General features: G+C 37.2%; 2 protein-coding genes and 1 pseudogene across 2 annotated transcripts; 2 read left to right on the top strand and 1 right to left on the bottom strand.

Moving 5' to 3' along the window:
* The first annotated feature begins 26,901 nt into the window (after positions 1-26,901).
* Positions 26,902-32,246, top strand: LOC104089027 (nudix hydrolase 8-like). Its single transcript, XM_070191667.1, has 9 exons — positions 26,902-27,531; positions 28,729-28,988; positions 29,555-29,620; positions 29,715-29,852; positions 30,085-30,162; positions 30,281-30,331; positions 30,420-30,454; positions 31,110-31,218; positions 31,879-32,246. The coding sequence occupies exons 1-9, from the start codon at positions 27,390-27,392 to the stop codon at positions 32,083-32,085; spliced, it is 1,086 nt and encodes a 361-aa protein (XP_070047768.1). The 5' UTR covers positions 26,902-27,389; the 3' UTR covers positions 32,086-32,246.
* Positions 32,247-33,175: 929 nt separating this feature from the next.
* On the top strand, positions 33,176-35,343 carry LOC138891389 (nudix hydrolase 8-like). Its single transcript, XM_070191668.1, has 5 exons — positions 33,176-33,295; positions 33,414-33,464; positions 33,568-33,602; positions 34,271-34,379; positions 34,976-35,343. Exons 1-5 carry the CDS (start codon positions 33,191-33,193, stop codon positions 35,180-35,182), a joined length of 507 nt encoding a protein of 168 aa, XP_070047769.1. The 5' UTR covers positions 33,176-33,190; the 3' UTR covers positions 35,183-35,343.
* A 37-nt stretch (positions 35,344-35,380) lies between these two features.
* LOC104089026 (disease resistance protein At4g27190-like) lies at positions 35,381-39,498 on the bottom strand (annotated as a pseudogene).
* Positions 39,499-72,089: the final 32,591 nt, after the last annotated feature.

Here is a 72,089-nt window from a genome sequence, read left to right as displayed (position 1 = left end):
CTTCGCGTTCGCGAGAGTACCTTCGCGAACGCGAAGAAGAACACACCAGAAGCCTGAAGTCTACAGAAAACCAGATTTCCTAAGTCTGAAATCATCCCGTAGCCCCTCTGAAACTCACCCGAGCCCTCGGGGTTCCAAACAAACTTGCACACAAGTCCTAAAGTATCATACGAACTTGCTCGCGCGATCAAATCGCCAAACTAACACCTAGAACTACGAATCGGACACCAAATCAAAGGAAATTTTCAAGAAAAGTTTAAAACTAATAGTTTTACAACCGGACGTTCGAATCACGTCAAATCAACTCCGATTCTCACCAAATTCGGTAAACAAGTCATAAATATTATAGCGGACCTATACCGGGCTCAGGAACTAAAATACGGACCCAAGGTCAATAAATCCAACATCAATAATTTCTTAAGAATCATTAAGCTTTCAAGCTTTAAATTTTTCATCAAAATTTCATATCTCGAGTTAGGGACCTCGGAATTCGATTTCGGGCATACGCCCAAGTCCCAAATCACGATACGGACCTACCGGGATTGTCAAAAATACTGATTTGGGTCTGTTTGCTCAAAATGTTGACTAAAGTCAACTCAATTGAGTTTTTAAAGCTCTATTTCATATTTTAATCCATTTTTCACATAAAAACTTTTCGAAAAATTGTACAGACTGCGCACGCAAGTCGAGGAATGATAAATGGTACTTTTTCGAGATCTTAGAACACAGAATTACTTATTAAATTTAAAGATGACATTTTGGATCATCACAAAAGTTAAGGCTCGCCGACACCTATTCCAAGAAAGGCCATTCAATAGAGTCGTAAGCCTTTTGCATGTCTACATACACCTAGGGGAAATACCTTTCCTATCATAACCCTGGACCAACACATGGCTCAATAAGATATTATCAGTTATCAGTCTCCCTGGAACAAAAACTGCTTGTTCACTATCTACCATACTATCAATCACTCTTTGCTATCTTTTGGTTAACACTTTAGATATTAACTTATAAAATATTGTACAACAGGAAATAGGTCTATACTCTTTCACGGATGAAGCATGTTGTACCTTAGGAATGAGGGTGATTGTGGTGCAATTAATTGAACTGATAACCCTGTTTCTAAAGAAGAAGTCTGAGCAGTACTTGAGCCTAAAAGCTTTTTGTATAATCCTATGATCTCATCCACAATCATATCAAGATGATGAAAACAATTAGACAAGTATTATTATTTGTTTTTCTAATCATCAATTTTTTTTTTTCAATAATCATGATCCTTGACTTTTCCACTTTTTATCATTTATTCTATTTGTGAGAAACATCAAGGAAAGTCATGAAACAATAGTACAAATTCCACTCCCCTATTACTACGCTACATGATGTCTTCGCCTTATCAATAAATTCTTGACCATTTTTTAGGGCCCGTTTGGTCATAATCTTTTTTTTTTTTAAATCTTTTACTTTTTTTTTAAATTAGTATTTCACCATAAAAAGAAATTCGAAAAATTTGAAAAACTCCAAAAACATATTTTTCAATATTTTTACTTCAGTTTACTCACAAAAATAAAATAAAAAAAAGCCCAAAATTATATTTATGTCCAAACACAACTTTAATTTTTAAATACCATTTTCACTTTATTTTTATTTTTATTTTTACTTTTTTTTCAGAATTTTACAATTCTTATGTCAAAACACCCACTTAATTTCCTTTCGACGAAGTCCTTCCCTCCCTCTATATATATATAGTTTTCCACTCCACTTTCCACACTCAAATAGTAACTATTAAAACTCCTCAAATCTTCATCCCATATATCTTCTTCAACTTCTACGTCTTCTCCAATTTCAAAAAATATCTCAAAAACAAAAATCTAAAAAACTTGCTGAATTTAAGCATTTTAATGGAGAATCTAGACGAGTATTTCGCACTGGACAATTCCTTCTCTCAATCTGAGTACCTTTTTTCCTCAACTTCTTCTTGTTGTGAGAATCTTCCTCCTTATTTTCCTTCTGATTCATTCAATTTCCTTCAATTTGGATCTAATTCATCAAATTCGAGCTCCGAATCAGCAAATTTAGTGCAAAACCAAAGCAATATCTTCAAGCTTGAATCGGAGCCGTCGATTTCAAGCTTCGAATCTATGAGTTTCGAGCAAAAGGAGATCAAATGCCTCGAATTTGAATCGGAACCTCAACTAATCATAGACAACTCGGAATCAGCAGATTTGATGAATAACCAAAGCGATTTCTTCAGGCTTGAATCGCAACCGTCGATTTCAAGCTCTGAATCTATTGATTTTGTTGAAAAGGTGAGTAACTGCTTTGAATTTGAATACAAACCTAAAATAATCATCGATCTCACATCACCTAAATCGAGTAAACGCAAGCCTTCATTGAAGAGTGATTTGTTTAGATTTGAATCTCAACCGTCAATTTCCAGTTCTGAATCTATAAATTTCGGGCAAAAGAAGCGCAAATGCTTCGACTTTGGATCGGAACCGTCGATTTCAAGCTCTGAATCTATAGATTTTGTGAAAAAGGAGAGTAAATGCTTTGAATTTGAATCGAAACCTAAAATAATTATCGATCTCACATCTCCTAAATCGAGTAAATTTAGTGAGCCCAAATCTTCATTGAAGAAGGATCATTTTTTTGGACTTGAATCGCAATCATCAATTTCAAGTTTCGACTCTATAGATTTGGAGCAATGCTTTGAATTTGAATCGAAACTTCAAGCAATTGTAGACATTACGTCGCCTCAAAATTCTCAACTCAAAAGCTCTAAATCGAGAAATTTAAACGAGCGGAAGCCGTCATTGAAGATCGATTTACCTGCAGTGAAGAAATTAGAGTGGATCGGGTTTGGTAATTCGACAGAGATGGAGTCGAAAGCAGTGTTGTCCACGCAGCAGAACGCGAGTGATGTGGGTTTCGCCGTGAACGGCGGCGTGAAGCGGCAGAGAGAGACGGAGGAAGGAGGAGAAGATGCGGCAGTTAAGAAATTAGAGAAGTGTGTGGAGGAAGATGACTCAGTGGTGAAAATGGAGTGGCCGTTAACGCCGTCAAGGTGGAACTCCTTTTGGGATCAGAATTCGAACGGAATGTTTAACGTTCCGCTATTGTCACCGTTATCTCCTCATCCATCGTTGGGCTGTCCGCAGCTCATGGTCGTCTAAAAGTGACTTATCATTATTGTTTCGTTTTTGTTTTCTAATACAAGAATTTTAAAAAATTTATTCTTTTTTTATTCTTGCGTCCTATCAAACACTCTGGTATAAGTTAGAACGGAAGAAAAACATGAAAGTATTCTCTATCAAGATTTCTCATATATAAAATTCAAACTCGAAATCTCTAATTAATTTTACCTATTCCATCATAATCCTTTTATGGGAACAGGACAACTGATTTACTTGCAAAATAAAGGGAAATCGTGTTTATATATATATATATATATATATATATATATATATATATATATATATATATATATGAAGATGTCTGCAATATTACCCTCTGATCACTGTGTTTATATGTTAGTCTTTCTTGGCCTTTTTTGGCATGTGAACATGTTATGATGTCTACAATACTTGTGGGCTTATGTCCACCTACCTATATAAGCTTTGTTTCTGTTTTGTAAAGCAGTTTTAGAAAAATTTCTTGAAATAATTATTATAAGAGATAATTTTTGTTCGTATTGCATGACTTCAAAATATCAAAACATGAACCCGAAAGTCATGGCGAACCGATGAATATTGGTCACTAGACAATTTTATGTGGACCTATGAAATTTCAGGCCGATCGGAGTCCGCCAAACAAAATCTACAAAATCACCATGTACTGCACACGAAAAAGTAGATATAATTATAATTTCGTATTGCATGATCCCGAAACACCATAAAATGAATCCGAAAATGATGGCAAAGCAATGTATAATGGTCGCTAGGGACCTACAAAAGTTTAGGACAATCGGAGTCCGTAATTATTTTTCACAAAATCTGCATTACTAATACACACGAAAAAAGTGAATAAAATTATAAATTCGTATTGTATGACTATGAAACGCCATAAAATGAACCCGAAAGTCATGACAAAGTAATGAGTTTTGATCACTCGGCCGTTTTCTATGGACCTACGAAATTTCAAGGCAGTTGGAGTCCATGAAAAAAATTCTACGAAATCAGCATGTAGTATTACACACGAAAAATTAGATAGAATCATAATTTCGTATTGCATGGCCCGAAACACCATAAAATGAACTCAAAAGTCATAGCGAAGCAATCAACATTGGTCACTAGGCCGTTAGAACCTAGAAAATTTCAGGAAAATCGGAGTCCGTCAAAAAGTTCTACAAATGCAATATTTACTAATATACAAAAAAGTGGATATAATCATAAATTTGTGTTGCATGACCCAAAATACAAAAATGAATCCAAAGTCATGGTGAAGCGATGAGTATTGGTCACTAGGCCATTTCTTACAGACATACAAAACTTCAAGCCAATCGAAATCTGTCAAAGAAATTCTATAAAATAGCATGTACTCATACACACAAAAAAGTGAATACAATCACAAATTTATATTGCATGACCACGAAATACCATACAATGAACCCGAAAGTCATGCGATGCAATATGTATTGGTCATTAGGTTGTTTCTTATGGGCCTACGAAATCCAGGCCAATCGCAGTCCGTCAAAAAACTTCTACAAAATCAACATGTATAGATTATTACATATAACAATATTGAAAAACAAGATTGTATTTGTTTCTCCAATAAATCTACTATAGACACAACTTTCAAGTGATAAAAACAGAAGCCGGTTGGCCTTGTAAATTTTCATAATATTGTTGGGCCTTTAGAAACGCACAATTCTATTCCAAAGTTTGGACTATTGTGAATTCATGCTACTAACTAGATTTCTCTCGAGATTCATTCTGATTATTGTGAACAATTAGATTCTTAACAAAAAGAAGTTTTTCATATTTCATTTTTTTGGCTGCATCGATATAGTTGTCTTCGTGTGAGTTACGGGTTCAAGTAGTGGAAGCAGTCACTAACGCTTGTTGGAATGCGGCTCTTCTCTAAATCCTGTGTGAAGCGAAATATGTTGTGTATCAGGCTACTTTTTTTTTTGATGCACTGTAATACCAGCTTGTTTTAAGTTTGTAATTCTTATGGTATAGAATTATTAGTTTAATATAAGCTCTATTTTGGTTAGCCAAAAAAAAAAGTTGAGACTTATACGAGATTTTGTTTTGGGTGTAAAAGATGACTATTTATATTATATTAAGATAGATAAGTACAAGTACTTCACGCTGCCGTTCGTTTCTATCGAGGTTAGGGTTTTTTTCATGCGTCCTAGAGGGGCGACCTCGTGTTGGATCATGACAAGAGGGGAAAACGGGAGAAAAAATTAGTGTTAGTAGCTCCCATATCCTGGGAAATGCAAAAAGAAAGCCCAAGAGGACTAGGCAAACAGTTGGAGGGTGGAAGAATGGACGGTGCCACTCTTCTAACAAAACGTTTCCCTGATTGGTTGTCCTCCAAAGCTTTGCGAACAAAAGATGGTAGTGTCCCAAAATAGTGATGCATGTCGAACTATCCATACGACTTTCAGTTTTTGCTAGTAAATGTTGAGGTTTTTTTTTTTAAGATTGAAATAGTCTTAAAATGAGGGTGAATGGGAAATGGAGGAAAAATGAAATTTTGAGTAAAATTTTAAGTTTTCCCCTCTTGACAATGAGACATTGTCCCATATTGGAAGAGGAAAATTTTTTTGGTGGGTATATATATAATTGCTCTTCTTATAGCTATTAAAGAGTTAAGAAGAAAGCAAGCCTCGCGCCGTCGTCGTCGCTCGCTCGGCTACGGCTACGGCTACGGCTTCAATTTATTTGTTAATAGTAAATATTAACGTAAGATTATCCGCATTTGTAACGGATATTTTCCAATCCGTGTATTGACCATTTGGCAGTCGCCTAATGCTCTTCCCACCATGAATGTGCTTGCTCCACAAACAAGCTAATGCTTGCTTCACCATGGAGGGTGGACGATTGGTCTTCTTCAACACTGGCTGCTATATATATGTGCAGCAGCTGTTGAAGAAAGACACACACAACACACAAGAACAACAAACTGAAAATCGCTCAACAGATTTGGCTATACATTGCACTCCTTCCTCTCAACACACAAGAACAACAAACTGAAAATCGCTCAACAGATTTGGCTATACATTGCACTCCTTCCTCTCAGCATTTCCATACGATTTTCTGAGTTTCTACTCCTTTGTTCTGCATTGTTTTAACTTCAAACAAAGCAACTGTAAGTGTGATTTGCTACCGAACTTTGTGTTCGCTAAAACACTGGGGTTTGAAGTACCGCTACACCAGTGTATGATTTGTTCTATCCTGGGAGGAAATAATCCATTACCTTGGGTACTAGGAGGGGATTAAATTCCTTAAGGAAACACTGTGAATTCAGTGGGTTCGAATTAATTACTGTTTCATTACGTTAACTTATATTTTGCAGAATTATAATTTACAAATACAGCAATATTGGCGGGACTAACAATCTTAAGGAATTTAATACTTATTTCTGTATTTGTGTTATTCTTATTATTCTGCAAACTAAAACCTTTGTGGTTTTGTGTACTCCCGTTTTGGAGAGTAAAGCCTTCGTGGCGTTTTGTTGGAAGATTAAAATCTACGTGATTTTTACTCTAGTTTAAAAACGTTTATTAAACGTTTGTTTGTGTCATTCTTTTACAGAAAAATGACGACTGAAAGCGAAAATCAAGCTGTTTCGATGGTGACTGTCAACGCATCGACAAGCCGAACACCGGCGTTGGCACCGGCAGAAAAACTCGAAAAGTTTTCCGGGATTGATTTCAAGCGCTAGCAGCAGAAGATGTTCTTCTACTTAACTACGTTATGTCTACAGAAGTTCATCAAGGAAGATGTTCCTGATCTGCCAGATAAAACTCCAGAGAATGAACGCTTTCTCGTGATTGAAGCGTGGAAGCATTCTAATTTTTTATGCAAGAATTATATTCTTAGCGGACTGGATGATAATCTGTATAATGTATACAGTAGCGTGGAGACGTCAAAAGAATTGTGGAATGCGCTTGAAAAGAAATATAAAACTGAAGATGTCGGGATGAAGAAATTCATTGCCGCAAAATTTTTGGACTATAAAATGGTAGATAGCAAGTCTGTTATTACCCAAGTCCAGGAATTACAAGTAATTATTCATGATCTACTTGCTGAGGGTCTTGTCATCAACGAAGCATTCCAAGTAGCAGCAATGATTGAGAAGTTGCCTCCGTTGTGGAAGGACTTCAAAAATTATTTGAAACACAAACGAAAGAAAATGTCCCTTGAAGATCTCATTGTTCGGTTGAGAATCGAAGAGGACAATAAAGCTGCTGAAAGGAGAGGCCATGGAAATTCAACAATAATGGGAGCAAATATTGTTGAAGCTAACAAAAAGAGGAAGAAGGCTTCTGGTCCAAAATACAACCCAAGCAAAAAGCAGTTCAGTGGAAACTGCTACAACTGTGGGAAAACCGGACACAAATCTACGGAGTGTCGTGCTCCGAAGAAAGACAAGAAAAGGGGTCAAGCAAATATGGTAGAAAACCATGATGATGTTGATAACTTGTGTGACATGCTTTCTGAATGTAATTTGGTGGGAAATCATAAACTGTGGTGGTTTGATTCAGGAGCCACTCGCCATGTTTGTGCAGTTAGAGAAGCTTTTGCTACTTATGCTCCTGCTGGACTCGGAGAGACAGTTTATATGGGAAATGCTTCAACAGCAAAAGTTGAAGGATATGGGAAGATATTTCTGAAAATGACTTCTAGCAAGGTCATGACTTTGAACAATGTCCTTCATGTTCCCGAAATGAGAAAGAATTTAGTCTCTACTGGACTTCTTGTTAAGCACGGTTTTAAGTGCGTTTTTGTGTCCAACAAGATTGTCATTAGTAAGAATAAAATATTTGTAGGAAAAGGTTACCTCACCAAGGGCCTTTTCAATCTGATTGTAATGGTTGTGGAAAACAATAATAATATTTCAGCTTCTTCTTACTTACTTGAGTCAAATAATTTATGGCATGTACGTTTGGGTCATGTCAATTATAAAACCTTGCGAAAAATGATTAACTTGGAAGTACTGCCCAAGTTTGAATGCGAAAAATCAAAATGTCAAACATGTGTGGAATCTAAGTATGTTAAACATCCTTATAAGTCAGTTGAAAGGAATTCAAATCCTTTAGACTTAATTCACACAGATATTTGTGACATGAAGTCAATACCATCTCGCGGTGGAAAGAAGTATTTCATAACTTTTATTGACGATGGTACTCGATATTGCTATGTTTACTTACTGAATAGTAAAGATGAAGCAATAGACGCATTCAGGCAATACAAAAATGAAGTTGAAACGCAACTTAACAAGAAAGTAAAAATGATAAGAAGTGATAGGGGTGGTGAATATGAATCTCCTTTTGAAGAAATATGTTTAGAATATGGAATTATTCATCAAACAACAGCCCCTTACACGCCCCAATCTAATGGGATTGCGGAAAGAAAGAATCGCACATTAAAGGAGATGATGAATGCGTTGTTGATAAGTTCTGGTTTGCCACAGAACTTGTGGGGGGAAGCCATTCTTACGGCTAATCGAATATTAAATCGAGTGCCCCATAGCAAAACACAATCCATTCCATATGAAAAATGAAAAGGAAGAAAGCCCAACTTGAATTATTTTAAAGTGTGGGGGTGTTTGGCAAAAGTGCAAGTTCCTAAAACCAAAAGGGTAAAGATAGGACCAAAAACCGTTGATTGTGTTTTCATAGGATATGCGACAAATAGTAAAGCATATCGATTTCTGGTTCATAAATCAGAAAATCCCGACATTCATAATAATACGGTTATAGAATCAGATAATGCTGAGTTTTTTGAAAATATATATCCGTATAAAAAGGAATGTGAGTCGTTTGGTGAAGGATCTAAACGACCTCGGGAAGAAACAAAAGAAAGTACATGTAATCAGGAGAATCCAAGACGTAGTAAACGTCAAAGAACGTCTACTTCATTTGGACCAGATTTTGTGACTTTCTTATTGGAGAATGAGCCTCAAACATTTAAAGAAGCTATGACTTCTTCGGAATCATTGTTTTGGAAAGAGGCAGTCAATAGTGAAATAGAATCCATATTGAACAACCATACATGGGAATTGGTTGATCTTCCTCCTGGAAATAAACCTTTGGGTTCTAAATGGATTTTTAAGAGAAAAATCAAAGATGATGGCACTATTGATAAATTCAAGGCAAGACTCGTAGTCAAAGGGTATAGACAACGAGAAGGTCTAGACTACTTTGATACATACTCTCCAGTTACAAGAATTACGTCCATACGGATGTTAGTAGCATTAGCTGCAGTGTATGGTCTTGAAATTCATCAAATGGATGTTAAGACGGCCTTCTTAAATGGAGAGTTGGAGGAAGAAATTTACATGAAACAACCTGAAGGGTTTGTGGTTCCAGGTAAAGAAAAGAAGGTATGTAGACTTGTTAAGTCTCTTTACGGACTAAAACAAGCACCCAAACAATGGCATGCGAAATTTGACCAAACAATGTTGTCAAATGGTTTTAAGATAAATGAATGTGATAAATGTGTGTACATTAAAAATGTTCCAAATCACATAGTCATTGTTTGCCTATATGTGGATGATATGCTGATAATGAGTAATGACATTGCCAACATAAATGCTACTAAGCGTATGCTCAATAGCAAGTTTGATATGAAAGACTTGGGAGTTGCTGATTTAATTCTGGGAATTAAGATCCATAAGACTCCTCAAGGTCTGGCATTGTCACAATCTCATTATATTAAGACAGTACTTGAAAAATTCAAGCACTTGGGCTTTAAAGTTGCAAAGACTCCAATTGACGTGAATCTTGCATTAGCAAAGAACAAAGGCCAAATCATATCACAATTGGATTATGCTCGTGTGTTGGGATGCTTAATGTATATCATGAATTGTACACGACCAGATATAGCTTGTGCTATAAGTAAACTGAGTCGATATATGAGCAATCCAGGCCAATCTCATTGGATGGCAATGAAACGAGTTTTGGGATATTTAGAACATACCCAGAACTTTGAATTGCACTACAGTAATTTCCCTGCGGTGATTGAGGGATACTGTGATGCAAATTGGATCACCGGTTCAACTGATTCTAAGTCCACGAGTGGATATGTATTCACTATTGGTGGAGGAGCGGTATCTTGGAAGTCGTCCAAACAAACATGTATTGCCCGCTCTACAATGGAGGCTGAATTCATAGCCTTAGATAAAGCCGGTGAAGAAGCTGAATGGCTCCGGAATTTCTTGGAAGACATTCCATTTTGGCCCAAACCGTTGGCACCAATATGCATACATTGTGATAGTCAAGCGGCAATTGGAAGGGCTGGGAGCGTTATGTATAACGGTAAATCTCGTCATATACGACGAAGACATAAAACCGTTAGGCAATTACTCTCTAGAGGAATTATCACGATTGACTATGTAAAGTCAAGTGATAATGTGTCGGATCCACTTACAAAAGGCCTAACTAGAGAGGTAGTTGAGAAATCATCAAGGGGAATGGGGCTATGGCCGAGAACAAGTCATTGTGGCGGTAACTCTACCTAGAAGACTGGAGATCCCAAGATCTAGGTTCAAGGAGATCAAACAAAGTCATTAATGACGGTTCAACATTGTCAAATAAAATTTTAGTCCGTTCTCGTGATGAGACAATGTTCAGTACCAAGGATAAAGCATTAAGGCTTTTTAATGATTTCTAAATTTGATACGGGGTATATCAAATAGTGTATCTACAGGATGACACGTTTAGGAATCACCTATGTAAGTGTGAAGTGTTAGCCGCTTCAAGGAGAACTTTGTAAGGCCAGTTCTCTACGCACTTATGAAACCAGGCGGTGTTCATGGCTGAAACGAACACAACAATGAGAACCAAAGACGGTTAAGGGTTGATTGTGTGACTTATGGTTGTCTAGGTATACACCAAAGATCGACGGTTCAAAGATATCAAATCTACCGATTGACCGAGTATATCCGACATAAGTTTACTACGGAAAGTTCAAAGGGAAACCTACTTATCCAGATGCGATTAATCCTTGCTTGTAAATCACACAGTTTTTCCATGCATACTTCTATGATATAGCCATTCCCCATTCATGTGGGGGGGATTGTTGAGGTTTTTTGTTTTAAGATGAAATAGTCTTAAAATGAGGGTGAATGGGAAATGGAGGAAAAATAAAATTTTGAGTAAAATTTTAAGTTTCTCCCTCTTGACAATGAGACATTGTCCCATATTGGAAGAGGAAAAGATTTTTGGTGGGTATATATATAATTGCTCTTCTTGTAGCTCTTAAAGAGTTAAGAAGAAAGCAAGCCTCGCGCCGTCGTCGTCGTCGCTCGCTCAGCTCGGCTTCGGCTATGGCTACGGCTACGGCTTCGGCTTCGGATTCGGATTTGGATTCGGTCAAATGATCGATTGATTGATTAATTTTTTTGACCAAATTTATTTGTTAATAGTAAATATTAACGTAAGATTATCCGCATTTGTAACAGATATTTTTCAATCCGTGTATTGACCATGACCATTTGGCAGCCGCCTAATGCTCTTCCCACCATGAATGTGCTTGCTCCACAAACAAGCTAATGCTTGCTCCACCATGGAGGGTGGACGATTGGTCTTCTTCAACACTGGCTGCTATATATATGTGCAGCAGCTGTTGAAGAAAGACACACACAACACACAAGAACAACAAACTAAAAATCGCTCAACAGATTTGGCTATACATTGCACTCCTTCCTCTCAGCATTTCCATACGATTTTCTGAGTTTCTACTCCTTTGTTCTGCATTATTTTAACTTCAAACAAAGCAACTGTAAGTATGATTTGCTACCGAACTTTGTGTTCGCTGAAACACTGGGGTTTGAAGTACCGCTACACCAGTGTGTGATTCGTTCTATCCTGGAAGAAAATAATCCATTACCTTGGGTACTAGGAGGGGATTAAATTCCTTAAGGAAACACTGTGAATTCAGTGGGCTCGAATTAATTACTGTTTCATTACGTTAACTTATATTTTGCAGAATTATTATTTATAAATACAATAATATTGGCGGGACTAATAGTAAATCAGCTAGATGACCGGATCATCTAGTTGTGTGAGAAGGTACCTGTAATCATGGATAAGATTGGCATATAAAGGATGTGATGTTTGTAGTACATTGATAATTGCTTGTGCATCTAGGTTCACTTCGAGTGAAATGTATCCATGAGTAAAAGACAATTTCAAACCATTGTATAAAGCAAGTAACTCAGATTCAACACTCCCCTGTGTAAGATGGTGTCCCGCAAATTTCGTGAGCCAGTTACCTAATGAGTCACGTATTAATCCTCTAATTCCGCCATGTCTTGTACTCAGATTAGCTGAACCATCGGTGTTTAGTTTGAAGGTTGCAAAACTAGGGTGTGCCATTTGAGAGGCGGGAGTATACGACTATGTAAGGACGACGGTAGAATAGTAATGTAATATTATTCTGTTGCCATGTTAATTAAGTATGTGAGTTGGGGAGAGAGATGTTGTACTTACGCAAAAAACTTTTGCATTTGTAGTTAGCCAGATATGCCAGAAACAGAAAGATATGAGTACGGAATTAGGTATATTAAAGGAGTTGGGAACATCAATGTGTAAAATAACTTGTTTCAGCCACTGAATTAGGGGTTCCGCAAGAGTATCCAATTGAGCGATGGCTGGGAGCATGTAAAGTTTAGACCATAGTTTTGTGGCTATTGGGCATTCGAGGAGGAGATGGGTAATAGTTTCGAGGTTACTTAGGCAAAGGGTACAAGTATCAGTAGTAAGTATGCCTAGGTGGTGATAGTGCACCGCCGTGGCTAGACGATGGTGACCACAGAGCCATAGAAAATGTTTTATTTTTGCAGGTATTTGGAGTTTTCAAATCCACTTGAATGAATGGCTAGGGATTGTAGGCAGGAGATGGTGGTAGAATGATTTAGTGGAGAAAGTCCCATGTGTCGTGAGGGCCTAAGAAAAGGAGTCGGGAAGGGGTGTATAGTAGGGGATGTGGACCTTAAGCTAGCGTTTGGTCATAAATTTTTAAATTTGTTCTGAAAAATCTGATTTGGTAAAATTTAGTTTGAAGATGAAAATGTGTTTGGACATCAGTTTTCAAAACATATTTCCCAAATTTATTTTGGAAAAACATGAAACATGACTTATATCCACAAGTTCTAAAAACTATCACAAATACCCAACAGTACCATTATCAATAATATTCATTATATTATCGCAAACCGTAATCTTGAACATATATAAATTTGATACAAAATTATCATTTTTATAATGAACTACATGATACATTATCAAGTGATTGAGAAGACGAAGTAACATTGTTACAAAATAATAAATGGTGGGCTCTTTTATAAAATACAAAAGTTTGGGACAATTTTTAAAAAATATAATAATGATATTTTGGCCCAAAACCAGCTCAAAATATAAGCAAAATCTATGGTCAAACATGTTTTTGTTAAATAAAACCCAAATTTATTTTGGTAAAATCTATGGCCAAACAGGTACTAAGTATGTTTTGTAGGAATGATGGGGGTAATTCAAAAGGAAGGGATGTGAAGTCCTAGCGGCCATGAGAAAGGTAGGTAGAGACAGTAGTTGTATAGGCTTGACGTGGTAGTGGACCAATGGCAGAGTTACGAAGAAGTTTATTATAATTCAACGAGTTGTCTATCCAAAATTTTATAACAGAACCATTACTATAACCATTTTATTGCTTGTTGGCATAGTTGCCAGCCCGTAACAAGGTTATTCCAAATGAAGGAGCCATTGGTGATTCGATACCCTCGGTGGTAGAAGAATTTATGGAGTAGAGTGGCAGCTCGTAAAGAAGATGGGTGTTTGAGTAGGCGCCAAGCTTGACTTGCTAATAAGGTCTCATTCTTAAGGTGAAGTTGTTGGATGTCCAAGCAACCATGTTATTTCGGGGTGGTAACTTTGCGCCATTTAAGTAGATGGATTTTTTTCTTATTTGGAGTTGTCCCCCAGAGAAAATTGCGCCGGTAGCATTTTAGTTGGTGGATTATATAATTAGGAAGTTTAATATATTGCATCACATGATCTAGTAAACTGTTGAGGGTGGAGTTAATCAGAGTAGTGCGTCCTGTCAGGCTGAGGAAGTTTGTTTTCCAACCAGCGAGTTTAGTTTTAAAATTATCAAGAAGGAATTGAAAATCACGTTTGGACGGTCTGGTAGTGAAGATGGAAAATTCAAGGTATTTTTCAAAGGATGTGCCTTCATGTATAGGTAAAGAAGTGAATAAAAATTTTAGCATACAGAGTGCAATTTTTGGAGAAAAAGACTTTTGATTTTTGATAATTAATCTTTTGACCAGAATTTTGGTTGAATCCACTAATTATATCAATGATGGCATGGCAACCGGTGACTGAAGTTATGGATATAAGAATGATATCATCTGCCAAGAATAAATGAGAGATTTGTGGTCCGTGATATACTCCCAAGCTGTAAATCTTATGTAATGGGGAAATTTTTTGCATCTTGTGTCGATGTAATGGAGATTCTTGGAATAGTTGTAGAACTTTTCTAGATTTTGGAAGGTGTGAAATATGAGTACTTTTTCTATTTACAAGTAGAAACACATGCCTAAAGAGACGGTCCACAATTTCAGCTTTATGAGTTCAACTTTTAAGATTTTAGTATTAAATTTATTATGGGTGTGAATTTATTATTTATTATGATTTTAATGAGTTTTTACACATAAATCTATATTTAGCATCAAAATTCGAAAGTATTAGATTCAAATCAACTTGATGCCTCAACGCTAAATCAACATCTGCGTGCATTTTAGGTGTCTATACATATTTGTACGTGAGTTTACTGGAACAATTCTTTTTTTTATTTTATTTATTAAAAACCTCCTTGGAAGTTGGAATGGAGGGGTGTGACTATCTAATTTTTGACTATATTTAAATTTTTATCACCTTCTACTATGTAAATAATTTTAAAAATTTAATATATATTTTTTTCGCTTTGTTATATTTTTTTAATATAGGGTAAGAATTAAAAATAATTTAAAAGGTCAAATTATTATTAGTAGTAGTATTTTTATTTTTTATCTTTATTTTAAAGTAAGATAAATTTAAAAACAAAACCGAAAAAAATAAATATTTTTTTTAATTTTCGGATGGGAATAAAATAATAGGCAAATTAAAAGTATGGAATACAAAATTAAAAGTAAAAGTAGGTGTAAATTATTTTTTAAAAAAAGTAAAACAGAGTGGAAAATTTAATAAATAAAAGTAAATGAATGTGAAAATTTAAAAAATAAAAAGTAAAAGAAATTTGGAATTAAAAAATAAAAGTAAAGGTAGCTGGAAATTAAAAACAAAAAAGTAAAAGAAAGTAAAAATTTTAAAAAGAAAAGTAAAAAGTTGAAAATTAAAAAAATAAAAGTAAAGGAAAGTGGGGAATTATTTTTTTTAAAAAAAGAAGAAAAATGGAAAGTGAGAATTCTTTTTAATAAAAAAATAAAAAAATAAAAAATATAAAAAAATCTGAAAAAATTCTGATTTCTTTTTTATAAATAAAAGAGAAATGTGAGGGGGAGAAGGAGAAAAAAAGGAGGAAGGAATTGAGAGAAATTATTTTTTCTTCTTCTACACTAAGGGAATTTTTACTCGTGTCATTCTTTCTTCATCTTTCTTTCAAACAATCCAGAGTGGATTGTATCTTGTAAAATGACCCCCTAAGGCCTTATATCAAAATTGGGTCGGGTTAGAAAATCTCCAAAAATAATTCCCGAAGTCAATTACGTGGTAGCAGAACGGATATGTGGCCAGCAGAATGGTTATGTGGCCAACAGAATGGTTATGCGGCCAGCATAATGGCCACAAAATGATTTTCAAATTCTGGGTTGGGTCTGGTTCATTCCGCGATGACATTTCGCGGTAGCATAATCATTATGCGGTCAGCTCAATCATTATGTGGCTAGAAAAAATAGTTTTCAAAATTTGCCCCTTTTTCTATTCCACTATGCGGCAGATCTGCGGTCCGCAGAGTAATTCTGCGGTCGCATAATGGACCGCAGAAACGTCATGTTGTACAACAATTTTCCTCCAATTCCCCAATGCATTGTACAATCCATAAATTCCGTACCGTGGCTCATTTTTTACAATCTTCAAACACATTAGCCTACCTCGACACCACAAAACCCTGGGTTCTAGGCAAAATTTTACGGGGCTTTACACTTAGGAAGACCCTAAAACTCTATGGATTTGCTAGGAAAGTTCTTGGAAGATTCTAGCTATGTAGAGAAATCTAGAGAGGGGACTTACTTGTAAATAATAAGGGACTTGTGTAATAGTTTTTATTTACTCACTAGCCCCTCAGAGACTAGTATATAAAGGGGGACGTTCATTTGTAACTCATCAAACAAAATAATCAAGTTCTCTATAATAAAAAACTTAATTTGGCAAAATTCTCTTGTCTTTCTTATCTAACATTCTCTTAGCAATCTTTAGTGTAGTAAGGCTAGCTTGGCATAACAAAATCGTGAGTGAGTTGCGCAAGATCGTGAGCAAGTTGTCAAGTACCACACGTGCGCTTAGTTTAAGTCTAAGGACGTGACAGTAAGCCCTACACCATGTGTGATATGGTATCTGAGAACATCAATAGCACTTATCCTTATTCCTTCACTTCGGGGATGGATCTAGTGCAAAGGTTACAAATTCATGTAAATGCAGTAACTTTTGCCTAAATTCTGTATTTGTACTAACAATTTATTAAATGTATACGATATTTAGCTTGATTAATCGTTGTAAGAACCTCCAAATTTTAAATTCAGAATCCACTTCTGCTTGACAAATGATGATTTAGACGAGATTCGACATTTTTGAATTCCAGGAAATGCTCAATTTCCATTTCGGTTGTATGCATAACCATCCTACTATTAAGGATATGGCAGAAAGAAATAATAGAAAAAGAGCGCCAGTATGAAGATCTTCATTAGTGCGTAAACCAATTGTATACCACCACTGATAAACACCAGAATAAGCGATACTCACTGGGCCAAGAGTACCCCCTCGAGTAAAAGCTTCCACGATAGGTTGACCAAAATTAGAACCCCAGATTGCATGAGCAATAGGTCATACATGTAAAGGGTCTTGTACCCCAAATTTCCTTGTTAAACTATATAAAATAGATTTTGGGAAGTTTACGGAAAAATTATTGCTAATTAACCGAAGTGAGAAAAAAAATATTCTCTTAAATACTTTCTTCAATAATATCATCATGACTCTCGAAGTACTCTGTTATAAATCTGTATTGCTGTAATAAACAATTAAACCATTAAACTTTCTGAAATATATAAACAAAAGCAGAAAGTTAGTAACACTTGTTTAACGAAATAAATTCTGAAAAAAAACAGTATAAGAATAAATCAAGCCCACTGAATACACAGTGTATCCTTAAGGAAATTATTCCCCTCAAGTACCCATTGTTTGAAATAATGCGGGAAAACAGATTTGAAATAATTCGGGAAAGAAAACGAGTATGACCGAACCGGGTCGCGGGTCATGGGTTATTCAGGATTGAATTTTTCGTTAATTATTTAATTAATTAATTAGATAATTGAAAGGAATTTTGTCCAAAAAGATTAATCAATCAATCGATCTTTGACCAAATCCAAATCCAAATATGAAGCCCAAGCCAAAGCCGAGCGAGCGACGACGACGACGGCGCAAGACTTGCCTTCTTCTTAACTCTTTAAGAGCTAGAAGAAGAGCAATTATATATATACCCATCAAAATCCTTTTCTTCCTCCAATATGGGACAATGTCCCTTTACCAAGGAGAAAAACTCAAATATTTTATTTTTCCTCCATTTCTCATTCAACCTCTTTAAGCTACACAAGCTTAAAATCCCAACAATCCCCCACATGAATGGGGAATGGCTATAAAATAAAGGAACGCACGGACGCGTGTGTGTTTTACATGCAAGAATTAATTGCATATGGATAAGTAGGTTTCACTTTGAAATTTTCGTAGTGAACTTATATCGGATATACTCGGTCAATAGGTAGATTTGATATCTTTGAACCGTCGAGCTTTGTTGTATACCTAGACAACATAAGTCACACAATCAATCCTTAACCATATATGGTTCTCACGATTGTGTTCGTTTCAGCCATGAACACCGCCTGGTTGCACGAGTGCTTAGAGAATGGGCCTTTACTTTCATTCCCCTTGAAGTGACTTACACTTCACACTCACATAGGTGATTTCTAAATGTGTAATCCTATAGACACACTATCTGGTCATATCCTGCCAGACTTAGCAAATCATTAAAAAGATATAAGCTTTGTTGACTCATCAAAAAGCCTTAATGTTTTACCGCGATTTATGAACATTGTCTTCATCATGAGAATGAGTTGAGTTATTTGACAATGTTGAACCGTCATTCATAAATTTGTTTGATTTCTTTGAACCTAGCTCGTGGGATTTCCAGTATGCTAGGTAGAGTTACCGCCATGATGACTTGTCCTAGACCTTAACCCCATTCCTTTGATGATCTTTCAACTGCCTCTCTAGATAGGCCTTTTGTAAGTGGATCTGACACGTTATCTCTTGACTTTACGTAGTCAATTGTGATAACACCACTAGAGAGTAGTTGTCTAACGGTATTGTGTCTCCGTCGTATATGACGAGATTTTCCGTTATACATAACATTCCCTACCCTGCCTATTGCCGCTTGACTATCACAGTGTATACAAATAGGTGCCAAAGGTTTGGGACAAAATGGAATATCTTCCAAGAAATTCCGGAGCCATTCAGCTTCTTCACCGGCCTTATCTAAAGCTATGAATTCAGATTCCATTATAGAACGGGCGATGCACGTTTGTTTGGATGATTTCCAAGACACTGATCCACCCCTAATTGTGAAAATATATCCACTCATGGATTTAACTTCAGATGATCCAGTGATCCAATTTGTATCATTATATCCCTCGATCAACGAAGGGATATTTGTTATAATGCACAGCGTAATTTTGGGTATGTTTGAGATACCCCAAAACTCATTTCATTGCCATCCAATGTATGTGATTGGGATTACTTGTAAACCGACTCAGTTTACTAATAGCACATGCTATATCTGGTCGCGTGCAATTCATGATATACATCAAACTTCCCAATACTCTTGCATAGTCCAGTTGTGAGTCACTTTCACCTTCATTCTTTTGAAGTGCATAACTCACATCAATTGGAGTCTTGGTAATTTTGAAATCCAAATACTTGAACTCATCAAGTACTTTTTCAATGTAGTGAGATTGTGATAATGCTAGACCTTGTGGAGTCTTGTGAATTCTGATTCCTAAGATCACATCAGCAACTCCTAAGTCTTTCATATAGAATTTGCTAGCCAACATGCGCTTAGTAGCATTTATATCTGCCATGTTTTTTCTCATTTTCAATATGTCATCAACATATAAACAAACAATGACTTCATGACCTGGAGTATTTTTAATGTAAATACATTTGTCGCACTCGTTGATTTTAAACCCACTTCCCAACATTGTTTGGTCAAATTTGGCATGCCATTGTTTGGGTGCTTGTTTAAGTCCATAAAGTGACTTAACAAGTTTTCACACTTTCTTTTCTTTACCAGGAACCACAAAACCCTCAGGTTGTTCCATGTAAATCTCTTCCTCCAATTCTCCATTTAAGAAAGCTGTTTTAACATCCATTTGATGGATTTCAAGACCATACACGGCATAGATGTTATCCTCGTTACTGGCGAGTAAGTGTCAAAGTAATAAAGGCCTTCCTTTTGTCTATAACTTTTGACAATAAGTCTTGCCTTATATTTGTTAATAGTGCCATCAGCTTTTACTTTCCGTTTAAAGATCTATTTCGAACCTAAAGGCTTATTTCCCGGAGGAAGATCAACCAATTCCCATGTATGGTTATCCAAAATTGATTGAATCTCACTATTGACTTCCAGAAGATGACATAGTTGCTGTAAAAGTTTGAGGCTCATTTTCAAGCAAGAATGTCACAAAATCTGGTCCAAAGGAAGTAGATGTTCTTTGACGTTTGCTGCGCCTTGGATCTTCTATACTTGGAGTATTTTCCTTTGGTTCTTCCCGAGGTCGTTTAGGTATTTCACTTAACGACTCGCATTCAGTTTTATACGGATAGATGCTTTCAAAGAATTCATCATTATCTGATTCCATTACCATATTAACGTGAATTTCGGGATTATCGGATTTATGAACCAAAAACCAACATACTTTACTGTTTGTAGCATATCCAATGAAAATGCAATCTACAATTTTTGGTCCGATTTTAACCCTATTAGGTAAAGGAACTTGTACCTTTGCTAGACACTCCCACACTTTGAAATATTTCAAGTTGGATTTTCTTCCTTTTCATTTTTCATATGGAATAGATTGCGTTTTGTTGTGGGGTACTCTGTTGAGTATTCAGTTAGCTGTAAGGATAGCTTCCCCCAACAAACTTTGCGGTAATCCGGAACTTATTAATAAAGAATTCACCATTTCCTTTAATGTCTGATTTTTTATTTCTGCAATTCCATTAGATTGAGGTGTTTAAGGTGCAGTAGTTTGATGGATAATTCTATATTCCGAACATATTTCTGCAAATAGAGATTCATATTCTTCACCCCTATCACTTCTAATTATTTTGATCTTTTTATTTAATTAATTCTCCACTTCATTCTTCTATTGCTTAAATGCTTCAATTGCTTCATCCTTACTATTAAGCAAATAAATATAACAATATCGAGTGCAATCGTCAATAAAAGTAATAAAATACTTTTTTCGACCTCGAGATGGTGTTGACTTTATATCACAAATGTAAGTATGAATTAAGTCTAAAGGATTTGAATTCCTTTCAATAGACTTATAAGGATGTTTTACAAACTTAGACTCAACACATATTTGATATTTTGATTTATTATACTCGAATTTAGGCAATACTTCTAAATTAATTAACTTCCACAAGGTTTTGTAATTGACATGTCCTAAACGAATATGCCATAAATCATTTGACTCCAATAAATAAGAAGAAGCTGAAGTTTTATTCATACTATCAACAACCATTACATTTAGTTTGAAGAGGCCCCCTGTGAGTTAGCCCTTTCCAATATACATTTCATTCTTGCTTACAACAACTTTATCAGAAACAAATACACATTTAAATCCATTCTTAACAAGTAAATACGTTGAAACTAAATTCTTCCTAATAGTAGGAACATGAAGAACGTTGTTGAGCGTTAACACCTTGCCGGAAGTCATCTTCAGGAATATCTTCCTATAACCTTCAATCTTGGCTGTTGCAGTATTTTCCATGGAAAGATCTTCTTCGGGACCAGCAGTAGAGTAAGTCGCAAATGCTTCTTTGACAGCATAAATATGTCGAGTGGCTCCAGAGTTAATCCACCACTCCTTCGAATTTTCAACTAGGTTGCATTCCGAAAGCATTGCACACAGATCATCAATGTCATCATTCTTCTCCACTATGTTGGCTTGTCCTTTCTTCTTATCCTTTTTCGGGAGACGACAATCAGGGGCTTTGTGACCGGTTTTTCACAATTGTAGTAGCTGCCCTTGAATTTCTTTTTGTTCTGCTTCTTAGTCTGTCCAGTAGACCTCTTTCTCTTCTTACTTTTTGGAGCAGTCTCCTCAACGATATTAGCTCCCATGATCGTTGAATTTCCACGAGATTTCTTCTCGGCTGTTTGGTTGTCTTCCTCAATCTTGAGACGAATCACAAGATCTTCCAACTTCGTTTCTTTGCACTTGTGCTTAAGATAGTTCTTGAAGTCTCTCCACGAAGGGGGCAATTTTTCAATCATTGCAGCCACTTGAAATGCTTCATTCACGACCATACCTTCAGCAATAAGGTCATGAAAAATAAGTTGAAGCTCCTGAACTTGGGTTCCAACAGTTTTGCTGTCTATCATTTTATAGTCTATAAACTCGGCAACCACAAACTTCTTTAAGTATGCATCTTCAGTCTTGTACTTCTTCTCAAGTGCGTCCCATAATTCTTTCGAAGTATTCATCGCACTATACACATTGTACAAGTCATCCTCTAAAGCGCTTAAGATATAGCCATTGCAAAGAAAATCTACATGCGTCCACGCCTCAACAATCATGAATTTCTCGTTGTCCGGCATGTCCGCAGCAGGCACTGGAGGTTCTTCACTAGTGAATTTCTGCATACCAAGTGTGGTAAGCTACAAGAACACCCTTTGCTGCCATCCTTTGAAGTTGGCTCCAGAAAATTTCTCCGGTTTCTCTGCTGGTGGAACATCAGTTCGGCTTGACGAGGCTATCGTCATTGCCACAACAGTTGCAGAAGAATTTCCGTTATCAATTGTCATTTCTCACTGTAAACAATAGAAGAGTTCAATTAATGGCAAATCTAGAACAGTAAACAATACTGTTATTAACAACAAACAGTATGTATAATAAATAAAACCGAAGTTTTTATATACTGTTTCACAGAAAATAATAAAAATTTTATGTTCTTCAATTCGTTTTCTGAATTTTAATAATCTGATGAAGTTTTTATATCTTCAAATCAGAATAGTAAAATTCAGAAGGAGTAGAAAATCACACAGGTTTTAATCTCCACAAACAGAATACAGAATATAATAAATAATTTTTTTAACATTGTTATAAATCTGTATTGCTATAATAAACAATTAAACCATTAAACTTTCTAAAAGATATAAACAAAAACAGAAAGTTAGTAACACTTGTTTAACGAAATAAATTCTAAAAAAAAAACAGTATAAGAATAAAACGAGCCCACTGAATACACAGTATATCCTTAAGAAAATTATTTCCCTCAAGTACCCGAGGTGCTGGAATATATCCTCCCAGGATAGAATGATTTAACTCACCGGAGTGTTGATATAAAAAATGCCGGTAAACAGCTACCTACTCGAAGGCTGTAAAACACACTGGAATTTTTGTGCAGAAAAAGAAGAAGAAGACGAGAAAATTTCGTAAGGAAAGATTCTGGGATTCAAAGTATATTTATAGAGTTGCTGGCACTGTTTCTGAAAAGGTTTGCAACCTTTCAGAAACAACCATGGCTGTTGGAATAGGTTGTTTGAACTATTGCGGGAAAACAGATTTAAAATAATGGAAAGAAAACGGGCCTGACCGGACCGGGTCGCCGGTCATGGGTTATTCCGGATTGAATTTTTTGTTAATTATTTAATTAATTAAATAAATAATTGAAAGGAATTTTGTCCAAAAAGATTAATCAATCAATCTTTGACCGAAGCCGAAGCCGAGCGAGCGACGACGACGGCGTGAGACTTGCCTTCTTCTTAACTCTTTAAGGTCTAGAAAAAGAGCAATTATATATATACTCATCAAAAATCTTTTCTTTCTCCAATATGGGACAATGTCCCTACGAGGAAAACTCAAATATTTTATTTTTCCTCCCTCAACTCAATTTACCACTAAAACAAATCTCCCTCCATATAATCTCGATTACTTTATGTTAATCTAAACACTTTTCCCTAAATAACAAATTATTACTTGATACACATGGTAAACTTCTTTGGGGGTGGGGGTAGTGCCCTACATGGAGCTGAGCAATTGTCCGCTATCGTGGGAATAGAGTCACGTGCACTAGACATAAGAAAATAATTTGTCCTAATCACAATCCAACTTGACGTGTTCCCACGTGGACTTCACCATAACCTAACTTATATGATGTGAGAGCCGAGCAATCCGTTATCATATATAGTTCTTATTTTCTCTATGCATTAAATTGGTATAGTTTTAAGTATTCTCGGTTTTCAATCAAGATATTGTGAGTTCGAGTCACCCCAAAAGCAATGTGATAAATTTTTGGAGGGAGAGAATCAAGAGTTTATCGGAAACAACCTCCCTATCTCAAGGCAGGGGTAATATGTGTGTACACACTATCCTTCCCAAATCTCACTAGTGAGATTATATTGAGTTATTGTTGTTATATTTTGTAGGCGCATCTCATTACACGTTAAAAAAAATGATGTACCAAAAATATCTTCAATAATTGAAGAGATACCAATAATACAATCTTATCCATTTTTAGCTAATCAGATTTTTCTTCTTTTGATTCTTTGTTTCATAGATTTATTGGCGTTCACTAACCTTTTTTGAATTTTTTTTTGTTTTAATACTATTCAAAATTACTAAATATCTTCCTTAGAAGTACTTTTTGTTCATTCATATTCTTACCTTAAGCAAATTATTTTGATATTTTTCTTTGCCCTTAGTGGATCTTAAATGTGTAATGAGTGGATTTCATTTGTTCAAATATTTTTGAGAAAAAAAGTCCAATTTACCTCTCAAAGTTTTGACTATAATTCTTAATTACCTTTATGTTGGAGCTCTTTTAGGAGTCAAATAAAAATCTTTCTCCTAACTAGTAGTGTAATATTAGAGCAAAAGTTTAACGAAATACAAAATAGCTTAATTTCGAAGAGTACAACAAATTTGACCCATGTTCTTATTTTATTTACTATATATTTATAAGATATTTCCTTGCAACTTGGATTTTGTTGACATAATTGATCAATTGATATTTATGATAGCATTTGAGTTCTTTGGATTTTAGTCGCATAATATTTGTTGACAGTCCAATATATACTCCTATTATATCAGCTTTATAGGCATTTGATTAAAGAGTATGATTTATAACGTTAACGATTGCAAAAAATTAATTTACCTAAGAGGCTATGAATCCAAATTAAATACACTATTAATTATAGGCAGTTTAATATCTTATGTATAGTTAATAATATTATCCTCCATCTGTACATTAGGAAAATGACACAGTCGCTGTTTAAAAAGTCAATTTTTCTTACCCAATGTGTTTTCAAAAATTGTTTAAATAATTTTAACTATAAAAAATAATAATTTATAGTATGTTTTATGTAAATACGACTTTATCTTCTTCTTTTTTTGTTGAAAAGTGAGAACCAACTTCACATTAAAATCCTCTAATTATTAGAAATGTCGAAAAATTTACATTTGGCTCTAAATTTTTAAAAACTCATACTATTTCGAATCGCGTCATTCTTGTTGATAGGAAAATGCATTATTCACGAAAAGGAAAGAGGACGTCCACCTAAAATTAATTGTCTGTCCCATTAGTTAAAGGATAAGATAACAGTGCTAACAACTAAATAATTCATGATTAAGATAAGCAAAAAATCAGGAAGCATGATCTACCTACCTGTTTTTTTGAAAGTGATGAAAGATGACACTGCGCACCGAATTTATTCAATGTTTGATGTGTTACTATATCGGCTTTATTTGAACCAAATACTTTCGACGTTGAATATGAATTATTCTAAAATTTTTGTAAAAATTACAACAAATAATATATATGATCTCATAACTTTAAAAAAATATTAGGTTCTTGTTTATAATCTCCAATGTTGAACTCATAAATTTTAAATCCTAAATCTGCATATGCTGGTACTGCACCAAACAAAGGGGCCTCGGCTTGATAAACAATCTTGTTTTATTTTGCTTTTAATGTGGTTTATTTTCTTTATAAATCTGGATCTGGTTTCGTGAAATTAGATTCTAGGACAATTGTGAGAGAATTTGTTTGGTTTGTGATCGAATCTCACATATGGTTTTTTTTAAATTCTTTATATGGCTTGGGCAAATCCTCACCCTTTAAGCTACCTTTTGGAATTGAGTTAGGCCAAAGGTTCAAGGTGAGTCTTATTATAGTATCAAAGCTAGGTCCCTGATGTTCGGCCCCCGGGATTGATTGTTCACGCTTAAGTTGGCAAGTTTGGGCATGCGAGAGTGATGGAATCCCATATTGAAGAGAATAGCCGTTCATATTCATTGTTTACTTTTTTTAGCCATATACATAAATTATACATTAATTAAACACAATTATACGTGTATAATACATAAATTATGTATATATTATGCCTCAATCGACTATTTTTTCATTTAAGTGATTGGATGAGCGACTATGTGGGTTAATTCTTCTATTGAAGATGGATGGGCTCCTTGGACTCTTTATTAGGCTTGTGCAACCCTTATCCTTTGAACTAACTTTTTGGAATGAGTTAGACTCAATGCTCATTCTTATAAGTTTTCACAAACTATATAGTTTAGAGTCTAGTAACTATAATTTGCTTAATTATTATTCATAGCTACTATTCAATTGCTACTAATTTGTATCACTTGTATTCAAACGTGCAACGAATACAACATGTGTCAAATGTATTCGTTCACACAACGAATACAACATGTATCAACTGTATTCGTTCGCGCAACGAATACAACTAAGGTGAAACAGAAATGCAGGAAAATAAAATGTTGTTGTTGAGAGTCTAACTCAATACCTCCGCTGACTAAGTAGGCGCTCTAATCAATTGAGCTACAAGAGCTTGTTGTTCCCTTGTTTTAGTTTAAAATAATTAATCTCTTATTTCATGGATTTGTTATAAAATTCAAATATAATTACGAATAGTAAATTTACTGAAAGTATAGCTACGAATGATAAATACAATATAAATATTTGATGTGTCGGGCTTTCTCTTTGATAGGCTTTACAGAATACGAATTCGAATTAATAGACTGAATGCACATACTAGACACTAGGTTAGTGGGAAGCCCCCACCCACCCCCCACCCCCACCCCCCAAAAAAAGTATAGTAGAGCCAGAACTTCCGCGGTTTAAAACCATTGAGTTTCCTCTGTTTTCTTCACACTAACTTTACCTCACACTACTCTTTCCTTTCCATTTTCTCTCAGTTTTCCTTGCACTTCCCTTCATTTTCGACACTTTAATTTATGCAAATAACTTATAAAATATCTTTCTTTTAGTAGTTGTTTTTCAACCTTATGTTTGTCATTTTACACAAGGTTCATTTTCAACCACATGCTATATTGCCATCAATCTTAGATATCTGCTTTAACTTTATGTCAATTTCCATGTCTTAATTCATCTCCTTTATATATGTTATCTTCTTTGTTCTTTTACTTACAGTTCTTCACTGGTTTTGTTCACATTTTAGTTTTCTCCGAGGGGGGCGAAAATACCCAAGAAAATATCTTGTTATTAGCATTACAAAAACGAATCTTGAACTTCTTTTTTTAATATGTAAATTACGTGGTTTCTTTATCTGGGTTATTTATAAAGCTGTCAAGATTTTGGTTTTTCATTTGGACTGTGGAACTGAGCTGTTGAATTAGTTTAAATGGAGCTGAAATATGTTGATTCTAAGGCAATATCAATGTGTAAATCAGTTGGTATGGAGATGATGAAGTTTTCTAGCTCATTTTTAGACTCAAAGCTCAAGTTTGGTGTCAATGTAGCTCCCAAGTTTTGTTCTTGCAAAGGTAATTTTCTGTTATATAATTAGGCTTGTCTACCCTTTTGATTTTTGAATTTAATTAGAAGGTTATTTTTCCAGTGCATTCATCTTTTATGGGTATAAGAAGACTGTTACTCTATAGTCTTAAACATGCTACGGCGTTTCTGTGGCTATAATGTCATAAAATGAAAGTTTAAAAGGTTTAACTTGTTTTGTTTCTAAGTACTAAAATATGTCCTTTTTTTAGCAACGGTCTAAAACTGAAAGAGAGAGTACAAGTTGTACTCTCTCTGTTCTAAGCACGAAACTTGTACTCTCTCTGTTCCAAATTATCATAAAATGGAACAGAGAGAGTACAAGTTTCGTGCTTAGAGTATTTAATTAGTGTATCCCGATTTTGGAGAAAGCCAGCCATAAGCTACTTCTTAGAATAGTTGTTTTCTGCTTTGTTGATTGGACCCTCCAAAATTGTTGTGGCACCAGTGTCGAATCCTCCAAAAATGCATATTGAAAGGATCCGGCAAACACCCGGTGGTATTTTTGAAGAGTCCGAGCGGGTTTGATATTTTGATAGTAAGTGCATGTTTTGAAGGTCAAAGCATTAGCTATGCAGATAAAAGCATTTCATGTTTGTCCTTCATTTGTTGTAACGTTTGTTGGGTGTTTCATACTTAACTCGAGTTCAAGTGTTCAATAGGTATAAGTCTTAGTAGAGGTGTCTAAGTGAAGAAATCAGGCAAGTTTAAGGGGCCGTATGTATTCAGTCTCATTCGTTCCGCTTCTCTCATTTATTAAGAGAATTGTGTTTCTTGTTGAATAGTGTGACCATATTTTAGATGTTGTGGTCACACAATTCAACATGGTATGAGAGTTCATGTCCTACCGCCATCCATTAACATAATATCATGCTCGCAGTTGAATCATACTGTCAACATAAAAATGGTTTCTCTCTAACATTTCCAGTCATTTTACTCCGTTTTAGACGAGCTTAAGTTTGTGTATTAAAGTAAGTCCGCTCTTGTCAAAATGGCTCTACAATGAGGCAATACAAAGCGCATCATTAGCTTTTAGAGATGCATTTCCTGTTTCTACTGCGGTCATTAAGAAGAATATCATCGACGCATTATTAGATAACACCACTACTGCTGCTGCTAAATGAGTAGTGTTGCCTTTTGTACTGACAATGAAGTTGAAATACTGTACTTTTCTGGTTTACCTTCAGGGCTTTCAATGAAGGCTTCTTATTCAAGAACTTCTTATGATGCTACAAGCTCAGTCACCAAAAAGAATTTCTTAGTGGACACTTTCTCTTATCAGATAAATGGTACAAACCGTACAGGTTTGTATTTTAGAGATAAATGGGTACTTGATGCCTCTGATGATGAATACGGAGGAGTACTCGTCAATGCAGAAAGACTACCATCCAATCCGGGCAAATTTACGTCTGTACTACGTGCATCTCTTGCTCATTGGAAAGTGAAGGTATTTCAGCAACTACTATGTTAGACTAGTCTCAAACTTCATGACTAGATTTGTTGTCTGGTGTTGATTACTACTACACAGTGTTATCATAGGGGAACCACCCTTTGGAGCTCTAGCTCAGACAGCAAATAAAGCGCAGGCTTTAGTGAACAAAGGCGAAAATGGGAGAAAATACGATTATATATGTATAGTCCAACAATAATAATTATAAGCATGAATTGAAAATATATGGATAAAGAAATTGAAAGCGATCTACGACAAAGTGAAATTTCATTTGTTTAGCGTAGCTTATGCTCATTGGCAAGGAAAAGTATGCATTAGAACCTTGATGTCGACACTGAAGCACCCACTAAGCAAGGTGAAACGCTTAAGCGTGCCTTTGACAACATTGTAACTGCATAGTGGAAGCCGTTGCATTTTAACTTTTTCCTGTTTATCTTCGACAACTCTTGCGATTGTAAAACACACTTGGAATCTTTTCCAAAAAGACTCGCCATTTTTGTCAATTATTATTAGATAACATTTTATAAAACAACTTTTGCTAATTAATGGCTCCCAATGCACAGGGGAAGAAGGGAGTTTGGCTAAAGCTACCAGTGGAAAAATGTGATCTAGTTCCTATTGCAGTAAAGGTATTATATCACTTTACCTGAAATCTTTTTGGTGTTAGTTCTTTTGATGTTGAATTTTGGCTAAAATAAATGGTCAAACTCTAAATTTTTGTAGGAAGGATTTCAGTACCATCATGCAGAAAAAGGATATGTCATGTTGACTTATTGGATACCGGATGAACCCTGCTTGCTTCCTTCTAATGCATCTCATCAAGTCGGAGTTGGAGGTTTTGTGATCAATGACAAAAATGAGGTGCATATTTTTCTATTTGGATGAACTTCCTATTAACATGTATAAGCTTATGAAGATCATTATGCTTGAAATATATCGAGGGTCTATCGAAAACAACCTCTCTACCTTTTTAAGGTAGGGGCAAGGTCTGCGTACATACTATCCTCCCCAGACCCCGCTCATGGGATTATACTGGGTTTTCTGTTGTTGTTGTTGTTGTAGTCCCATAGCCTCTAATGAAATACTGATTTAGGTGCTCGTCGTGCAAGAGAAGCATTTTGCGCCGGCTCTTTCAGGCCTATGGAAAATACCAACTGGTTTCATTCTTGAGGTATGTTCCTGTATTGCAATTTGACCTTAACATTTTGGTCACTTTTGACAGAGTAAATACTGAAACGTGTAGTCTGTATACTTAACTCCTTAAACGTTGTTCTTGTGTCCAAATACAGTCAGAGGAGATCTTTACAGGAGTTGTGAGAGAAGTGAAGGAGGAAACTGGGGTAAGAAATCCACATTTTAACATATTTTTTACTTAAACTAGCAATTGTAATCAAAATGATGATTTTTCTTTTTCATTACTCTTTCCAGATTGACACAAAATTTGTGGAGGTTATGGCTTTCAGGTAACGAAATTTTTCCTCTTCAAAGGACCATAAGTTTATCGTGACTACTTTATGTCTTTTTAGCGTTAGGAAGATCTATATTAGCTATTTTATAAGAACATGAGATGCTGATACGATAAGTATCCGAGCAAACTTTGTCTCAGACACACATAGAACGTAGAAGTTTAGGATACTTCTTGCTTTCTAAAAAGGGGCAGCCCGGTGCACTAAGTTCCCGCTATATGCGGGGTTCGTGTAATGGCCAGACCACATTGTGTCGTATGTATGTAGCCTTACCTTGCAATTTCTACAAAATGTTGTTTTTGCGGCTTGAACCTGTGACCTCCTAGTCACACTGCGACAACTTTTATCATTGCACTAAGGCTCCCCTAGACTTCATTGTTTAGGACACTTCTTGCTTTCTGGTGTAACAAATTGATCGAAAAGGATGTGCATCCGATGTAGAAATATAAAATTTATTTTCTTCCAACTACAATAAAAACTGCCCATCTTCAAGCTTAATTGAGCTTCTTCCTCTCACTCATGCTATTTGAGACAATCACACTCTAAACCTTAGTTTAAAGTGTCAAGTGAAATGCTGGTTAAATTTTGGACTCTAATTGTTTATTTTACAGTCTCCATTTTTTAATTAACACTTATCGATGTCCTCTTTCAGGCACGCACAAAATGTGGCCTTTGAAAAGTCCGATTTGTTCTTCGTCTGCCTTTTAAGGCCCCTGTCAAAACATATCAAGGTTGATGATCTAGAAATTAAGGCTGCTAAGGTAAACATATTGTATAAGTTAATAGGCAATAAAAATAGATTTGATATCTGTATTTCCTTCACTAAGTGATATATTCAGTTTAATTCATCCCATAATATCATCCCCATTATACTTTTTATTTCATCCATTACGTTTATTTTCTGGAGGTAAACATTGATTAACCTCAAGAAAATTGAGAAACTACTTATTCCGTCATTTCAGAATATGGGCCATTAACATCTAACATTAATATTTAGAATATACTCATCTATTTGCATTTTCATTCTTGTTTAATGTTCCACATTGGTTTGGGAAATTTATTGTTTCCTCGCCGGATGAGCTAGCTTTTTATGTTAAATTAGGTCAATGTCCTTTTTTCTTAACATGGTATCATGTTCTTGGCTTTGTGTCACACCTATCCATGTTCTTGGCTTTGCACCACACTATATTGTTCATGCACAAGATGTTCAATCCTAGGCGTGCGAGGGATGTTAAGTGTCTTATATTGGTTGGGAAAATGTGTTAGTTCTTTTCTTATATGATTTTGGACAATCCTCACCTTATGATCTAGCTTTAGGAGTTGAGTTAGACCCAAAGTTCATTTTTTTAACAATTCTGACGAGAGTGGTTTATGCCACCTTGCATTTAGTTAACCTGTCTTTTTTTTTTTTCGCGATGCAGTGGATGCCTCTAGTTGAGTTTGTGGAGCAGCCCTTAATACAAGGAGATGACATGTTCAAGAAAATAATTGACATTTTCATCGCTCGACTAGGGAAGCGTTACTGCGGATTGTCTGTCCATCAACTGGTTTCCAAATTTGATGACAAACTTTCCACATTGTACTTCAACACAGTTGATGATCCAGATTTGAACTGTGAAGCTAGTTAGCATCACAATCAGCATAGATATTACACTTCACCACTCAAAATGACTAACATCAGTTAGTCGTATATGTAATCTGCTGTAATCTGCAGGGTATTGACTCTGTAAATATGTAAAATATATGTTTCAAGTGATTTAGTTTTCCAAAAAAGTTTTTCTTCCCTCAATGGCACTTTAGCTCATAATTGTGCAAAAGCAAGGACATATGCTGAATTTTTGAATGTACAATTTTAAGATGCAAGACCAGTGTACTACACAACACAACTGAAACAAAAAATTATTCTGTATACAGTCGAGCAATCAAAATATCAACGAGTCAAGCTCAACATACTTGATAGCATTTGAATTATGAACTTCATATCATTATTTTAACCAACACTTAGACATTATTATCAGTGTTTAGTACTTGAAACATTGTCCGGTTTGCAACAACGAAAAACATTTACCGAGATAATAGTTTTAAAAATAAAATAAAGGGGAGCTTTGACGTAATTGGTAAAGTTGCTGTCATATGACCAGGAGGTCACGGGTTTAGACCGTAAAAATAACTTCTTACAGAAATGCAAGGTAAGACTGCGTACAATAGACCCTTCCTCGGATCCCGCACATAGAGGGAGATGTAACGACCCGGCCGGTCGTTTTGTGAGTTGTAGCCCCGTTCCCCCATTTACTGCTCATTTTATGCTTAATAGTTTCTATGTGACATGCTGGGGTAGTCGGTTCGGTTCTACTCTTCACATGGTCGAACAATCTAATTTTATACAACCTTATATGTTCGTACATTCATCTCAACATCCTTATTTCAGCCACCTTCATCTTCTAGACATGAGAGTTCTTGACTAACCAACACTCTGCCCCATATATCATAGTCGGTCTGACCACCGCTCTATAGAACTAACCTTTAAGTTTTGGTGGCACATTCTTATCACAAAGAACACCAGAAGCGAGCCTCTATTTCATTCATTCCGCTCCAATACGATGTGTGACATCCTGGTCGATATCCCCATTCCCTTGTATAACAGACCCAAGATACTTGAAACTTTCTCTCCTACGGATGACTTGTGAATCAAGCCTCACGTCTTCGTCCACTTCCCGAGTCGCGCTACTGAACATGCACTCCAAATATTCTGTTTTGGTCTTGCTCGTCGTGCAAGAGAAACATTCTGCCCCGGCTCTTTCAGGCTTATGGAAAATACCAACTGGTTTTATTCTTGAGGTATGTTCCTGTATTGCAATTTGACCTTAACATTTTGGTCTTTTTTGACAGAAGTAAATACTGAAACATGTAGTCCGTATACTTAACTCCTTAAACATTGTTCTTGTGTCAAATACAGTCAGAGGAGATCTTTACAGGAATTGTGAGGGAAGTGAAGGAGGAAACTGGGGTAAGAAATCCACACTTTAACATATTTTTTTACTTAAACGAGCAATCCATAATGAGCAATTTTAATCAAAATGATGAATTTACTTTCTCATTATTCTTTCCAGATTGATACTGAATTTGTGGAGGTTATGGCTTTCAGGTAACAAAACTCTTCCTCTTCAAAGGACCACGAATGTTTCATGATTATATGCCTTTTTAGCGCTAGGAAGATCTATATTAGCGTATTTTATAAGAACATGAAATGCTGGTACGATAAGTATCCGAGCGAACTTTGCTCAGACACACAGAGAATATAGAAGTACTACTTGCTAGACTTCACTGTTTAGGACACTTCTTGCTTACAAGAAAAGGACAGCCTAGCGCACTACGCGCCTACTACGTGCGGGGTTCGGATAAGGCCGGACCACATTGGTTCTTATGTACGTAGCTTTACTTGCGATTTCTACAATAAGTTGTTTCTGCCGCTTGAACCTGTGACCTCTTAGTCACACTGCGACAACTTTTATCATTGCGCTAAAGCTCCCCTAGACTTCATTGTTTAGGACACTTCTTGCTTTCTGGTGTAACAAATTGATCGAAAAGGATGTGCATCTGATGTAGAAATATAAGATTTATTTTCTTCCAACTCGATAAAACTGCCCATCTTCAAGCTTAATTGAGCTTCTTGCTCACTCATGCTATTTGAGACAATCACACTCTAAACCTTAGTTTAAAGTGTCAAGTGAAATGCTGGTTAAATTTTGGACTCTAATTGTTTATTTTACAGTCTCCATTTTTTAATTAACACTTATCGATGTCCTCTATCAGGCACGCACAAAATGTGGCCTTTGAAAAGTCCGATTTGTTCTTCGTCTGCCTATTAAGGCCCCTGTCAAAACATATCAAGGTTGATGATCTAGAAATTAAGGCTGCTAAGGTAAGCATATTGTATAAGTTAATAGGCAATAAAAATAGATTTGATATCTGTATTTCCTTCACTAAGTGATAATTTCAGTTTAACAATATCTTGTCCAACGGTGTGTGACCTTATAATGTAATGTCTTCGGATTTTAAAACTTTCGTGAAGAACTACTCTCACCCCATCCCATCCCTCTGGAGTTACAGTAACTAACATTTAACGTTAATATTTAGAATATTACTCATCTTTTGGAATTTCATTCTTGTTTAACGTTCCACATTGGTTTAGGGAATTTATTGTTTCCTCGCCTGATGAGCGAGCTTTCTTAACATGATATCAGAGTCAGACCAACCATGATCTTGGGTTTCGTCACACCCATCCCTGTTCTTGGCTTTGGGCAATGCTATATTGTCCATGCACAAGATGTTCAATCCTGGCATGCGAGGGATGTTAAGTGTCTCATATTGAGTGGGAAAATGTGTTAGTTCTTTTCTTTGGACAATCTTCACCTCATGATCTAACTTTAGGAGTTGAGTCGGACCCACTTCTTACTAGTGTGTGTGGTTTTATGCTACCTCGCATTTACTTAACCTGCCTTTCTGTTCGCGATGCAGTGGATGCCTCTAGCTGAGTTTGTGGAGCAGCCCCTAATACAAGGTGATGACATGTTCAAGAAAATAATTGACATTTTTATCGCTCGACTAGGGAAGCGTTACTGCGGATTGTCTGTCCATCAACTGGTTTCCAAATTTGATGACAAACTTTCCACATTGTACTTCAACACAGTTGATGATCCAGATTTGAACTGTGAAGCTAGTTAGCATCACAATCAGCATAGATATTACACTTCACCACTCACAATGACTAACATCAGTTAGTCGTATATGTAATCTGCTGTAATCTGCAGAGTATTGACTCTGTAAATATGTAAAATATATGTTTTAAGTGATTTAGTTTTCCAAAAAAGTTTTTCTTCCCTCAATGGCACTTTAGCTCATAATTGTACAAAAGCAAGGACATAGGCCAAATTTTTGAATGTACAATTTAAGAATGGTCTGAAGTGTTTAAACACAGATGCAACACCAGTTTACTACACAACACAACTTAAACAAAAAATTACTCAGTATACAGTCAAGCAATCAAAATATCAGAACCAGAAAGAAGAAAAATAGTACAAACAAGGAATAATTATTGGCAGAAAAAGTATAAGATATGAAATGCATCACAACAAACTCCACCAATTAACTTTGGCTCGAAACTCTGTTTTTCTGGTGCAGGAAGTTCCTTCTTCTAGTCCACTCCTGCATGAGGCAACAATGAGTCAATCGGGACATATCTCAAAGCTACACCAGTAGCCTATCTGTTCATCTTTCTTGTAAATGAGTTTTGACGTCTAACAGGAAATAAATGAAGAAGTCTAGGAACAAAATCAATGTCCAAATTATTAGTTCTAAATAAAAGGATGCTAGTGGGCGAATAATCAAGTACAGTACCACTGACATTTTCATAATTGATAAATCACCTGAAATGCAGTGGAAGTAGCCTCAACTTTGATCCTTCTGTCAGTATTAATAAAGTGGTTGGAAACAATGCTCTAAATTTGACTTGAAATTGTCGGCATCCCACTCCAATCGGTTCCACCATTCTGATAGTCCTCTTATTACTTTGATGTTCTTGGAGGTTTGAATAGACAGAGGCAATTTCTTTATTTGATTGAATTCTATCAAACTAAGTTCCTCCAGGTGTTCCCACGTATTCGGTGTCTCGCCTAGAGTTCCTAATTTTGCACAGTATTCCAACAGTAACTTCCGAACTCTTGGAATTTCTGAGTTGGCAAGTGTCGTTTGACTTGAGCCGCATTGCACAAACAACTCTACCAGCTGATCACAATGGGCAATTTCAATATGTTCCAGGTGCTTCGGTACAGAAAAAGCTCCACCAACGTTAAAGAGACATCTCAATCTTTGACAACCCAAAATATCTAGTCTGCGTAATTTAGAAAATCTTAGACCCAGAAGATGACTGATATCAGATACACTCTCTAAATTCTGTATCCTGAAGAAGCAGAGATGTTCCAGATTTGGTAGAGGGTTAAACCGTCCACTTCCTTTTTCTGCTGGTTTGAAATCACAAGAACAGTCATTTACTGTAAGTTCTTTTATTCCATTAAAACTGTTGTATGCAATAAACTTCCTGAGACCCTTGCAGTTTTGCAAGGACAAATTTGAAGCAAACTGCAACATGCCTGAGAGCTCTCCCTTACTGAAAATTTCACACTTGTAGATAGTTATTTTCGCTGGTGAGTTGCTGAAATCTATATGCCTTAGAACTTCCCCAACTACAATGTGAAATCTTTTCAATCTAGACATCCAAGTGTGGTCTCCATTACAAACTGATGAGCTATCCAAATTGATGGAAAGAGAGGTCAGCTTCTGTAGAGAGGAGAGCTCATCAAAACAAGTTGATTCAAGACGGGTACCCAGCACATCTATCATTTCCATGCTAGCCAATTTGAGAAGAATTCCTTGGTCGATGCTCTCCAAAGAATTTGCAGTTAAACGCCTCAGATCTGTCAACTTGTCCATTCCTGGCGGCAGACGATGTAACCTTGTATAATCACAATCAAGCAATTGCAAATTGCAAAGATTACCAATAGGTGGTAACTCTGTCAACCCAATGCAATATTGTAGTATTAGAGAACGCAGTTGATATAAACTATTGATGGAAGAAGGCAGTGCTCTAATACCAGTTCCACTCAGATTCAAAACTCTTAGGGCTGGAAATGCAAGAAAAAGTTCATGGGGAATATTTTGAAGGGGATAATTATGTTGCAAAAGTAAAGTTGTGGTCACTGGGCATTCCATCAAGCCATCAGGTAGACATTCAATGTCGTTGCTTATGAAAGATATTCTCTTGACAGAAGTAGACATTTTAATATGTGATATATCACTCAACCCAATTCCAGCTTGAATAAGAGAATTGTGCTCACCCCCAAAGGAATTAGCTATCCATATAGCAACATCACGAACCACGTCATGCATCTTTACAGAGTTCGACTTATGGGTTTCTAGCAAGCAGACATCTTTTAGACTCTCAATCATTGTGATTCCCCCGTTGTAGGCTTCTTCATATGTGTTACGTTCTCCAAGGAACCCCTCCGCCCCCCAACAATGTATGAGATCATCTGTTGAAATAGCCACAGGATATAAGGAGCAATACAAGAAACAACTTTGAATGTCACCTCCCCTTTTGTTCACATGTTTGCTTCTTCGCTCTGAGGATAATTCAATATCCTGAGATTCTAAAGAATCAAAACTCCACTTGATGACCTTGTAAACATTATCTTTTACATCTGTGTTGTGAGGTTCTGACATTCTAAGTGATCCCAAAGCATCTTTCCAAAGCTCGACCCTCTTCTTGCCTCTCATAGATGCTCCTATGACAGTGATTGCTAAAGGTAATCCATTGCACTCCTTTGCAATTTCCTTTGCAACTGGTTGAATATGCTCCAGATTGGCAATATCTCCCGCATTTTTGACAAACATTTGCCAAGATTCATCTTCATCAAATGTCAACACCTTCATTTCGGTGTCTGTTTTCATTTGCCTACAAACATCAACAAAACGAGAAGTTAAAATTACCTTGCTTCTTGCGGGATCTTCAGGTTGGGGCACACCTACATGATCCAAATTTATAGCTTGCCAAACATCATCGAGTATAAGAAGGAAACTCTTTTCTTCCTTGAGCCTCTGATGAATTCTGCTGGCAATGCGTTCTACGCTTTCCTCACTGTCTACCTTTAGGTTTAATCTGTTGGATTTGTGCTTGAACCTTTCTTATGTCTGTTGGCGGTTTGGGCACTGTAACCCATACCACAACACTAAAAGACAGTTTAGAGCTTGACACAGCAGTCTTTACGAGCTCATTGTTCAGATTCTTCACCAAAGTCGTTTTGCCGATTCCTCCCATACCCCATACACCAATGATGCCTACCTGAAAGGATTCAAATTACCAAAAAGAAATTTACCCACAAGTCATGGATGGAAAATTGGTTATAAAGAAGAATTTTAGCAAACTAGAGCAGAAGGGCTTTGATCATAATTTCTTGATCTCAACTTTTTCAACTTAACCTCCTTTAGAAAAGAGTAGTACTAGTACAAAATCTACTTTAACTATCAACAAGGAATTGTTTTTACTGCGGCCAAGACCGCTGCGTATCTTTGTATTTTGACTTTGGTTTTCTGACTGGTGTACTTGCTGCTGCCTTTCTTTTATTTTTCTCGAGGGTCGTCCGAAGACAGTCACTTCTTGAAGGTAGGGATAAGGTCTACGTATATTTACCCTCTCCAGACCCACTCGTGGGATCACACTGGGTATGTTGTTGTTGTAAATTAGCAACTACCAATCCTAAACAATTTAAGATTACTAGTCTTGGAATGGTTTAAGTTCAACAATTAATTTACCTTATCATCTTCTAACAGTCGTAGGATTTTGTTGAGATTTCTTGTTGCTGTTGACTGGCCTTCTATTGATGGTCCTGGGATGAACTCCACTTTTTTCACCTGATAATTTTCTACCAACAAACCGGATCCAAAATTTTCTCCCATTTTTTTAAGCTCGCAAAGTTGTTCTCGCATCATTCGTGCTTGAGTGGAGACATCCGAGCGAAGACTGCAATTTGGACAACATTTATATGCAACCATCTTAATGTCTTCTTGCATAGATTCCCAGTCAGTCTCCAGCTTTTGAACATGTTCGACCCACTTGAGAACCTCTGGTTTTGGTTTATAGCCTTCTTCCTTAGCTATTTCCAGCTCCTCTTTGATATCATCTCTAAACTTTGTTAGCTTCTCCATTTCCTCTCTTACGCTTTCAACATTTGATGTGAAACGGACGGTATTTTCAATCTTAGGATAGATGCATTTACACACCAACTTCCCCACCTCAACAACAAAACCACCTACAGCATTAAAAATTATTTCCATTGAACAATTCGTGAGACTAAACTAACTGTTTCTTCTTTGCTTAAGGCAGAAATCCGAGAACAAGAACAAAAAGGATACAAGGCAAAATCAATTATTGGAGGGCCATGCATTAATCTCAAGAATAAGATGACTTTTGACTGAGGTTTCTTCTCTCCTTGACTCAATTATTGGTCCAAAAGACAATATTTTTCTAGAAAATTCTTACTTATTTTCGTTACTAGTATTTAGAGAATATTTTTTTAGTATCTTGACATTTGGCATAATCTTATGAATAACAATATTTTTGTCATAAAATTTCTAAGAAGCTTTTTGTTATGATGTCACTTGGTTTAATATGATGTCTTTGCCTATTCTTTTTATTATATATATATATATATATATATAGATAGATACGTCCTTTAATATGACATGATAATACAATGCCGGCCATAAGGTAAAGCCAATGAAGCAATGGCTTTAGGCCCCCAAATATTTAGGCCCATTTTTAATTAATAATAGGTTAATTCTATGATAATTGTTTTTCAAAATATATTGAATATTTATGGTAAAAGAGTATATAATAATTTTCTAAAAAAGAGTATTATTTAGCCAATGTGATTTGTGGCGACTAATAGTAAATTTACATTCTAATATTAATATTATTTTTCTCTTTCTCATAATAAAACTTGTATTTTACATTCTTTCTTTTCCTCTTATTAAGTTGTCTATTCTCTAAAAACAATAAGGGACGAAAGACGATAAAAACTTATTTTCATCATATGTTTATACCAAACCAATGAATATAAGAAATTTGTCGTGCATTTATAATTTTTAACACTTAACCATGGTTGGGTGATATATATTTTCACTTTAGTTTGTTCATTATTTTCTTAAGGTTAAATACATAGTTAAGTGTCACGATCCGAAATTTTCCACCGACGGAACCGTGATGGCGCCTAACATTTCACTTGTTAAGCAAGCCAACGTTAGAGAATTATTTACCAATTTCTAATTTTCATTCAGTAATTAACATTAATTAACTACAACTAAATATAACAAGTGCAGAATATCATAAATATGTATTAACTACTACCACCCAGATCTGGAGTCGCAATTCATGAGCATTCTAGAATTTACAACAAATAATGGTCTGAAAGAAATACAACTGTCTGGATGAAAGAAAACAGTAAGACATAAAGGATAGACGGGGACTTCAAGGTATGTGAACGCCGACAGATCTACCTTGAGTCTCCGGACAGCGGACCAGTAGCAAATCTCGATCAACCTGAGCCAGTATCAAAATCTGCACAAAAAGTGCAGAGTGCAGCATCAATACAACCGACCCCATGTACTGGTAAGTATCGAGCCTAACATCGGCGAAGTAGTGACGAGGCTAGGACAAGACACCTGAACAGTTTAATCATGCTAGTGGCAATAACAGTAAATAAGAAATAACGCAGAAATAATGGGAGGTGAACATACAATGGGAAAATACAACATAAGGAGTGAGAATAATGAAAAGACATAATTAAACCGGAAATCCTTAAACGAATTGAGCAATTAAGATAGCAAGAAAAACTGCACGGCATCACCTTTCGTGCTTTTACTCTCAACCTCACCAAATAACAAATAAGACTGTACGACATCACCCTTCGTGCTTTTACTCTCTTCCTCACAATATAAATAAATTATGCACGGCATCACCCTTCGTGCTTTACACTCTTTCTTACAATATAATTAAATTATGCACGACATCATCCTTCGTGCTTTACACTCTTCCTCACAATATAATTAAATTATGCACGGCATCACCCTTCATGCTTTACACTCTTCCTCTCTTCCTCACAATATAATTAAATTATGCACGGCATCACCCTTCGTGCTTTACACTCTTCCTCACAATATAATTAAATCAATAACAACGGCTAGAGAGGAGTTTCACAAGAAAATCAATATTTCATAAATGATTACTTTCACAATTTAACATCTCAACCTCGAATCAATATTCGCAATTTTAGCGACCTTGGTGGAACCGGATACAAGTTTTCCAACATTTCAACAACAACAATAAGCATGGATAACAAGATTTAAGACTACAAATTTGCAATAATGGAATTTCACTCGCGTACTATGATTCGACCACAACGTATAGATGCTCGTCACCTCAACTATACGCCATATTCAACAACAAAACACGTAGCAAATACTCACACAATATCTATTCCCTCAAGCCAAAGTTAGACACAACACTTACCTCGCTCCGAAGGCCACTTAATTCTCAATCACAACTTTTTCTTTGTAATTCACCTCCAAACCACTCGTATCTATTCAAAAATGACTCAATAATATCAAATATTGCTAAAGGAATCAATTATATTTCATAAATTAAACTTTCCAATTTTTTCCTCCAAAAAGTTAAAAAATCGATCCCGGGCCCGCTTGGTCAAAACTCGAGGTTCGGACCAAAATCCTTTTACGCATTCACTCCCGAGCCCGAATATGTAATTAGTTTTGGAATCCGACCTCAAATCGAGGTCTAAATTCCCAAATTTTCGAAATCCCTAATTTCTACCCTAACCCCTAATTCTACCATGAAAACTCTAGATTTTTGGTTAAAAATTCAAGAAATAGTTTAGAATCACTTACCAACACTTTGGGGGAAGAAAATGACTCTTGAAAATCGTCTCTACCCGTTTGGTTCTTGAAAATGTTGAAGAAATGGCTCAAACCCGTGTTTGGAGTCTGTTTTAAGCCACTGGACAGGCCTTCATCGCGTTCGCGAGAGGCCTATCGTGATCGCGATGCACAACGGCCTAAGGCCTTCGCGTTCGCATAAGGCAACTCCCCCTATCCTTCGCGTTCGCGACCCAGTGGACACGTTCGCGTAGAAGAACATGACCCCCTCCCCCCAGGTCCCTTCCCCAGGTCCCTAAGTGCTTCGCGTTCGCGATGGTCAGGTTGCGTTCGCGAAGGGTAAATCCCCCATCACTTCACGTTCGCGACCAGTCCTTCGCGTTCGCGAAGAAGAAGTCTCAGCATCACCAGTTTACTCTTCGCGTTCGCGAGAGGACCTTCGCGAACGCGAAGAAGGATATGCCAGACACCAGAATCTGCAGAAAACTAGATTTTTTCCAAGTCCAAAACATCCCGTGGCCTATCCGAAACTCACCCGAGCCCTTGGGTTGGAGCCGTTTGGAAGTTGACACGCGCAGAATGGAATTTCTAGAGCATTACTTAGCTTGCTCGACATTGGATTTTTCTTGTTCGAGGTAAGTAACTCTTCTAATCTTGGAGTTGAGAGTATGAACCCTGAATATATGTATTTCGTGAAATTGTTGGGAGGTGACGCACATGCTAGGTGGCGGGCGTGTGGGCGTGCACTATAGAAATTATGACATAATTATTTCAGTGAAATTCTGTAGTTAAATGATCTTGGCATTTTCCATGTGGTTTTATGAGTTAAAGAAATTGAGCTGAAAAACATATTAAAAATCATGTTGAAGTTATGTGCCAACATTATTGGGACCCGCAGAGGTCATATTATTGTGAATTATTTATTTTAAATTGAAAATTCATACTTAGTCATATTCATTTCATTGCATATCATATCTCAGTCTCTATGGTTATTTATTGATACATCATATCATCATTTTGGGCTATTCTCATGACAATGTTATCCCATGAGAGAGAAACTGGAGAGATTGATGACTGAGGGAGACCAAGGGCCTGATTGTGAGGATATTTTTGGGATCGGGCTGCACGCCGCAGCAGGCCATGTTGGCTTTATATATATATTATACTATTGCACGTGAGTTGGCCGTGCGGATCTATATATTATACTATTGCACGTGAGTTGGTCGTGCAGCATGTGAGTTGGCCATGCAGATCCAGTTATTATTATAGCACGTGAGTTTTTCGTGCAGCACGTGAGTTGTCCGTGCGGATCCAGATATGATATTATAGCACGTGAGTTGTCCGTGAAGCACGTGAGTTGTCCGTTCTTATAGCGCTTGGGCTGTAGGAGCCCCTCATGAGTCTGTACACACCCCCAGTGAGCGTAGACGACTATAAACAGGGATCGGTCTGCACGCCACAGCAGGTATTATATACCGCTGAGTGATTGAGTGTGCTGAGCATAGTGAGAGAGAATGCGAGACAGTGAGATTGAGTACTCTGAGAGTGTGAGTACATGAGTACAATCTCTGGGATACATTGCATTGACATGCACACATGACACACATGCATAGAGATGTATTTTTCTTATGATGTACGGTATCACATTATTCATGATTTCTCACATATGTTGACAGATGGACATAGTGATGCATTGTTTTACATTGGTTATCTGGAAAGAAAATCAGACATTTTATTTATTATTGAAAGGATTTTGGAAAAATTACTATTTTCAAACTTACTCATATTTTTGGTAACTTCGGTAAAAGATTTGGGTTTTCACTGATGTACTTGAAAGGAAGAACTACTTTTAGAAATCATAATTTAGCTGAGCATTTTAGTTCTGAGTTACTTCTTATGTTATTGGCATTACGTTGTTATGGACTGTGATGAACTATTGATTTTTGACCCGATCTTGGTAAAAGCTCGTCACTGCTTTCAACAAAAGGTTAGGTTTGTTACTTACTCAGTACATGGGGTCGGTTGTACTGATACTACACTTCTGCACATTGCGTGCAGATGTTGGCTGTTGTTGTTGCTATGCTCGATGGTTGCGGGATTCGAAGATGTACCTGCGTTCCTGTTGTAGCTGCCTTGTGTTCAGGGTAGCCTTAGATTTATAAAAGCTCTATTTATGTATTATTCAAACAGACTATGTATTTATTTTATTTACACTTTGTAAAGTCTATTCTTAAAAGCTCATGATTTGTACTACCAGTTCTTCGGGATTATATAAGATTAAGACCTTTATTCACTTAAATTGCTTTAATAATTATTATTGGAATTGGATAGTTGGTAATTGGCTTACCTAATGGGTTGGGTTAGGTGCCATCACGGCTAGTTGGATTTTAGGTCATGACAAGGTAGTATCAAAGCTCTAGGTTCATAGGTTCTACAAGTCATGAGCAAGTGTCTAGTAGAGTCTTGCGGATCGGTATGATGACATCCATACTTATCTTCGAGAGGCTACAGGGCATTTAGGATATATACTTCCCATTTTTCCTTCCTTATCATACGGGATTGATTCAGCTTGGGACATAACTCTTTGAATTCATTTCACGTATTCGTATGCACACATGAGCGCTCGGTATCAGTTGTGCATTGCCGATATGTGATTCTATGAACGAGGTTCGAGGTGAGTATTCTGTGTTTTGGTGATGGGACAGTCTGGAGGACTTGAGGCCATGGTTAGACCGTAGCTTGAGCTCGGTAGCTTCAGTTGTAACCTGTAAAATTGGACTCATATGTCTGGTAATGTGTGATGATCCAAAATGTCATCTTTAAATTTAATAAGTAATTCTATGTTATAAGACCTCGAAAAGCACCATTTATTATTCCTCGACTTGCGTGTGCAGTCCGTACATTTTTCCGGAAAGTGTTTATGTGAAAAATGGATTAAAATGGGAAATAGAGCTTTAAAACTCAACTAAGTTGACTTTGGTCAACATTTTGAGCAAACAGACCCGGATCAGTGTTTTAAAAATTTTGGTAGGTCCGTATCGTGATTTAGGACTTGGGCATATGCCGGGAATTGAATTCCGAGGTCCCTAGCCCGAGTTATGGAATTTTGATGAAACAATAAAAGCTTGAAAGCTTAATGATTTCTAAGAAATTACTGATGTTGGATTTATTGACCTCGGGTCCATATTTTGGTTCCGGAGCCCGGTATAGGTCCACTATAATGTTTATGACTTGTCTGCTGAATTTGGCGAGAATCGGAGTTGATTTGACGTGATTCGGACGTTCGGGTGTAAAAATATATGTTTTAAAGTTTTCTTAAAAAACTTCCTTTGATTTGGTGTCTGATTCGTAGTTCTAGGTGTTATTTTGGCGATTCGTATGATGTTTTAGAACTTGTGTGCATGTTTGGTTTGGAGCCCTGAGGGCTCGGGTGAGTTTTGGATAGGCTACGGGATGTTTTGGACTTTGAAAATCTGGTATTTTGCTGCAGCAGGTGTTCTGGCATGTTCTTCTTCGTGTTCGCGAAGGTACTCTCGCGAACGCGAAGAGTAAACTGGACAGCTGGATCTTTCTTCTTTGCGAACGCGAAGGCTTGGTCGCAAGTGGGCATTACCCTTCGCGAACGCGACCATCTCCTCGCGAATGCGTAGTGTTAGGCACACCTGGGGGAGGGTTGATCATTCCTTCAGCACGAACGTGAGCTATGCCTTGCGAACACGAAGGCCGGGGGGGGGGAAGAACCTTCGCAAACGCGAAGGAGGACTCGCGAATGCAAAAGCCACGGGCTGCTACTCATCGCGAACATGACAGGCTCTTCGCGAACGCGACAGACTCTTCGCGAACGCGAAGAAGGCCTGACCCCTGTGACTTAAAACAGAACCAAAAACGGGATTTTTCCTATTTTTCACAAACCCTCAATTATAACTCGGCTTAGGGGCGACTTCAAAGGAGTTTTTCACGATTTCGGACTGGGTAAGTATTTTTTATCATATAGTGATTGTATTTCACAAATCCATGTCTATATTCATCATTTATTTCGGATTTAGATGGAAGAAATTAGAAATTTTTGTAAAACTTTTCAAAAACAAAAAATTAAGATTTGAAGGTCCATTTGATATCGGAATTAGACAAATTTTGTATGGGTGAACTCGTATCGGAACGAGTATTCCAATTTCGTGAGTTTTTCCGGGATTTGAGACGTGAGTCCCACTGCCAAATATTTTAATAAATTTCGGATTTTTATCCGAAAAATTTATAAATTCATATGGAATTAATTCCTATGATTAGTACTGAATATATTGAATTGTTTGTGAATAGATTTGAAGCTTTCGGAGGCAAATTTAAAAGGAAAAGTTGTGGTTGAATAATTGATTTGGAATTTGCAAAGCGAGGTAAGTGTCGGGGTTAACCTTGACTTGAGGGAATAGAACCCTTAAATTGTTTAGTTATGTGAATTGCATGTAAACGACGTATAGGCGAGGTGACGAGTGTCTATACGTCGTCAAATTAATTGTTTGCCTGCTTACTTGAAAAATCATAAATTATTTTTAATCATAAATTAATTATTATAATAATTGTTTCTCTCTTATTCTTTGTAAATATAAATTCTTGAATTCCTGCATTAATTGTTACATACTATTTGAATTATGTGCCTTAATTGTTATTTGACATTTAGCATAATAAATATTAAACTGCCTATTTGCTCCCTGATTTCCATAATAATTTGCTATTTGTCATTGTTTGCTTCATAATTAAACCATAATTATTGTATGCTTGTTGTCTTGTAATTTTATATTAATTGTTATATTTATTGGGAAACTTTCTTCTATAAGAATTGATTGAAATGGATACATTGGAGGATCGGGTTGCACGCCGCAATAGACTTATTAAAATTTAATATTGGAGTATCGGATTGTACGCCGCAACAGACTTATTAAAAAGTCTATATATATACTTGATTGAAATAAATATATGACAGACTTGATTAAAAATGGATATATTGTGAGAGCGGGTTGCACGCTGCAACAGAATTGAATGTGAATATATTGTGAGAGCAGGTTGCACGTTGTAACAGAATTGGTTGAAATAATAATGGATTTATGACTGCTGGGTTAGTTTTAATTATTATAAATGAGTTACCTGATTTATTTATATTATTTGTTGTTATTATCAATATTGCATACAGGTTCATGTAAGTGAACCTCCTTAGCCTCGTCACTACTTCGTCGAGGTTAGGCTCAGCACTTACCAGTACATGGGGTCGGTTGTACTGATACTACACTCTGCAATTCTTGTGCAGATTTTGGAGTTGGTCCCAACGGCGTACCATAGACTTGCTCGGATTTCAGCTACCAGTGGAGACTTGAGGTATAACTGTATGGCGTCTGCAGTTCTGAAGTTCCCATCTATTGTATTTTAGCTGTGTGTTTATTTTCAGACAGCTTTATTTTATTCAGACCTTTATTTGTATTTATTCTAGAAGCTCGTGCACTTGTGACACCAATTCTGGGATGGTATTTAGACACCGTTGTTATTATGGATTATTTTAAAATTTCTTCTGCATTTGCTTCCTTATTGTTAATAAATTTAAAATTGTTTTAAAAATGGATAATGTTATTCTAACATTGGCTTGCCTAGCAAGTGAAATGTTAGGCGCCATCACGGTCCGAAGGTTTGAATTTTGGGTCGTAACAGTTGGTATCAGAACACTAGGTTATATAGGTCTCACGAGTCACAAGCAAGCTTAGTAGAGTCTGAAGGATCGATACGGAGACGTTTGTACTTATCTCTCACGGTTGCGGATTTTTGGGGTGCTTCGGAGGAAGTACAGTAGTTGACGAGATTCTGGACTATGTGATTTGTGCCTAGATTTGTCTGTATGGAGCTCTACTTTTGTGATCGTTGTGTATAAATAGGGGTAAGGGTTACCTCTGAGAAGAATCAAAGAGTATGTTAAGAAATGGGTCAGCTCAACAGTGTTGAGTCAGCATAACAAAATAAGAAATTGGTCTTGGGAGAGATAATTCTCCATAGGTGTCCATGGCAAGCATATGAAGAGGGCAGACCAGTCAATACAACACCGCCCATTTGGCTCGGTTCTCAAAAATGCTTTTGAAAGAGTTTGTTTCCCTGACTCTCCGTAATGCATGGCGCATAGGGTTTGAATGATTGCGTCAGGTCACTATGATGGTGTCATACTATGCCATCGGGTTCAATAAGTTAGCCCGTCATATTCCAACTTTGCTTCCTACAACCAGAGAGTGAGTCCACAGACTCTAAACTTAATTATGATCGTAAAATTTTGTATGACTCGGGAGCTACAGACTAATACTTCATACTTCATTTTCGCTAGTGGTAGAAATTGCCAAGATAAGGAGACCAAGACGCTTCGAAGTTCTGGGGGATTCAGTGGATTCTACTGGGGAAAAAATCATTATGGCAGGGGCTCGGGCAGTCAGCCAGCCCAGTCCGCACATCGGATTACCTAGGGTGCTCCAGTAAGTTCTTTTAATACACCGCCGGCATGAGTTTCCTATGATGGTTATTCCAGTCATCTGGCACGGACTCAATATGAGCAGCCAAACCCGCAACGGGGTTGTTATGAATACGGCGATACTAGGCATATCATGAGAAAATTGTCCCAAACTTGTGAGAGGCATATTTCATCAAAGCACTCAAGCTACGTGCCCCATTGTAGTTACTACACCACCCACACGACCAGTTAAGGGTGGAGGACAGGCGGATAGAATGCGTCCTAGAGGTGGAGACCCAGCCATTATTATATTTATTTTATGGTATAGTGGAGGTCGTTACTTCAGATGGTGTTGTTATAGGTATGACCTCGATTTAAAATAAAGGAATAATTTCCTTAATTTGATTCGGTTCTGAGAATCAAGACGAGTCCTCCTATTGTGTCCCACTTATGAGTGGGCTTCGTAATTCTATAATCTACTTATGTGTCTACTTCTGTTGGGAGGTTTTATGGAGATAACTACACCTATCATTCCATGATGGACTCTAATAAGATCGGTGAGGATAAAGGTGCCTTTCTGGTACTTATTTCGGTATGTTCTAATGTATTTTCGGATAATTAATTACAAATTGTAAATTATATGCCCTACCGGTGTGGGGTTCATTATGTGTTGTGATTTTGTTTAACGAAAGTTATTTAAAAGGGATAAAATGGAAAGTTTCGATTGGCAAGATGTGCATATTGCTTGTGATTCAGAACTGAGGCCGAGGTCCTCGTATTTTAAAATAAATTGATATGTTTAAACAGGGCTATGAGCTGCGGTGGAAGTTATATAAGGATGAGATCCTTGTGATAAAAAAATTCTTGTGTTTAAATTCTCCCTAGTGAAAATTAAATTTGTATTATAGTACTAATAGGGAGTCATGCCTGCTAGGCTTATTTGAAAAATATTCGTATGAAATTCTCTGTGCATACTTTCCAAATTCATGATATAATTTTGAGTTGTAACCTACGAGGTAGGTGCCCGCCCAGGTGGCGTTAAATGTGACTCGTTAATTCGGGTAAATAATTATGAGGTCTTTGTGCCTCGCATCTCGTTATTAGTATTGTGAAGGTTTGAAACGAGATTTTTGTTAACATGAAGTTAATTGACGATTCTGTAATTGATTATGAACAACTATTAAGACCAGATTGACCCAGAAATGTGTCCCATTCAGATGGTCAGACGAGTGTGAGTTGAGCTTTCAGAAGCTCAAGACCGCTTTGACTACGGCGCCAATGTCGGTATTACTCACAGGTTCAGGATCATATACGGTATATTGTGATGCATCTCACATTGGGCTTGGTGCAGTATTAATGCAAGATGACAAGGTAATTGCATATGCGACGCGGCAGTTGAAAGTTCATGAGAAGAATTATCCTGTCCATGACTTAGAATTGGCAGCCATTATTCATGCGCTGAAGATTTGGAGGCATTACTTCTACGGTGTCTCATGTGAGGTATTTACTGATCATCGCAGCCTTCAGTATCTGTTCAAACAAAAAGATCTTAGTTTGAGGCAGAGGAGATGATTGGAGTTGTTGAAAGACTATGATATCACCATTTTGTATCACCCCGGAAAGGCCAATGTGGTGGCCGATGCTTTGAGTAGAAAGGTTGTGAGTATGGGAAGTCTTGCGTATATGCCAGTTGGTTAGAGGCCATTAGCTGCAGATGTTCAGACTTTGGCTAATCAGTTCGTGAGTTTAGATGTTTCAGAACCCAGTCGGGTTCTAACTTGCACAGTCGCTCGATCTTCTTTATATGAGTGCATCAGAGAGAGGCAGTATGATGATCCTCATTTACTTGTCCTTAAGGACACGGTGATGCCAAAAAGGTTGTTGTGGGGGAAGATAGAGTTATGCGAATGCAGGGCCCTACTTGTGTGCCTAATGTGGATGGGCTTCGTGAATTAATTCTTGAAGAGGCACACAGTTCCAAGTATTCTATTCATCCAGGTACCGCTAAAATGTATCAAGATTTGCGGCAACATTATTGGTGGAGGAGAATGAAAAAGGATATAGTTGCACATGTAGCTCGGTGTCTGAATTGTCAGCAAGTTAAGTACGAGCATCAAAGACCTGGTGGTTTGCTTCAGAAGTTAGAAATTCCTGAGTGGAAGCAGGAGCGTATCACTATGGATTTTGTTGTTGGGCTCCCACAGACACAGAGAAAATTTGACGCAGTTTGGGTCATTGTGGACAGGTTGACCAAGTCAGCCCATTTCATTCCAGTGACAGTTACCTATTCTTCAGAGAGGTTAGCTGAAATTTACATTCGTGAGATTGTCTGCCTTCACGTTGTGCCCGTGTCTATTATTTCAGATCGAGGTACGCAGTTTAACTCACATTTCTGGAGGACTGTACTGTGTGAGTTAGGCACGCGGGTGGAGTTGAGTACAACATTTCATCCACAGACAGACGGACAGTCAGAGCGCACTATTCAGATATTGGAAAATATGCTTTGCGCTTGTGTTATAGACTTTGGAGGTTCTTGGGATCATTTCTTACCACTTGCGGAGTTTGCTTATAATAATAGCTACCAGTCGTGCATTCAGATGGCTCCATATAAGGCATTATACGGAAGGCGATGTCGATCGCCAGTTGGTTGGTTTGAACCGGGAGAGGCTTGGTTGTTGGGTACCGATTTGGTACAGGATGCCTTGGATAAGGTCAAGATTATTCAGGATCGACTTCGCACAGCTTAGTCTAGGCAAAAGAGTTATGCCGACAGTAAAGTTCGTGATATTGCATTCATGGTTGGAGAACGAGTATTTCTCCGGGTTTCACCTATGAAAGGTGTAATGAGGTTCGGAAAGAAGGGCAAGTTGAGCCCTAGGTATATCGGACCCTTTGAAATTCTTGAAAGGGTAGGTGAAGTAGCCTACATGCTTGCATTACCACCTAGTTTATCAGCGGTTCATCCGGTGTTCCATGTGTCTATGCTCCGGAAATATCATGGTGATCCGTCTCATATGTTAGATTTCAGCTCAGTCCAATTGAACAAAGATTTGACTTACGAGGAGGAGTCGGTGGCTATTCTAGCCCGGCAGGTCCGACAGTTGAGGTCTAAGAGTTATCCTTCAGTTCAGGTGCAATTGAGAGGTCAGTCAATAGAGGCATCTACCTGGGAGTCCGAGTCGGACATGCAGAGTAAATATCCACACCTTTTCTCCAGCTCAGGTACTTTTTTCTAATTCCGTTCGAGGACGAACGTTTGTATTAGAGGTGGAGAATGTGAAGACCCAAAATGTCATCTTTAAATTTAATAAGTAAATCTGTATTCTAAGACCTCGAAAAGCACCATTTATCATTCCTCGACTTGGGTGCGCAGTCCGTACATTTTTCCGAAAAGTTTTTATGTGAAAAATGGATTAAAATGGAAAATAGAGCTTTAAAACTCAACTAAGTTGACTTTGGTCAACATTTTGAGTAAACGGACCCGGATCAGTATTTTAAAAATTCCGGTAGGTCCGTATCGTGATTTGGGACTTGGGCGTATGCCCGGAATCGAATTCCGAGGTCCCTAGCCCGAGTTATGAAATTTTGATGAAAAACTAAAAGCTTGAAAGCTTAATGATTTCTAAGAAATTACTGATGTTGGATTTATTGACCTCGGGTCCATATTTTGGTTCCGAAGCCCTATAGGTTCACTATAATATTTATGACTTGTCTGCCGAATTTGAAGAGAATCGGAGTTGATTTGACGTGATTCGGACGTCCGGTTGTAAAAATATAAGTTTTAAAGTTTTCTTGAAAACTTCCTTGGATTTGGTGCCCGATTCGTAGTTCTAAGTGTTATTTTGGTGATTTGATCGCGCGAGCAAGTTTGTATGATATTTTAGAACTTGTGTGCATGTTTGGTTTGGAGCCCCGACGGCTCGGGTGAGTTTCGGATAGCCTACGGGATGTTTTGGACTTTGAAAAGTTGCTATTTTGCTGCAGCAGGTGTTCTGGCATGTTCTTCTTCGCGTTCGCGAAGGTACTCTCGCGAACACGAAAAGTAAACTGGGTAGCTGGATCTTTCTTCTTCGCGAACGCGAAGGTTTGGTCGTGAACACGAAGCGATGGGAGCATTACCCTTCGCGGATGCGACCATCTCCTCGCGAATGCGTAGTGTTAGGCACACCTGGGGGAGGGTCGATCATTCCTTCAGCGCGAACGCGAGCTATGCCTCACGAACACGAAGGCCAGGGGGAAACCTTCACGAACGCGAAGGAGGACTCACGAACACGAAAGCCACGGGCTGCTACTCATCGCGAACGCGACAGGACCTTCGCGAACGCCAAGAAGATTTTTCTCATTTTTCACAAGCCCTCAATTATAACTCGGCTTAGGGGCGATTTCAAAGGAGTTTTTCACGATTTCGGACTGGGTAAGTGTTCTTTTATCATATAGTGATTGTATTTCACAAATCCATGTCTATATTCATCATTTATTTCAGATTTAGATGGAAGAAATTAGAATCTTTTGTAAAACTTTCCAAAACGAAAAATTAAGATTTGTAGGTCCATTTGATATCAGAATTAGACAATTTTGGTATGGTTGAACTCGTATCAGAACGGGTGTTCAGATTTCGTGAGTTTTTTTGGGATTTGAGACGTGGGTCCCACTGCCAAATATTTTAATGAATTTTGGATTTTTATCCGAAAAATTTGTAAATTCATATGGAATTAATTCCTATGATTAGTATTGAATATATTGAATTGTTTGTGAATAGATTTGAAGCTTTCAGAGGCAAATTTAAAAGGAAAAGCTATGGTTGAATAATTGATTTGGAATTTGCAAAGCGAGGTAAGTGTCGGGGTTAACCTTGACTTCAGGGAATAGAACCCTTAAATTGTTTGTTATGTGAATTGCATGTAAACGACGTATAGGCGAGGTGAGGAGTATCTATACGTCGTCAAAATAATTGTTTGCCTGCTTACTTGAAAAATCACAAATTATTTTTAACCATAAATTAATTATTATAATAATTGTTTTTCTCTTATTCTTTGCAAATATAAATTCTTGAATTCTTGCATTAATTGTTACATGTTATTTGAATTATGTGCCTTAATTGTTATTTGACATTTAGCATAATAAATATTAAACTGCCTATTTGCTCCCTGATTTTCATAATAATTTGCTATTTGTCATTGTTTGCTTCATAATTAAACCATAATTATTGTATGCTTGTTGTCTTGTAATTTTATATTAATAGTTATATTTATTAGGAAAATTTCTTCTATAAGAATTGATTGAAATAGATACATTGGAGGATCGGGTTGCACGCCGCAATAGACTTATTAAAAGTTAATATTGGAGGATCGGGTTGCACGCCGCAATAGACTTATTAAAATTTAATATTGGAGGATCGGCTTGCATGCCGCAACAGACTTATTAAAAGTTAATATTGGAGGATCGGGTTGCACGCCGCAACAGACTTATGAAAAGTTAATATTGGAGGATCGGGTTGCACGCTGCAACAGACTTATGAAAAGTTAATATTGGAGGATCGGGTTGCACGCCGCAACAGACTTATGAAATGTTAATATTGGAGGATCGGGTTGCACGCCACAACAGACTTATTAAAAAGTCTATATATATACTTGATTGAAATAAATATATGACAGACTTGATTAAAAATGGATATATTATGAGAGCGGGTTGCACGCTGCAACAGAATTGAATGTGAATATATTGTGAGAGCGGGTTGGACGCTGCAACAGAATTGGTTGAAATAATAATGGATTTATGCTTGCTGGGTTGGTTTCAATTATTACAAATGAGTTACCTGATTTATTTATAATATTTGTTGTTATTATCAATATTGCGTACAGGTTAATGTGAGTGAACCGCCTTAGCCTCATCACTACTTCGTCGAGGTTAGGCTCAACACTTATCAGTACATGGGGTCGGTTGTACTGATACTACACTCTGCACTTCTTGTGCAGATTTTGGAGTTGGTCCGAGCGGCGTACCATAGACTTGCTCGGCTTTCAGCTACCAGTGGAGACTTGAGGTATAACTGCATGGCGTCTGCAGTTCTGAAGTCCCCGTCTATTGTACTTTAGCTGTGAGTTTATTTTCAGACAGCTTTATTTTATTCAGACCTTTATTTGTATTTATTCTAGAAGCTCGTGCACTTGTGACACCAATTTTGGGATGATATTTAGACACCGTTGTTATTATGAATTATTTAAAAATTTCTTCCGCATTTTCTTCCTTGTTGTTAATAAATTTAAAATTGTTTTAAAAATAGATAATGTTATTCTAACGTTGGCTTGCCTAGCAAGTGAAATATTAGGCGCCATCACGGTCCGAAGGTGGGAATTTTGGGTCGTGACATAATGACCCTACAGTGGAATTTGTGGCTCGATGAGCGGTGGAATGGCTTTGTGATGATTATGATGTAACTGCAGGATGTGTTAAGATGATTTGAATGTGACGAGAAGTGTTTCCTTGAAATGTAAATGAATGCCATTGGGTGCTTGATTTTTGTTTTGATGTGACGTACAATCTCGAGTGTGAATGTTTTGAAGGAGCTTTCACGATTGTTAAATTTTGGGACAAATTAAATTCTCATGTATAGTTAGTGAGTTTGGAATCAGATAGACTAAGTGATTGCATAGTAATTGTGACTGCGAAAGGGTATATCAAGATGCCAATTTGAGGCTAGGGAGGTGGGTTATCTCCTGGAAAGTAATCTATGTAGGTGTGTTCCTTGTAATATGAGTGGAGGGTTTCTTTTCTGCCAATGGGGCGTATGTGTGGAGATTTGAATTTGAATCTGGCTGAGAAAGTCGATTTGAGTGTCAAGAGAATGATTACGAACTTAGCAGATGATTTGGGGTATTTTTATGGTTGGTGTTGTATGAGCTTGAGAAGAATTTTGTGGAATTGACTATGGTGTTATGACAATAATAGGGTATGGGTATCGTGAATTATGGAGTGTTTTAATCTATGGCTTTGAGATAAGTGGGGGAGTCTGCTATTGACAATTTGATTTCATGATTAGGTGTTAAATTTCAATTTTGGTCTGAGACATACTTGTGGGTTAGTTATGACTTGCAAAAGTTGAGATCGATGATGACTCGAATAAGGAAATTCCTGGATACGGGTTATATTGCACTTATGAGTATATGAAAATCGTGGGATGAGTGAGTTGTTATTTGTGAATGATGTAGTGCGCACGGAGTATGAATTTGATAGGTAGTATTAAACTAGAGTTACTTCTTTGAGAGCTGTAGTGCTAATGGGGCACATGTCTTTTGTCCCATTTGGGCGGTATAATGTGGATTTGAACAAAGGGGGGTGATTCTCGAGAAAGTTCTAATGGATTCGATATTTATATGTAACAATTGAGAATTTTTGGCGGATTTGTTTGCTGCTAAAATCTGAGATTTAAGTTGGATGGTGTCGAGACTTGTGGCATTTTTGTATATCATTATGGATTTTATATTTTAGTATCAGGAAGGTGAATGAAACGGCCTAAGACTCAAATAATGTATTTTCAGAGTGGGTGTTTCGGTTGTGGTATTTATATGGGTAATTATGATGTGGTGAGACTCTACAGATGTTTTGGTGATAATATTCTTGGGTTTGGTGACGTACGTGGTTTGGTCAAGTTAGAGGAATTTAGTTCTAATAGCTTGGTTATGTGTAGATGGATTTCAAAGTGTTCTTGATGGCTTCTCCCATGGTTGAAACCGGATATTTTCTACTGGTGTGAGAAACGTGTTGCGTATTGTGATTTTCTCCTGGAAGAAGCAAGAGAAAGGGTTCTATCTAATAGGGTATGTAAATGTTGGTGACTCAAAATTTATAATAAGATTCTTGTGCTTTTCACATGATGGCAAGATAGATGTTATATGTTGTGCGGAAGTTAGATTTACATGTACACGGTGACAGTTCAGTCTTGAAGAGAAGGTAACGAATGTTGGACAACATGGTCAGTTTTAAATATTTCGATGAATGTTATAACTGCTCGGTAATTCCTGATAAGAGTGCGCATTTCAGAAGGCGCATTGTATTTTGAATTACGAATGTATAAATTAGTATTGCGGTACTCACATGGTTGATAGACTGCTGATATTCAAATTTTGCCAAGTGGCACGGAAGAACTTTTAAAGTATTTCTCGTGGGATGATCGTGTATGAGAGTGGTGTTAGGCATTCGGGCAGTAGATGGAATCAAATATGGTAATTCGCATGTTCTATGGATTTGGAGATTGGGAGTTCTCAGGAGCATATTGTTTCATGGTGGTGGACTGTGAAGTTGTGGTCGGAGCTAGCCAGATGATAGGATGTATTATGAATTAGTCGCGGTGAATTTTTGGAGGGCTGTTTGTCTAATTGTGGGTGACCAGAGTTGATTTGGAGGTCCATTGGTAGGCCCAATTAAGATGTGTATTCTACACTGAGCCGGAATGGTTGGCTCCATATTTTTATTGTTGAGGGATGTGTCATTCGGTTGATGTTAAACTTATTCGTGTTCTGAAATGATCTGTGAGTTACTCCTTTATGCTACGAGGAGTTATGATTCATTGGTTATGTGCACAGATGGTGCGGTTCTATTTGATCTTTATAGTGGAATTTGAGCGTGATGAGTATTTGGGTTTTGTATGACCGATTGCGTAATGGTTATGTTCTTTCTAGTTTTGTGTGGCATTTTTGTCCTTGCCTCTCTGTGGTTATTGATTTTTAGTGGGGTGGCTCAAGGTATATATTATGGACCAGCGTTTGGATGGGGTCACGCATTGCAGCAGAGTTATGTTAAGGTATGAATCTTGTGTTAGGATCGGGTGATAGTTCTACGGTGTATGATGAGTTTTCAGCATTTTGTTGTGGTGGTACTTGTTAATCTGGCGGGGTAGTTCTCTCATTTGAGTCATTTTCCATGACTGAGTACATTTGAATTGTTGGATATTGGTGCACGGATGGCACGGATTATGGATCTGATCTATATTGGTGCGGCATGTCTGTGGAATAGTTGTGTTTAGTAATATAAAGTCATTGGACCTAGAGTGGGTGCTATCAGGTTTGATTTCGGTATATTCGGAAATATAATATTGAAAGTCAGCTCAGAAAGCGATTTATGGTTCTAGTTGGGGCAAGAGAGCTCCGTGACTTGTTGATCTGGTAAGTGGTCATGAAATTTCGCGTGTTTCTTTTATTATCAACAGTGTACGAAGGTTTTGGGATGAGCTTTGGTTCGATATGGGTTTAATACTAGTAATTGGTTGGTTTTGGAGTAGTCACTGGGGTCAGGAATGGTGCTACGAGCATGCGAGTTGTGTAAATATAAGATTCGTGTCTTGAAAAGAAATTCTAAAGTTGGGAATTGAATTCTAAGGTTTTTGGGCTAAGGTTAAATTAAGGATTTTCAGTAGTATTGTGTTGTCAAGCTCATATGGAATAGGGTGATGTGGATTCACCATTGGGTACGTGCGTGATAAGATGGAATAGTGATTTGGTGGCTTGAAAACAACTCATGGCACATTCGAGGACGAACGTATATTTAAGTGGGGGAGATTGTAACGACCCGACCGGTCGTTTTGAGAATTTACGCTCCTTTCAACTATTTGAAGTCTTGAATAACTTTCTACGAGGTATTATGACTTGTGTGAATTGTCGGTTTTGGTTTTAAGGTATTTCGGAGTTAGCTTGGAAGGATAAATTTTCATGTTGGAAGCTTAAGTTGAAATAGTTGACCGGATATTAACTTATGAGTAAACGACCTCAGAATTTAATTTTGATGATTCCAATAGCTTTGTATGGTGATTTCGGACTTAGGAGCATGTCCGAAAAATTATTTCGAAGTCCGTAGTGGAATTAGGCTTGAAATGCCAAAAATATAATTTTGGGAAGTTTGATTTGACCGGGGGGTTGACTTTTTGATATCGAGGTCAAAATCTGATTCTGGAAATTTGAATAGCTTCGTTATGTCATTTATAACTTGTGTGCAAAATTTGAAGTCATCCCGGATTGATTTGATATGTTTCGGCACAAGATATAGAATTTGAAAGTTCAAAGTTCATAAATTTTGATTTGAGGTGCGATTCGTCGTTTTGATGTTGTTTGATATGATTTGAGGCCTCGAGTAGGTCCGTGTTATGTTATGGAACTTGTTGGTATGTTCGGACGGGGTCCCGAGGGCCTCGGGTGAGTTTCGGATGATTAACGGATCAAATTTGGATTTGGAGGAGGAGCTGAAGCAGCTGGGCTGCTGGTGTGATCGCACCTGCGCGAAAAAGGACCGCAGGTGTGAGCTCGCGGATGAGAGGAATTAGTCGCGGAAGCGGAAAATGCATGGGCTAGCCAGGCACCGCGGGTGCAAAAAATTTTTGGTGCGAAGACCGCAGGCGCAAAGAAATCATCACGGGTGCGAATATCGCAGGCGTGAAGAAATCATCGCGGGTGCGAAGACTGCAGGCGCAAAGAAATTATCGTGGGTGCGAAGACCGAAGGCGCGAAGAAATCATCGCGGGTGCAAAGACCGCAGGCACGAAGAAATCACCACGGGTGTGAAGACCGCAGGCGCGATGAAATCACTGCGGGTGCGAAGAAATCACCGCGGATGCGAAAATCCTGGACAGAATGTTAAAACCAGAGGGGGTTCCGAGTTTTGCGATTTTTGGACCTTCAAGCACGGTTTTTGGGGCGATTTTGAGAGAGAATGTAAGGGAAACTTGAGGTAAGTTACTTGTGATCATTTCTACTCCATAATATTGAATTATCATCGAATAATCCGACTAGATTACATGTTTTTGAGGTGTAAATCGGGGGTTTTAACTTAGGGATTTGAAAATAAGATTTGAAGATTTGGAGGTCGAGTTGAGGTCGGATTTTGGTAAAATTAGTATGGTTAGACTCGTGGTTGAATGAGCTTCCGGATTTTATAACTTTTATCGGATTCAGAGATGCGGGCCCCATAGGTGATATTTGGGGCGCAATTTCGTATTTTTGGAAAATATTAGTATTTTAATATGGAATTAATTCCTATAATTTTTGTGGGCTGAATCAAATTAATTGTTACTAGATTGGAGCCGTTTGGAAGTTGATACGCGCAGAATGAAATTTCTGGAGCATTGCTTAGCTTGCTCGACATTAGATTTTGCTTGTTCGAGGTAAGTAACTCTTCTAATCTTGGAGTTGAGGGTATGAACCCTGAATATATGTATTTCGTAAAATTATTGGGAGGTGACGCACATGCTAGGTGACGGGCGTGTGGGCATGCACTATAGAAATTGTGACATAATTGTTTCTGTGGAATTTTGTAGTTAAATGATCTTGGCATTTTCCATGCGGTTTTATGAGTTAAAGAAATTGAGCTGAAAAGCATATTAAAAATCATGTTGAGGCTATGTGCCAACATTATTGGGACCCGTAGAGGTCATATTGTTATGAATTATTTATTTTAAATTGAAAATTCATACTCAGTCATATTCATTTCATTGCATATCATATCTCAGTCTCTGTTGTTATTTATTAATACATCATATCACCATTTTGGGCTATTCTCATGACATTGTGAGCCCATGAGAGAGAGACTGGAGAGATTGATGACTGAGGGAGGCCGAGGGCCTGATTGTGAGGATATATTTGGGATCGGGCTACACGCCGCAGCAGGCTATGTTGGCTTTATATATATATATATATATATATATATTATACTATTGCACGTGAGTTGGTCATGCAGCACATGAGTTTGGTTATATATATATATATATATATATATATATATATATATATATATATATATATATATATATATATATATATATTATACTATTGCACGTGAGTTGGTCATGCAGCACGTGAGTTGGTCGTGCAGCATGTGAGTTGGCCGTGCGGATCTATATATTATACTATTGCATGTGAGTTGGTCGTGCAACTCGTGAGTTGGCCGTGAGGATCCGGATATTATTATAGCACGTGAGTTGTCCGTGCTTATAGCGCTTGGGATGTAGGAGCCCCTCATGAGTCTGTACACACCCCCAGTGAGCGCAGTCGACTATAAAAAGTTATCGGGCTGCACGCCGCAGCAGGTATTTTATAGCGCTGAGTGATTGAGTGTGCTGAGTATAGTGAGAGAGAATACGAGACAGTGAGATTGAGTACTCTGAGAGTGTGAGTACATAAGTACAATCTCTGAGATACATTGCATTGACATGCATATATGACTTACATGCATAGAGATGTATTTTCCTCATGATGTACGGTGTCACATTATTCATGATTTCTCACACATGTTGACAGATGGACATAGTGATGCATTATTTTACACTGGTTATCTGGAAAGAAAATCAGACATTTTATTTATTATTGAAAGAATTTTGAAAAAATTACTGTTTTCAAACTTACTCATATTTTTGGTAACTTCGGTAAAAGATTTGGGTTTTCACTGATGTACTTGAAATGAAGAACTATTGTCAGAAATCATGATTTAGCTGAGCATTTTAGTTCTGAGTTACTTCTTATGTTATTGTCTTTACGTTGTTATGGACTGTGGTGAACTATTGGTTTTTTGACCCCACCTTGGTAAAAGCTCGTCACTGCTTTCAACCTAAGGTTAGGTTTTTTACTTACTCAGTACATGGGATCGGTTGTACTGAAACTACACTTCTGCACATTGTGTGCAGATGTTGGCTGTTGTTGTTGCTGTGCCCGATGGTTGCGGGATTCGAAGATGTACCTGCGTTCCTATTGTAGCTGCCTCGTGTTCAGGGTAGCCTTAGATTTATAAAAGCTCTGTTTATGTATTATTCAAATAGACTATGTATTTATTTCATTTACACTTTATAAACTCTATTCTTAGAAGCTCATGATTTGTACTACCAGTTCTTGGGGATTATATAAGATTAAGACCTTTATTCACTTAAATTGCTTTAATAATTATTATTGGAATTGGATAGTTAGTAATTGGTTTACCTAACGAGTTGGGTTAGGTGCCATCACGACTTGTTGGATTTTGGGTCGTGACACATCACTGTCCTAAAAGTTCTGTATTTAGGACTTAAACCTCTGGCAAAATTGATAACTTTGTTGTCTTCATCAACTGGCTTGTGTATGGCTGCAAGTCCATCACAGATGCCCTTAAATTCCTTCAAGTATTCATTAAGATTTTTGGTTCCCAACTTAATATTTTGCAGTTGTTGCTTAAGTTGGAACTCTTTGTCCTTAGTTGCTTGAAGGTAGGCTTCCTCCAAGCATTCCCACATCTCCTTGGCTGTTGAGCATCCTACAATAAGATACATGATCTCTTCAGTCATGGTTCCTGAATCCAAGTCTTTAGCAATACATACTTCTCCTCCTAGTCATCATCAACTGCTTTTCCACTACTGGCTTTAGCAGCCGATGCACTGTCCTCTACAGTAGCAGAATCACTTACATCAGACATGCTTTCCTTGATCAACTTGGTCACTTTCATGATTTGCATGAGTTGTAGTATCTGTGTTTTCCATATGAGATAATTAGTGGGCTTAAGTTTGATTGGGTAGGCAGCAATAAGGTGATGTAGTGAAGATGTTGATAGTGACAAGGAGACAGTAGAGGATGAGTTTGGGGCCATTGTTTTTCAGTAGAAGAATCTGGGAAGGTTGTTGTGTAGCGTAGCTTACTACTGCTCTGATACCATGCAGAGAAACACAGTAAAAGTCGTGTAGAAAGAGACTAATTTTGTTGATATATCATCTGCACACTTGTGCACCAATTTATACAGATTACACTTGAGGAGTCTTATACATTTAGGAGTCCTATCTAAGCTACAATACACACAAGTAAAGAGTCCTAGTGTAACTACTACAAGTAATAGATAGACTCGATCACTATCAAACACTAACTTTATCCGTGAACCTTATCAATATCTTCAACAATTGCGTCTTTACTTACGGTACCTCCTTACTAGTATGTGGTACCTGCTTTCCTTGAGGATTCATAAAGTCCCCCAATTGTCCACTAGGTTTTGGTACATGTGACAGTATTTTCAAAAATTAAATAGTCAAGTGTCCTTTTATTTTATAAATGTCATATCTATTTCAAAGCCTAAATGACAAATATCTTAGTCATTCTAGAAGCCTATGATAAGTGGCAAAAGAAGTATGAAAAATGGAAATTGCATGAAAAATTCAAGATAAGTGTATAACACTTGTCATGCTTCAAACCTCTCTTAAAGCCTATAAATAGGCATTTAACTTAGGAAAAAATCATCAGCAACTTTCCTTGCCTTTTCGTTATGCATTAGCTTCTCCTTGTTGTCTTTCCATCTCAAAATTAGTAGTCTATCTTCTTTTGTTCCTCCTTTTTAATAGCTGAATTTATTATTTAATTTTGTTAATTCTTGTATCCTCTAAATAAATAAAGATGGGCTTATTTAATCATGAGAAAATATTTCACATAGCTGAAATAGTTTCTTAGGACAGTGCATAGCATGATTCAAGCCAATTCGTGTATCTGCTTACAAATAATATTATTGAAGTATTTTTTTTGGTAACAAATATAAATATTACCATTAACAACAAAAAAACAATACACCTAAAGAGCACCTAAATTACACTACCACCCCCTAGACGAGTAGGTTAGTGCAAGTAGTAGGCCTCCAACAAACAGCAAATTACACAAGAACTTTTGTGGTATCCTATTATATCGTTGAGCCCTTCTAGACATTCTAAGTAATTCTATTCTTTCTACAAATTCATTCTTGATCTGTGTTACTACTACGTCAGTATTCACAGTAATTCCTCTAAAAAATTTCCAGTTCTTAGCTCTCCACACATGGTATATCCCGGCACTCCACAAAGTTGCTACTACTTCCTTATGTAATTGCTTCCAATGTTTACTCTTTATCTTGACTAACACCTGCTTCACTTCACCAACTGGAATTGGAATTCCAGTGCATTGTGTTAATGCAATTCTGATTCTTCTTGTCCAAGCACAATCCACAAATAGATGTGTTGATGTTTCCTCCAGTAACTCATCACATAGACAACAGTTATCATTACCTCAGGAATGTTCAACTTCTTTAGCCTTACCTTGGTGAGTAGTCCGTCATGCACTGCCAACCATATAAGAAATCTATGCTTGGGTTGTGAGATCAAATTCCATATTAGTTCTGTTATTCTCAGTCTACTCTGCTGACCTAGTAAAGAGATGTAACTACTCATGATTGAATATTTTCCCCCAGGAGTCAGAGTGTACTGCCCTTGTGTGTACCATCCTTGCATATCCACTTTAATGGAGTTGATATTTTTCCAATACCAACTACTATCAACATGAGGTTTATGAGTCCAAATATACTAGTTGTGTCTCATAAATATGCCATGTACCCATTTCACCCATAATGAGTCCTTTTTACTAGCCAACTGCCATAATAGTTTACCTATTGATGCAATGTTCCACTTCCTACTACCTTTGATATTCAACCCTCCCAACTTCTTTGGCCAACATACTTTCTCCCAAGCTACAAGTGAAATTTTCCTATTTTCTTTAGTTCTACCTGTAATGATCTGGCCGGTCGTTTTGAGTATTATAATCCCATTTCCTCATTTACTACTCAAATTGTGAATTATAGTTGTTATTTGTCTTGCCAGGGTAATTGGTTTAGGTCCGGTTAGGTTTTAAAATGATTTGGAGCACTTAGTTCCAAGGTTTAGAATTTAAGTTGAAAAGATTGACCGAATGTTGACTTATGTGTAACGACCCCGGAGAAATTTTGCTAAGAAAATTAAGGTTTGGTAGTGCCGAGGCAGAATCATTCTGCGGGCCGCATAATGGTCGCAAAGTGGATCAGTAGAGGGGCAAGATTTGAGGAAAATTTGCAATGCACTATGCGACCGCAGACCTGTTTTGCGGTGCATTATGCGACTGCAGAACAAGTATGAGGACCGCATAATGACCGCAGACCGGGTCAGTAACGCCCAATTTTGGAGGCCAAATTATACGGTCGGTATGTGGACCGCATACCTGTTATGCTATCGCATATGCGACAACATAACTGCGTGAGAGCTTCCATTCTTTCTAATTTTTGACCCGACCCAACTTCGATATAGCCCTTGAAGCTCACTTTTTAGCCAAAATCTGATATTTTAGAGAGAGGTGAGAGCATTTTAGAGAGAGAAAGTGAAGACTTAGTCATTTATTCATCAATTCTTGTTCAAGGTTTGAAGATTTCACAAGGATCTTGCTAAGGCTTCAAAGAGGTAAGAATTTCTTTCCTCAATTCTTCAATTTCGGATTTGGAGTAAAAACGGTTGATTTATAGTATGATTCCTGGGTGTAAGAGTATTATGTATACATATCAATAAGGTTGTGAAAAGATTGTTAAGTTCAAATGGGTCAGGATTGGGTTGAAAATGATAGAAATCTGCATACACTTTAATTGAAGATTTGAGGTTCGAGTTGGTGTCGGATTTTGGTGAATTTTATATGGTTGGAGTCGTGGTTGGATGAGCATTCATATTCTGTAACTTTTGTCGGGTTCCGATACGTGGAACCCACGAGTGATTTTTGAGTTAAATTTCGGATTTTATTGAAAAACTTAGTATCTCCTTATGGAATTAATTACAATAGTGGGTATTGACTGAATCGAATTAATTGTGGCTAGATACGAGGCTTTCGGAGACCAATTCTCGTATAAAGGGCAGAGCAGAATAAAGAATTATACGGTTTGAGGTAAGTAACAGTTTTAAATCTGGTCCTGAGGGTATGAAACCCCAAATTTATGTATCATGTGATTATTTTGGAGGTGACGCACATGCTAGGTGATGGGCGTGTGGGCGTGCACCAAGGGGATTATGACTTGGTCCGTCCCGTAGAAACTGTAAAGTTGAATAACTTGTTAATAATTATGTGTTCTCTATTTGTTATGAAAATTTTACTATAAGTCATGTTAGAAACCATGTTTAGGCTATATATTGATATTGTTGGGAACCACAGAGGTCGTGTACATGTTGAATTATTTGCTTAAATTGTTGTGCACCGTGCCCTTTTTTAATAGTTAAAGTAAGAAAAAGTAAGGGTTTAAATAGTAATAGTATCGTTGTTTTTGGGATAAGTAATCTATTCTTGAATCGTTCATACTGGTTGAAACTCTAGTAAAATTGTAAAATCCACTACATTTTACTAAAGTTCAACTTATCAATACTTCGAACTCCAACATCGTTTGTTGTTGTTCCTTATTAAAAGAATGATTAAATATTACTCGCCTTTAAAATGGTGGTAAAACATGGGATAAGTTGTTATACATGTTAGCTAAGACGAGAGACCTGGATCAAGCGAAGTGCATTAAACATGACAAAGTATTGGTGGAGGAGATATATATTAGGCGTAGATGACAGATATACTTCCACAGACTCTTGAATGAAGAGAGGGATACGAACATTGTGCTAGGTGATTTGGATCACTTAGAGAGTTATCGTGATAATGGATATTGCAGGTGTGTTAGGGTGGAGGAGGTTGAGAGACTAGGCCAGACGAGATCCCGTAGAATTTTGGAAGAGTGCAGGAAGGGCGATTTTGGAGTGGCTTACGAGGTTATTTAATATCGTTTTTAGGATGACAAGAATGCCCAATGAGTGAAGGTGGAGTACAATGATCCCATTATACAAGAACAAGGGTGATATTCAAAACTGCAACAACTACATAGGTATTAAGCTACTAAGCCACACTAAGAAGGTCGGGGAGAGGATGGTGGAGATGAGGATAAGGAGGGGTGTGTCTTTCTCTGAGAACCAATTCGAGCTCATGTCGGGGCATTCCACGACAGAAGCCATTCACCTTGTTAGGAGATTGGTAGAACAATATAGGGAGAAGAAGCAGGACTTACATATGGTGTCATCGATTTGAAAAAGGCATATCACAAAGTCCCAAGGGAGGTTCTGTGGAGATGCTTGGAGGTTAGAGGTGTACCCATTGTATACACCAGAGAGATTAAGAATATGTGCAATGGAGCCAAGACCCAGGTGAGAACGGTGGGATGAGAATCGGTGCACTTCCCAATAGAGGTGAAATTCAATCAGGGATCAGTGCTTAGCCCGTTTCTATTTGCCTTGGTGATGGATGGTTTGTTGGAAAAATATTTGATTATGGAGAATAAGATTTATCAAAGCTTGAAGCGTGTCAAGGACACTATCATTAAGGATATTTTGCCTACATAATAAATAATAAAATTAAGTGTATCCCCAAAGATTCAACAAGCTCTTCCATATTAAACTGGGAACAGAACTAGTAGAAATTTAATAAAGAAACCCAGCATAGAAGAAAGAGGATAAATAGAAAGAAGTTGGAAATCTTTGTCATTGTTTATAAGAGTGTCATATATAGGAGGAAAATTTTTTTGAGAAAAGTGTGTCTTTAGCTTTCCAAAAACTATGTTTATATAGGTGTTGCTCCAACGGCTAATTAATTGCTAGTTTTCCACGGCTAGTTAACATCTAATTTTCAATAACTAGTTTGACTAGTTCAATATGAGAGAAATTAGATAAAAATAAGGGACATTTCCTTTTGAGATACCCACAAATTTTTCAACAATCTCCCACATATCTCAAAAGGTAATATATAAAGAGATTATACTTTGTTGGGTTTGGGTATAATAAAATTCATTTGGTGTCTTATGGACTATGAACCAGATATAGATAAAATCATATTTAACTTACAAAATATTTGGTGAAGTTGATAACTTGTTTGAACCAAAAATTCTTGTTCTAAGATAGAGATCTTATTCATCATATTACATCTCCACAATTTCTATTGTTATCGCGGTTTTGCGCTAATGGGCCAAGTGCACGTCTGATTTTCATGAGTGCTCCAGAAATTCTTTGTTATAAATTTCATAGGAGTGGCCCCACTCCACACTCATATAGGTTCATTCTTCAAGTGTATTCTGCAGTGCAATAAACCATATACAAAAGGCTATGGATTATTGGATTAAGAGTTTAATAACTCAGTCTCACATTCCTTGTAGTCTTGCACTATACACACGCACCATAGGAAGAGACATAATTTGATAGTGCATATTTGGCCAGCTAATGACTTGTTATTACCCACATAAACCTACTTCAATGGATCCCCAATCACATGTCTTGGGTTACCATCATTGTTGATACATCTCAAATTGGTAAAAGTCTCAACTCCTCGATGTTTTACATATGAGTCAAAGGATCGGCCAAATTCTCTTTTGACTACACATAATATATATATATAAAACATTCTCATCTCAAAGCAATTACTTTATCACATTATGTCTCAAGAGAATGTGTCTACTCTTTCCATTGAAAGATTTTTTTTTCTTACAATGGACATTGTACCTTGGCAATCACAATTAATCGACACAAATATCGTCGGCTTAATCTCTAGTGGAATATTCACCAAGAGGTTGCTAAATCAACCCCATTGCCTAGCAATTCCAAAACCATAACACCCCATCAAAAGGTGATCACACTATCAATAGTGATTTTTTTCTCATTTGAATCAAAGATTCAATATCATCATTATCACGGTCCTAAACCCAATATAGGTCGTGATGGCGCCCAACGTCGCCGTTAGGCAAGCCAACAGTGAACCATTAGCTTAATTATTTATTTTATTACTTTAAAAATCATAAGTCTTATTAAGTAAAGGATTCAATGCGTTTAAAAATCAAGAATACTTAAAATATTAGTAAGATATAAAATGAAAGATGACAATATTAAGCTGAACCATAACAATCACTAGAGTAACTCCTAAACCCAGTGTCACAAGTGCATGAGCATTTACTAAGGAGTACAATAACAATACAACATCTGTGTGGAATGTAAATAAGACAGGATAAAGTAAATAGTATGATGGAGACTCTATGGGCTACGATACGTAGCTTGGAACTTGCAGCTCACCATAAAGTCTCTGCAGCAGCTACGCCTATGCGCCAAGATGACCACCAAATAAACCTGTCAGATCTTGTACATTTAGTGCAGAAGTGCAGCATGAGTACGTAAAATAATGTGTACCTAGTAAGTATCTAGCCTAACCCCGGAGAAGTATTGATGAGGGGTCGACATCGACACTTACTAGAGGTTCAATAAAGAAATATGATAAATCATAAGCAGATATGAAGCACAACAGCAATAATGGGGCAAAACCGTAAGTTACATAATCTTGCAAAAAATTCTTTTTAAAGATATAAATTTCTCAGTCTCGTATTCTATCTCAACATCTCAAATGTATCAGGTACCAGTATCAAATGGTTAAGGAATACCATATAAAATGTCAGGCGACAGTGGAAGGATAATCTCGTAAATATTCGGACTGTTAGCGATATAACGCACGATTATGTCGAGGTCGTACGACCCAATCCAGAATAATGTGTACACTGCCGAGGGTGGACCGGCACGAACCATAGATGCATACATTATATTGCCGTAGAGTTCGGCCCGCTCCACAAGAAAGGAAGAAACTTATCGAATTACGAGTCATGTGCTTACAACACAGATACAGGTGCATAATTGTGAATATACCCCTTTACGTTTATCAAATATCTTGGCAACAACTCAAGGTGATAAGCTCGGCTTAATGTATATATGTTTCTAAATAAATTTCAATTAATCAAACTAGCAAAATGAGTCCAAACAATTCAAATATTACATGATAAAGTCCTAAGTCTACCCGTACATAAATATGCTTTAGCTACGTACAGACTTTCGTCACCTCGTGCGTACGTAGCACCCACAACTAGTAGCACGTAAAAAATACATCACCTAGGGGGTAGTTTCCTCCTCACAAGGTAAGACAGGAGACTTACCTCGCTCTGAAGTTTCAATAACCGGCTCAAATGCCTCTTTAACTCCTCAAATCGATGCCCATCTATACGAAACTAGTCAAACAATCAGGAAAACCAATAAAAATATACTCCAACATCATAATTAATTTATAATAATTCAAACTCCGCTCGAAAAGTCAACAAAATCAATCCTCGGGCCCACGTGCCCGGGTTCCAAAAATTCTTGAAGATAATCATTACCCATAATACCACGAACTCGAATATATACTTTATTCCTAGTTCCATGTCAAATTTCGTGGTCAAAATCAAAAATACCAAATTCTAGGTTTTTCTTCAAAATCCCAAAATTTTCCACAAATTTCCATGTTAAATCCTTATAGAATCCATGTAATTAACTTAAAATATGTGGGAATTACTTACCTTGCAATAGATGATGAAATTCCCCCCCCCCTGAAGCTCTCTAAAAATCATCCGAACTAAGAGAGAAGTGGAAGAAATGAGCCAAAACCCGAAATAAATTGAAGTCTGCCCAGGCCCTTCCTCTTCGCGATCGCGAAGGCCAAATTCATCTGCCCCAGATTTCCCTCTACGCGAACGCGACAAAGGCAACGTGATCGCTAACCTCAGACCAACACCTTCCACGATCGCGAACCTATCCCTGCAATCGCGAAGAACAACCTTCCAAGCCCAGGCCACCCTTCGCGTTCGCGACCCTTGCCACGCGAACACGATGAACCATCAGACCAAACTCCGTGATCGTGAGCCATTATGCGCGATCGTGAAGAACCAATTTGTTATCTCCCAGTCAACACTACGCGATCGCGAGCCTATCTACGCGATCACGATGGACAACCCAAACACTAGAAACCAGCAATCACAAATAAAGAGAAAATGGTCTAAAACCACCACGAGGCCCCCGGGACCCCGTTCAATCATACCAACCAGTCCCAAAATATAACACGAACATGCTCGAAGTCTCAAATCACGAACGAAACCTTTATTTAAACTTATAAACTTCGATGAACACGTCCTATTCATACTTAAACATTCCGAAATGATGCCAAAATTTACGTACAAGTTATAAATCACGATACGAACCTATTTCAAAGCTCAGAACCTCAACCGTACATCGATAACACCAAAGTCAACTTAAAATCAAAACTTAAGAAATTCTTAAAGTTTCAAAATGCCAACTTTCCATAATAAGCGTTGAAATGATCTCGGACCACCCGATACTCAACCCGGACATACGCTCAAGTTCGAAATCATCATACGAACCTGTTGGAACCTTCAAATCCCGATTCTAAGGTCGTTTACTCAAAAGTCAAACCTTAGTCAACTTTTCCAACTTAAAGCTTCTAGAGTTTAGAATTTTCTATCTGAATCAACTCTGAACTCCCCGAAATTCGATTCCGACTACGTGTACATGTCATACAACATGAAGTGACGCTACTCAAGGCCTCAAACCCCCGAACGACGCGCTAGAGCCCAAAACAACCGGTCGGGATGTTACATTCTCCCGCACTTAAACATACGCTCGTCCTCGAACGTGCCAAGAACCATTCCAGAGTTGCCCAAAATCACTGTTTAACACCTCGTGCACCTACCTGTGCCCCCACAACCCATGTGAGCACATTAGCTCAAGCCAGACTGAAGATCCTCCGTATAACCTTAGCTAACAAGCCTTATAACCAAATTTCAACATTCGGAATTCTCCATGGGACCCGATTCTAACGTACGAACACCGCATCAATCACTACACAGTGTACCAATACATGATCATGCACCTATGCTGAAATCACAACATGTACCACTTAAGTCGTTTGCCCATAATAACATCTTTCGACCACAATAGCTGTTATTTCACAAATCCGATTCTTGTGTAAAAACTCATATCCACCTGCCAAATCAATAAATCATGGAGTCTCTCCACTTGACAAGAACCATTACCTCATTCTGAACTGAATAGCGATATTTTCTCTTTAATATACCATACATAAATCTGATCGCACTGATCTCAGGTCCAATAACTTCATCTCACCCAGTATCAGTTGGCCAGGCAATAAGCCACCTCAAACACCATCTAAAATATCATACACCGCCATCAAAGCGCCAACAAGATATAACTCGAATGTGACCCATAGGAAAGAACAAACTCTGGCAAAGAATCATCCAGCCCGCGTAACGAATAAAACGGCCAAAACGATGTTATGGCTCTATCTCAGAGATGGGAAACAAGACACACAAAATAAGTATAAGGAACCGTACTTAATATCTTATTGTTGTGACGTGCAACCCAATCCAGTTATGACATTGTTGCGGCGTGCAACCCGATCCGAATATGACATCGTTGCGGCGCGCAACCCGATCCACACAACATACCCATGGCGGTGTGCCACCTGATCCAAACAATGTACCCGTGATGGTGTGCCACCCGATCCACACAACAATCAATAAGGAAATACCCATCAAGCCTTAATGCTTATACTTACGAAATGCCCGAATATCGACCACAAGCACGCCAAGTGCATAAAACAACCCTGGGGAGACGGATAGCACCATACGCTACAAAAACCCAAGCACGACTAAGGTGCAATAAATGACCTGCATCTCGAGAGCCATCTTGATCATATAACACCACAAGCTACACAGGATCACAACACATGTGCAAATAATCAAGCTACCTCACAACCCACATGGCATAATAGAGTATTATAATCAATTTATCTTATAATAATGCTGTCTAACAATCGAATGACTAACACATCACACTTATACGATCTTCCCATATGATATACTCCCAAAACCTTCCACACCAGGTAGTAAAATTTGAATATTAATGGCCATCGACCATCCTATTTCTATAATACTAGCCAAGCATCCGCA

This window comes from Nicotiana tomentosiformis, chromosome 12, assembly GCF_000390325.3.
Source record: "Nicotiana tomentosiformis chromosome 12, ASM39032v3, whole genome shotgun sequence".
Taxonomy (NCBI): domain Eukaryota; kingdom Viridiplantae; phylum Streptophyta; class Magnoliopsida; order Solanales; family Solanaceae; genus Nicotiana; species Nicotiana tomentosiformis.
This window is presented reverse-complemented; position numbering and strand designations above follow the sequence as displayed.

Bases quoted from the DNA above. Each gene is read 5' to 3' on its own strand.
- LOC104089027 (XM_070191667.1), top strand. From the start codon at position 27,390: ATGGAGCTGAAATATGTTGATTCTAAGGCAATATCAATGTGTAAATCA. The intron at 27,532-28,728 runs GTAATTTTCTGT...GTTTACCTTCAG, and splicing joins CAAGTTTTGTTCTTGCAAAG to GGCTTTCAATGAAGGCTTCT. The intron at 29,853-30,084 runs GTGCATATTTTT...ATACTGATTTAG, and splicing joins TGATCAATGACAAAAATGAG to GTGCTCGTCGTGCAAGAGAA.
- LOC138891389 (XM_070191668.1), top strand. From the start codon at position 33,191: ATGCACTCCAAATATTCTGTTTTGGTCTTGCTCGTCGTGCAAGAGAAA. The intron at 33,465-33,567 runs GTAAGAAATCCA...TATTCTTTCCAG, and splicing joins AAGTGAAGGAGGAAACTGGG to ATTGATACTGAATTTGTGGA. The intron at 34,380-34,975 runs GTAAGCATATTG...TTCGCGATGCAG, and splicing joins TAGAAATTAAGGCTGCTAAG to TGGATGCCTCTAGCTGAGTT.